Raw genomic sequence first — 60,948 nt, forward strand, 5'->3', positions numbered from 1 at the left:
GCTAGAAAAACATTACAAAACAAGTAGGATGATGCTAGTCAAGGGAAATGCAACAACACATCCAGGGCTCACTACATTTTGATGTTTGCTCATTGAACTCCATCTTAGTTTCCTTTGTCCTCTTCTCTCTATTCTTGCTTTAGAGGTCTGGAACACAGTTCAGTGTCCACCACCTTCCACCTCATCTCCATTACTCTTGCAAAGGTTCCTCTGAGGGTTAGACACCGGGGAGATGGAGCAGTTTGATTTGAGTGCCGGAAAAATCAAAACACCTCCTTATCCTCTGCATCTGTATCCTGCTAATTCCCACTGCATTGTTCAGGGGAACAAAGAGAACCATCTCTTTCTCTGATAGGAGCCAATGGTTGGTAAGAGGTTTGATTTGAGTGTTGAGGATGCTATTTGCCTAGAGAAAGCCTGAGGATGAGGGCCGCTAGTACTGGCAATGGAATCGGGCTGTCAGCTGGCATCTAGCGATAATTGCTTCCCATGGCAGGACCCCGCCGGCCGGCAGAAGAGGAGCGCTGTGTGGAGAGTCAACGCGGGAATCCATTTTCGCTGCAGCCCAGTCATAATTGTTTCGCGAGCACGAGGATACTTGTTGCCAATCTGCGTGAGGGCCATGCTCTGATTGACACCCATTGACCAGAGAGACCAGGGGATGACAGGAGAGAGGGAGAGGGGTTGGGAAGGCCTTGAGTATCACTATGATTGTCACTCAAAGATATGAAGTGGAGGAGAAAGGGGGTAATGGAAAAGGTGAGGGAAAAAGAAGAGTTCAACAGAGAAAGAGGGAACGATAACCATGATACTAATGATAATCATATAGTATGCTCGTTCAGTTTTTCTGAGCCTTTAATGATAGCTCCCTCTTTTATTATTTATCCTTTCAAAATCCTACTTTTTGCCTGGTAAATGATAATTTACACAAATCAATAAGGCAGTGAGCCTGAAAACAAGCAGCTCAGTCAAATGTAATGATCGTCTCGGCACTATATTCTACAGGGAGAAATTTATATTTCATTGACTTTAAGCTGCAGGAGAACTATTGATTAGTAATTGATAAGATCATGTCTTTAAATAAACACTGTTCCCTGTCTGCTTTATCAAAGAGATCCTCAACACTGATTGTGATTACCATATGCTCTATCGCTCAATTTGCTCCTGCGAGAACAACTTATTGTCTGAAGCCTGTGGCTCCATGATGACTTAGATCTATTTGGCGAAAGCATCCTGGGAACTTATCACTTATCACTCACCTGTCCAAAGCTAATTCTGTTCGGTGTCAAGCATGGAATTGGATTTAAGGACAGAGAGGATGCACAGGTCCGTCTGCTGTCAGCGGGTCCCACTGCCCCTCTCATGTGTCACTTTATCGCTGGGTGAACATGCTAAATTCCTAACAGGGTAAAGCACCATCACAGGTTATCTCAGGCACTGGGCAAATCTCTGATGACACTATCTATTCCCTATATACTTCGCCACTTTCGACAACGATCGACGAATATCTCCAGAGGCAGCACCTTGTAGAGAGAATAGAAATTTGGTGGAGATCCTGACCGTGTGACAGTGACGTCCTATTATCTGTCTATAAAGTGTATGAGAGAAGTGGACGGGGCGGGAGTGGTACATAAAAAAAAAAAAAAAGATTGTTTATATGTATCCTTTAATCAAGCAGGCCGTACTTTGAAACAGACAGCTTTCAGTTGTGTGTGTTCTGTCATTCAGAGAGTGGCACTTACATCCACACAATGACAGAGTAATTGCTCTGTTATCAGTGTTGTTTAGAGTCTGTTGAGGGTCAAGGGCGAGAGATTACCCTGAAATATTTTCCCTGAGAAGAAATGGCTGCCTTAGTCGTCAGCCGCAGCCTGCTCACTGCTTAGCCTTGAGGCATTCAAATTGACAGGTCTCATTATGTGTGAACTCCCAATATTCCCCTTCGGATTCCATGGCCTGTCAGTCTCCACCTGCCTGTCCATCTTGCTGCTGCAACATCACAACACCCGCTCACTGACAACCACCATCTCCTCGCCAGCTTTTAGGTTTAGAACAGGATGGAGAGAGAGAGTGTGAGTATGTGTGTGTGTGTGTGTACATGAAGAGTGAGCAGGTGAAGGCATTGGCAGGCTTCATGGAACGAGCCCATTCTTTCTGCTGACAATCTGACAGGGGTCTGCATGTAAACAAAAATGGAACAACCAGTGTGATCTAACCTATAGCATTGTACTGCAAATTAGACAGGTATTCATGCCTTGAGTGCATACACACATGCACCTTCATCTAAATATATGCAGGTGCCTACACACACAAGCACACAGGCGTGGTGGTACCTTAGCAGAATCTTAAGTACCTTATGCAAACTGTATGTTTGTTGGGGAGGTACAGGCAGAGCACTGATGAGTGGCTCATTATGGCAACACCAGCACTACACACTGGGTATCGCATAATCAAAGCCTGGGGGTACGTATTAATTATCCTTTTGAATAGTGATGAAATTTTAAAAAGCCTCTCCTTAAGGCTCACATCATGGATAGATGAAACAAAGCGCAGCACAGCTTGTGCGCCCAGGCTCACATGTGTTTTTACATCTGTTCAGGATATTTCAATTTGATGCTCAACAAGCTGAGACCGAGATTAAAGGATAATAATGTGTCATCCTCCACACAAGCATCTCTTCCAGAGCGAGTAATAGCACATCAGCAGGCAGGCAGGCAGGCAGCCTGGCTGCTGCGGGAAAGCTAGCTAACAGCCATCACAGGCGAAGTCGATCCAGTCACGCATGTGACTCCTGCTTGTCTCCAGTCAAGGTTGCTGAGACACTGTCTTCCCCTCACACATTCCAGTTGACTGGGAAGGAGAGGATACAGAAATGGGTGGAGATGAGTGGGGAGGGCTGTATTGCGATTCGCTTGAAAGAAATATTTATGAGCTGATTTTTTTTTTTAAAGAGAGCATTGTCTTTAATGAACATGTTTAAAGATTGTTTCGTCATCTATAATTCATGCAGTAGGGCTTAGTCGGGGAAACAGGGCTAGCTTCAGTTTGTATGTGAATCCCTGATCGTGACTTTAAAGAGCATCCTGAACATCTGCTTTTCCAGAGAGGTGTGAAAAGGTGTGACTGCTTGACACTGCTGTGGCACACAGAGAGACACACGGGATAGAGAGGCACGGTGAGCGTGAAGATATTTGTTGCCGAGCTGTATGAGGAATTGCTGACTGACACTCATTGACCACAGAAGCAGGAGGATGGAGGTTTGGAAAGGCCTCGAGGCCTTAGTTTAATATATTTCTGAAATGATCTGCTTTACGTTCTGACTATGTCCTCTTTACACAACTGATTCATTCAAAATTCCTTCTCATTCATTCCTGGGGGTATTATGGTATCCATCAATAAAACAGAGACCCTCACAACAGGCACCACAAGTAATTCTTCTTTTCACCAAATGTACACAACACACTTTATGCCACAATGATCTTTATTCAAACTAGATGTGATGAAAAATAAAAGTTTGCTCCGCTTAAGTGTTTTAAACTGCTTCTGCAGTAATTAAGTATAGTGCTGATTTGAATAAAACATTGAGATATCCTAAAGTCTGGACAAAAGGGCCAAGTTACCAAAACAATGGGTCAGGCAGTTTGGGTAAAATTGACATTTTATTTTAAGAAAAATAAAAGGTGCATGAGCACTTTATCACTTTCACCAAGCAAATTAACTGATCCATTTAATATGTGCTTTGCATCATCAGGGTTATTTCAAATACAAATGCAAAAATCCACATACCAACTAAGCTTTAACACCTGGACATCATGGTAAAATTAACATTAAAATCATGGATAGAAGTTGTGGGAAAAGATTGAATAAACAGCGGAAAACTGATATTTTAACAGTAATACCTCAAAGGTCAGGGCATCTGCCACTTTAAGTAAAAGCACTAGATTTATTAATATGGATTCATTCACATGGAACATGATATGAGGTGTTGATGAAGGGCTGAGTTTGTCTATAAAGGCTGGGTTATGTCCGACAAAAAGGTTATTCAGTATAAGAGACCTGAAATGACTCTGTGTATCTGTGTGATGCTTGATAGTGAGTCAAAGAGGCTACAAGCTCATTAGTAAAATCTGTGATTGTGCTGAACTGAATTACACTAAGAGCCCAACCCACCCATCCATCTTGCTGCTATACCACTGAACTTAGAGGAATCATATTGAACTTATATGTGTAATTTATCGTAATAAATGAATCTAAAACCTTAATGACTGCTTGTGATTGAACAGTAGACATTGCAAAGGGAGTACACACCTATACTGTATGTGTTAACAGGTTGCTTTGTAGATTTTTAGTGCCTGGATTTTTTTTTTTTTTCTCCTCCTTAAAAGTGAAACACATGAAACTGTTTTTGCAGGTAAAAGAATATCAAAAGTCAAGGAGCCATGACAACATGCATCAGACCTCCTTTGGTTCAGCAGAGCAAACGTGTGTCTGGATGTCTCCTCCTATGACCAGAGTGGATGATCTAATCGCCTGCTGCTGCTGCAGCAGATACACCCTCGGTGATGACAGCATGGGTGAGCAGGTGAGGTCACAGCCAATTGTCACTAATAAGAGCGAGATCAGCCGCGGCACGAGCAACTGTGTAGGAAACTCTAACCTTATTATTTACAAAGCTGCACCTCGAACCTTATCAGTCTCAAATGGAGGTTTGCCTTCAGCGTGCGCGGCTCTGCAGAGATTATACAGTCATAAAAAGAAGAGGGGAACAAGGTATACTGTAGCTGTCAAAATTTCATCCTGTCTGAATTTTCTCCTTCTCAAGTGTCTCGCTATATGTAAACACAAGCGCACACCCACGCAAAGACACACAAAAAAAAGTACACGCTTACATGTGCACACACACTGACATTTTTTGTAGTCAAGAATGTTGGAAAACCTGTCAGACTCTCACAAAGAAAACCAAACTTATTTATTTATTTGAGTACAGAGTAATTACAGGCATTACGAGGGTGCTTGGCTGTGACATCTCTTTATAAAGTCAAGTGTCAGAGTGTGCCACAAAGAGACGTGTCACGGAGGAAATGTGACTCTTTTCCCCTTATAATCTCTAATTAATTTAAATAGGTGGGCACCTTTTTCCTGCTCCGCCTCCTTCTCTCTCTCTCTTGCTTTCTCACACACACACACACACACACATCACATGAGACAGGAGCAGAGACGCTTTGTCTGAAACTGCAAAGTGTACATCTAGATACCATGAAGAATTCTGCTTGTCAGCACTTCTATAATATCTGGTCCTGAGGACGACTGCACGAGTTCACAAACAGTTGCTCAAGGAAAACACCAGAGTCAAGAATCCAATTGAAGGTATTTGTTCCCATTTCCGGCTATTTGGCAAAGATGAGACTAGATAAATATGTTATTCATTTCTGCCAAACACAGTGGCTTCTGAGGAAATGTGTTACTCTCGCCTCTTTTCTTTGACTCTAAATAATTGAACAGCGAGAGGAAGGCCTCTGCAGGGTTCATATTGAGTTTTTACACTGACTTTCCCCACATCTGTTCCTACTGGCTGCCTTCCTTCAAGCACACACACACACACACACACACACACACAGATCAGATGACAACACAGCTGTCTGAAATTCATGTAGTGTTTGAGACTTTGACAAAATAAGCAAAATGAAGACGAGCGCAGGTACAATATGGTCAGACTCCACTGGGTTTGCAGATGCTTACACTCCTTTCTTTAGCACGAGCACCACCAGGCGCCCCAGGGCCCTGACAGAAAAGATATGACATATTCAAAAAAAAAGAAAAAAAAAGAAGGGGGAAATGAAAACAACTTCCCCCATAAAGAAAAAAAAGAGCCTGTGTTTTACATCTCTTTCACGACGACAGCTTCGGGGACAGTTTATCTGCAAGAGACAAAGATACTTTGACAATGTCAGCTTCTGTCACTGACGCTGCCGATGGTAGCTGGCGAGGAGTCACTACAGCAAAGAGGCCTGTTCCTCATGTGTTGATCTGTGTGCGCGAGTGTGAGACTGTGAAATGGCTGGGTCTTTTGTGTGTGACTTGATGTCTAGAGGCCTTTATGATAATGAACGCTAGGTCTTCCCCCACTAAAACATATCAATAAATAAAACATTGGAGCCACTCCATTGTGGTTGATTCACACATGGAAGAGGCGCGGGCCTCGTTCAGCTCACTGCCACTTTAAGGGAGTGTAGCTTCGTTGTGAGACAAATACACCATCATAAACACTTAAGAGGAACAATCCACCTGAGACCGAGAAAGCAGCCCTTTTATCCACGGAGAAGGAGAACTATACATAATTAAGAGAGGAAAGTGTAAAGATGTAATTGGTATGTTGTTGATAATCTTGATTACCATTATTAAGTCATTTTTAAAGATACATGACTCTGAGCCATATTTAGAGGACTTAACTTATTAATCAGGCAGCTGTTTGCTGTAGCTCTTCAGAGGAATGCTGAGAGAAAAGGTGTGGTAATAAGAGTAGGAGTGTGCATTAAGAGTCAGTTATGGTTGAGTTTATTTCCACAAATAAAATAATAATAAAAAAAAACAAAACAAGATGTAATACTCAAGCTCTGAATCAAAATGATGGAGAATTGCCTAAAAACTCTCAAAGAGCTTGAGCAGAGATGGAAGATATACTGCAATTTAATGTGAAATGAATAAACAGATAAGAAAACTGAATCGAGAACTTTACACACTGGAAAAGTGATATGTGTGATGATTAAAAAATGCAGTTGAGAAGCACCACTACACTACACAAAACAACATTAGAACAAAATATAATCCACCACAATGGTAAAGGCAATATAACCAACCCCACCCCACTGTGTTTTAGTAATCTTGTTAAAAGTCTCTGTTTCTTTGTGTTTTTGCTCGGACTGCAAAGGTCACGTTGTGGGTCTTACCCCGAGGTTTGAGGTTCGCTCTCAGGTGCTGTCTGCCGTCCAGGCTCAGCTCACCCCCATCCATCCCCAGGCTCCACTGCTGCTCTTCAAAGACACATTAAAAGAAAATATGTCTGAATTTAAACGAGAGACAGAGAGTAAACATTGATTACCCAGAAAACAGTGGTAGATATTTCTGCAGGCGGAATAGTTGTACAAACTCAGCGAAGAAAAAAAAAAAATGGTGAAATTGTTTGAAATTAGACATGTTCAAGATTGTACAACCATACAAGATATCAACGAAAAAGCGACCACATCTCAATGTCTAAAAACAAAAATTCTTGAAAGTTATTCATCCATAGCCTTTGAAAGTAGAATGTTCTGTTGTATCGGTGAAAAATGGCGACTAGACGACAACTTTTGGCCCAGTGGCAGAGCTAAATACCAGCATGCTTTTAAGAGCAAACGTACAAGAAACTAAATTATTACCACAACATGTTGAACTAATAGATATATTACAATTTTGAAACTCTTCTCTCTTCATTCATTGGTTATAATCAAAGGGATGTGAACTTGTGTCATCTGAATGACAGAAGACGCACAATTCTCCATGTATTCTGTATAATGAACCATATATCCCCAAACACTTGAATGAATGTGGCTTATTTGAGCTGTGGTGATGCGTGTCATAATAGTCATACTGCCCTCCATTGGTTTAAACTCATATTACAACAACAGAGCTGAGGGTGAAGTAAGTGTGGATATTTCTGTTTGTCAAATAGCATTCAAGGTTGTTGGAATGAGGAGTTATTGTTATAATTAAAGCCTTGAAAGACACTTCATCATGATGTTGCTCCTCTGTGTCTCAAAAGCTGCAAATCATCACAAAAGTCAATGTTCAAAATAGTTATCAGAGTGGAGTAACATATATATATATAGTGTAGGTGTAATTTGATGTGATTGTTAATCCATTTTGGCTCCTGACGCTCTGACCTCATTTGTATTTAGTTTTTCTCTTCTTCATTTCCATCCAATCTAAATCACTGGCTACACTATATGTACCATGGGTCAAATAATAAGATATTTTACATGTCCAGTTCACAGTTTAAATGTAAATATCAATAATTCTATACCAGGAATATCGATACCCTGGCAAGGAGAGTACTGAATCTTCACTAGGTCCTAACTGATGAATCTAATCTGATTTATCAGGGGACAGAACTGAGAATACACGGATACTTGTTTGTTTTATTTACTGCACAGTACTTGCGTCTTGTTACAAATAGCTGCAATTAAAAAAAAAGCTAAGAAATCTATGTGCTGTATGCCGAAGCAGTAATCACGTCACACACGCGCCTTACACTTACAGTCTGTGTTAGTTGTGGTAGAGGAGCTTCTGATAGATGGACAGTCAAACAAAGATAAACTACAACAAGGCATGACCTGGATATACAGAATTGTCCATTGACGTTTTTAACTCCCTTTTTGCAGTTTAGCAATGAAGTTTGTGAAATGTGCTTCTGATTAAATAGTACATCTGGAAAGAGAAAATAAAAGCATGCAGTCATATGAGCATAATGTGGTTTCATTTCTTAATGGACTTTATGCCATACGTTGATGTTTAAATGCTCTATTTCCTTTAGGGAGAAGTGGCCACTGGAGGTTATGTCACATGTGTTTAATGCCTTTAACTGGCATCATTTTCTCCCCTCTGTCCACTGCTTGTCAGTATGAAGATTACATATGAACACATGCACAAGTGGACAAATCACATGGAAAATAAAATCATGATTCGTAATATACGCCTCACCATATATTATGATTTAACTTCAGGCAGATACTCTGCAGCAACTTTTTTCCCAGCTCTCTCCAGGCTTCCTGGTATGTTTTGCTCATGGAATAAAGTGTTTAATGCTTTTATAGTATCCTTGACCTTTGACTTCTAAGTTCTCCCTTTACTTTACAACTTAACATTTGTGCCAGATATAATGACATTCATGCATTCCCAAGACGCTGTGGTCAAAAAGTTAAGGTCACTGTGACCTTGACTTCCGACTTTTGACCACCAAAAACTCCTCAGTTCATCCTTGCATTACAGAGATATCACTGTGATGGAAGAAGGACGGATGGAAAGATGGACAACCTGGGTGGTGGTGCCTCAGTGGTAGAGTGAGTCATCTTTCAACTGGAAGGCTGTGGGTTTGATTCCCAGCTCTGCTAGTCTACATGCCGATGTATCCTTGGGCAAGACGCCACATTGCTCCTGACAGCAGGTTATGAAAGATGTGTGATAGACTAAACTAGAAAAGCACATTATAAAATACAGACCATTTACCATTTTACAACCTGAAAACACAAAACCTCCAGTAAAGACTGTCGCCAGTGAAAGCTCAAAGTTAACTTCTGTTTGGGCTTTAGTGAAAATGTTAAAGTTTGTGGAGCTGACTGAGAGGCCTGACTAGAATAATGAGTGCCTAACCTCTTGGAGGCAAGCGAAGGGTGGCTGATTTAAGAAACTGGTCATGTTTAGGATATTGCCATGATTGAAACCATATGGTAGTGAGAAAACATACACTTTTCATTTTTCATTACACTCTCATTTGGTGAAAGTCTTGTGGATAAAACATCCCACCCTTTTGGAGACACGTCTTAAAATGTCAAACTGCCGGCAAATTAACTTTTCAATGGGATCTATAAGAATACAGTTTGTGAGAAAGCTGGCAACTTTTCCACAGTTCTGACAACAAACTTTCAAGCCCTGATGAGAAACGCCCAATGACTCAGGCCAAGTTCATTCTCCTCATTCACTAAACCAAAGGCCTGGACATGCACAGGAACAACTTCAACTGGAAATGGTCTGAAATAAAAACTCTTACCACCTCTGAGCACCCATGTAATGTGTATGTCTATGCACACACAGGCACAGTCCCCGTGGGCCAGGAAGATGGTTTGGAAGGGGATCACAAGGAACAGGTCAACATGAAGAGCAGGGGAAGGCAAGGCAGACGGAAGAGTCAAAAGAAACCCAGAGAAGTCTTTGAATCCAGTGGAATTCCTCTCCTCCTCCGCGGTTCCTCTGGGAGGCGTCAGGAGCCTGTGGAGAGAGCGAGGTAAGACGGGGCCTGTCAGGAACAAAGCTCCGAATTCACATGATATGTTTAGCTAAAAGGGTGAAAGAGAAATGAATCAAAGCTTGGCTGGATCAAAGAAATGCAACAATAAAGTCAAGGCGGTTGCCATGGGACCAGCAGGAGATGCATATCATTTATAAGTTGTTCTTCGGCTCTCTCAGATGTGCAGGGAATTGATTGTTATTGTTTGGAGGATGAACTGCTGCTAGAGGGGGTTAAGAGCAAGGGTCATCATCGCACAGTGAGAGGAATATATCTTCTCACTTGTTTTAAACAGCAGCCGCCTGTGATCCGTGTCAGAGGCCACTGCACAACCACCTTCAACTTGTGATAACAGACAACAAGACAGACACAAAGACAACTTTGTCAACCCCATAAATATCTCATCGGCACAAACCAGTGATAGGCTAAACATTTGTTTTGCATCTTACATTGTCAGAGGTTCCGATCATTGTCACTGTTTGAATGTGAAATCAAATAGACTTAAGCTGTTCACTGGAGACCTTCATTTTCATTCATGCGGCGTAATTTTCACATGAAGAATGCTGAAGCAACACTGTGGCAAGACTTTGCTGTTTTATTTAAAGAGTCAGTTCACCTATAGTATAAAATACCTATATGGAATTTGCTGGTTATCCTGGTGGTATCTACCCATGCAGATAATTTGGGTAAAATTTAAATAATCCACCCACTAAAATTCTGCCAATACCCCTAATAAGAAAAAGAAGTGAATCAAATTGTGTTTGTTTTCATTGAAATATTAAAAACTACAAAAAAAAGACTATTTTCCTTTCCAGGAATCACAAAGTACAATGTATTAATACATGTAATTACGCAAAAGAATATACAAAGGTCTGTTAACAGAATATACAGTACATCTGTTGTGGTGGTTATCAACTGCAATATTTATCTAAATAGTCCTTCTTAAAGTAAAAGTAAATAAACATGTTTTTTTTTCAAAAGGTGTAGTAGTTATTCGGATGAACTGAACCTTTAAATGATGAGTCATGGACTGTGGGAATTTTTTTGCACATGATACAATGCCACATTAAAGCAACCTGAAATTACAGTATTAAAATAAACCATTATAAATTATAAAAACAATTATCACAATGCGCACACACAAATAATGCCTGTAGGAAAAAAATGTCTATGTTGATTAAGATAATAAAATGAATAAAACGTTTCTGTTTCGAAGCCAAAAATGCAAATTGTGTTAGCGCAAGTGGAACAAATCACTTTGAAAACATTTCATTTGTGTTTCAAAAAATGAATGGATTTCCCGTTTGCTTACGTGCCCCTCAGAAATCCAGCCAAAAATTGATTGGCATGGCAGTGATCGCGTCATTACAGTGTTTCACCTATGCAGGTGAATGTTAGTTTGAGCATGTGTGAGCTTGTGCAGTGATGAGACCCAGTCTGTCTGCTGCTCTCTCTGACTGCACCCATGAGAAATCCCAAAATAACAACAAAGGGTCCTCGGTGGGTAGGATGAAAGCTCTGTCACCAGCCATTTCAGCAGAGTCTCCTCCCCTACTGTATCTCTGAGTGACACCTCACACATCACATGGAGACAGGAAGGAGAGACAGACTCTCAGATTTGACCACAAACAATATTTTCAAACGTTAATAAGATTGTCGTCAGCTTTTAGCAGGTGGGTTCTCATTCTGGACTCAACCATGGTGGATTCCTACATATCCCTTTGTCTAAAGTAGAGGTCAAATGTGAGAATTTTGAGTGTTCTTAGCTCAAATATTTATTTCCATGTATTTTAAATACTTCCCTTGACAGGTTTGATGAACATGCTCAAGAACCTCCTTGGCATAAGTTAAATTAGAAGACAGTAAAGACTGTAATCAGATATTTAGTTTAAAGCTCAATTAAAGCTGCTCCCCTACATTTACTTGCAGAGCCACCGACCACTGACCAAACACTGACAGTATCTACAGATCACTAATATGCTAATTATTAGCACTAAGTTGTTATTTTTGACAATTTGGTTTCCATAAGAGTCAAAAATAATAATAATAATAATAACAACAATAATTATAACAATAACAGTAATAATAATAATAACAACAATAATAATAAATCAATATATAAAAAATAAATCAGCTTTTTTCCTTGCTACATCTCCATATTTGCACCAGCAAATGTGAGAAGGCCTCAAACACTCAGGAGGAAGGACATTAACTTTTCCAAAAATCCACAAATAAATAAATGTACAATATTAAAGTGCAATGTTATAAAGTACTAATATGTAAGCCAACTCAAAACCAAATCCCCGTTCTGGATTAAGTACAGTCAGAACCAGCAATCCACCATTTAAAAGAGGTACAGATATGCTGAATGTTCTACTACTGTTCTCCCTCTAAACAAGAAGGAGAAAGACACAAAAGCTACAAACAGCAGAGAAGGACTCCATTGTTATTTCTATCTGGTAGAAGCCCTGGGGTTATTTTTCCTCTGCCTTGAAACAAATCAATGAAGCACAACTCACTTTGAACAACTGCACATTTGCTGAAATCAGATGTGGGTTGAGGAGCCAACCATCTTTGCGCTTGTTCTGTTTGTTGACAGGAGAGGACTGTGATAAACAAGCTCGTTCTTTGAAAGAGGTGACCATGCATGAGTTCAGTTTTGAGAGGCAATTCAGAAAACTGACTGATTAGAGGGTGTTTGTTATTCTGCATGCAACTGTTTGGATTCTCGGTATCTTTCTCCACGCCAAAAAGAGACTTTCAGTGTAAACAGTCATATTATTATTATTTTTTTCCACTAAGATCATAGTTTGATATTTGGATATTTGCAAAATTTCAAACGACTCAGCGGTGAAATTGTGTGTCTTCTTCTGTCACTTTGATATAAAGTATCAACAGACAATCAAACTTTGGAGAAATCAGTAGAGATGATTTATTTAGACAACGTTGCCCCCAAGTGGCTATTGTGGAAGATGCATGGAATGTCACTGAAGTTCAAGTTTACATTGTAACACATTAAAATAACCTATGAAAATGTTTGCTCATTCTTATTCGTTCTTTTTGAAAAACGGAAGAAGCGACTAATCCCAGTTGTGTTCTGACTGACTGTTCCACAGCAGTAAACACAGCACACAGTTCACAAACTCAGCTTATCCTCCATATCAACATATGGAAGTGTTTTCAAATCGCTATCTACTTGCAGCAAATGGTCTTAAATCAGTCATTTTAATATCAAAGCACTTAACACTGGATGATGATTACTTGCAGGTGGATAACCATGCTGCTTGTCAAGACTGCATTTGAAGAAAATGACTGAGCTCTTATCCGACACGTACAGTACAGCCAGTGTTCAACAGGCAAGATCACATTACATGAGATTACTTTGGAGTTTCAGCAATTTTCCCAAATTACACTGGCCTTTGGTCTCTGCTAAACTTGATTGACTTGAACGGTTTTCATTAGAAAGGCTTGCAGAGCCTTTGCTGTTGATGCTCGTACACAAAAGTCAAGGCATTTTCAGGGTGAACGGGTGCAGCTGGGATACTGGAGCGCATGGATATGCAAATACTTTAGTGGAAATGCTTCATCAAGCCTGGAGGGAACATTTGATTTGTGACACTCATCTGTGTTTTACTGTTTCACAGGCCTGACAAAGCCATTTGGTGTCCCTTAGCAGTCTTGGAAAAAAGAACCGATCACTAATACAATGTGTGTGAAGTACTGAATCAATACAGGCTTTCATAAATGGTGTAGCGTGAAAGGATAGCAGTTTATGGTGTTTTGATGCATTCGGTGTGTGTTAACGATAACACAAACCGTATGTGATTTACACTCACTGTCATATTTGAACTTCAGTAGAACCTCCCCTCTGTCGCTCCTCATTGAAAGTAAAACCTGTGAGTAATGGAAATCAGTTAGATGTCACAAAGAGCCTGAGACCAGACTGACAAGAAAATAGCCATGAATAACTTGACCACCCTTATTACCCCTCTAGGAAAATACTTAGCGCAGGATCCAAAACGAAGAGAAATACGGATACACTTTCAGTGTCACAAATAATCAGACCTATTTATCCTGGCCACAGATATTCCCACATTCCCATGAAGTTGTTTGGCTGCTTAACCTGCTGCTTCCCCACCAGCATCCAAGATGGTCACAATATCTGTCAGGAATGAAAGTGTGGTGTGGTATCATATTTTTCTCTGCATTACCAGGCTAGATCACCAAACCAGACTTAAAAGCACAAATTAATTACAAAAGGTGGCAACATAAACCATTCATTGTTTGCCATCTGCCACTGTCCACGTGTAAGAATCTCTCGCAACCACATTGCTGCCATTGGGAAGAACTGACAGTGTAACACGAGAGAAAGGGACATTTTGTGGAGTGATCTGCAGGCTTGTGATGCCACCTTGAGGAGACTGAGTGACATAACAAGAAAAGCAGGCATTGTGCCCTTCTGTCCTTCAGTTGGGAAAAACAAAATCTGGGTTACATTGAGTGAGAATATCAAATATCAGTTGGGAGGTGAGCTGCATGTTCTGTCAGTGAATAAGTGACATGCAAAGTACTTTCTCTGCAGCTTTAATTGAGGATAGATTGATGTCAGTGGAGATGAAGTCAGACTTTGATCATTCTCGGGAGAGAAGAAAAGCAGCAGCCAATATGGAGCAATAACATATGCTGGTTAGTGTGACTTAACACACATACATACAGTACACATTTAGAGCATAAAGCATTAAGTTTAAGCTTTAAACTCCTCATGTGCTCTTACAATGTGCTGGTATGGTTATAAGGGTCAAATCAGATCATGATGGCTCAGCAGTGGAAAATGTGGAACACAACATGCAAACCATAATCAAGACTCCACCCATGCCTTGCAGTATGTTTGACACTGGCCTCCATTAAAAAAACATTTTTGTCTCCACAATCTCTGGCATTCATCCTCCAGCCATCAACAAAGTTGAAGTAAACATGAAGTCATGTCCGCCGGGGCAGAAAAGTGTACAAAAATGACATCCTATTTCGATGATAACACTACTTAGATGTCATTATTCTTTCTTTAATCATCTCAGCCCTATTGCATCCAGATTGCATCATCATAATCTGACAGCTCAGAGTGTTTAAAAAGCAGGACGCACACACTCTAACCACAGCTGTCAAGCAGCTGACCACAGAGCGAGGGTTTTCCGAATGAGCAATCTACACACCAGACAATCACAGACAGCTTGGTTTCTGAATTTACTCACCAGTATGTTATCTAGTGATAGTTGTAACAGTCAGTTAGTTTGATACTGATATTCAACGTACTATAATATGTGTTTCACTATACTTTGAATTGTATCCCTGGTGCAAAAGCTGGCCACTGTGCACATGGTGAATTCCCCACACAGAAACTAAGCAGATCTGGGTTTGTTACATCTGACTGAAACAATTGCTGCTCTGCCACAGTTAAAATGCAGTGGCTTCAAGAACAGGGATCTAGAGATGTGATTCCAGTAGAGGTCAAGTTACAAGAAAAGCAGCGCCTCAATAATGTGGGATAATTCAATCCCTCTAAAAGGATCTGTACTTTAAAAAAAAAAAAAGCAAAGCTGAACACTTAGGTGGGGAAGTATGTGGAGAAAACTGCCACTTCTTGACAGCATAAGCATGTGCTTGTACTGTTGGGCTGAACCATGTGTGCGGTGTTGGCGGACAGGCTGGAACTATTGGTGATTGAGTAAAAATGTAAAGGCAGGATTGTGTCTTTAATTGCACAAAAAGACGTTTTACACAACTAAAAACATTGTATTGCAACAAAATGAATAGAAACATGTTGATTTGTGTGCTTGATTAACTTGCTACATTTTAATGGCAATAAAAGCATCTAGGAAGTTCTTAGTGTGAACCACACGCGTGTTCCCAAATCCATGTTTGCTTAGCATGGCCACGTACTTGTCCTCCGTTCTCTCACTTCCCTCGGTCTGGACAAGCATGTTCAGAGACTGCAGAGCCGAGTAGGGCGTCAGGCCATCCAACATGGTCTCAGCTATGAGCACCGCACTTCCTAAGACCCAACACAAGAGATTGTTCAAGACCTCAGTGAGTGGGGAAAATAAATGTCTACATTTTAATATTGTGCAAAACCTCAAACATCATAGACATATTTTTTTTTGTTTTTTTTTTACAAAAGATAAGAGTACTTTTTTTTTTAAAACATCTTTTATTGGTTAACAATTCTCTCAGATTCTTCATAAAATCAGTGCTGACTTTCGACTGTCATTTCGACACACAAGATAAAGTCCATAACTAGACCTTGCATAAACCGCTGTGGAGAGTGATGACAGTCACACTTTTATGCAGAGCATGACATCCAGGAAGTTGTCTGTACGTCTGACATGTTCTGTGGTGAAACCGTGGCTCTTCAAAAGCAGACCGTATTCTGTGGCGCTCCTCTGTTTCCCCGTGCTCATGCTGAGAGCCTGCAGCAGGCCGCGACTCGGCCCCCTTCTGTCTTCATCCAGGAAGATCTCACTCAGCAGGAGTCCACAGCCTGACAGCATGGTGCAAGTGTGTGATACAGCATGTACACAATAGTACAACCTTAAATAACAATAGACCTAATTTTGTATTACCTCATCTTTTTACTTTTAATTTCTTGAGGCACATTAATCTCAGGAACAATGAGACAACATAGAATGTCCCTACAGCAGCGGCTCTCAATAAAGCCTGACGGAAAACAAATTAAAAACCAAACAACAGATGATTTTACTTATACTACTACATTACTACATTTAACAGAATGCAGTAACTAACTAACTAGTAAGAATCCTATTTAATTTTGCTGGCACTTGACTGACATCCTCATACTGTTGAAAGCATGAAAGCTGCAGTCATTTAAGCAGTTTAATACGAGCCACAGGTTTGTTTTTTTTATACCACAACATAGCTTTATATTGTGTGCCGCGATCACTGAAAAGTCATGTCACTAACCCCAACACAGCCTCGGGTGAAAGTTCTCAACACAACACTTCATCTAATCAGGAGCCAGAAATCCACAAAGAGTTGGTCCTCTCTGTTCTGAGCTCTTACAGTTCCCCCTAACTATACACGTTCATTAGGTGACAGAATCTTCTTCAGTAGTTAACTGTAGGCAACTGGACTTGCTTGGGTTAGATTGAAGAGGTTTCACCTCCCTTCTAATAGTGCTTTTCCACTACACAGTTCCTGCACAACTCGGCACGGCGCGGCTCGACTCTAGGGATAGTACCTTTTTTAGTACCTGCTCTAGGGAGGTTCCAAGCGAGTGGAGCTGATACTAAAATGTGACACTGACAGACTGCCGGCCACTGACTGGCAGAGTGTCGGCACTGGAAGAGCCATGAGTGCGATGTCCCACACAGGAATCACACCAAAACCGAACAATGCTGAACAGCAGATCAGTTAAAAAGACTTATAAATCCTGAAAACATGAGTTAATCGCCAACATTTAGCAAGGAAATTACTAAAATCTCAATATTTAAGAGGAGACAAGTGTACTTAGCCACCACACTGTAGAAAGCCGGCAATCGTGAGCCGCATCACAACCCGTTCTGCCGTATTTCAGTTCAGTGACTGTCAGACAGAGTCGGTACACAGAAAGAACTGCTTTACGAGTCACTAGTTTGTGTGTGTCGCATATAAAACAACGCCATGACAGTTTCATGCAGCCGTGCTGTGATGACTCCGCCCACGTTGAGGAGGTACTATAATAATGTACTAATAAGTACTAATAATTATAATAACCTAAAATAGAGTCACTTGTTAGTATTAGTTTCTTGCCAAGATTGCTGTCTTTAAAATACAAGAGGTTTCAACGAGACCTTCTGAGCAGTGTTATTTTTTTCATGCTAATGTAATCAATGAGGCAAAAACAACATTTACAAATAGCTTTATCAGGCTTTAAGAATTTTACCTGGTGTGCATGTGCTCGCGATTTTACTCAGCAGTAAATGCACCTTGTCATCAGGCCAGTCATGCAGAATCCTCGCCAGGATATACAAGTCTGCTTTGGGCAACTCGTCATTGAAAAAATCTCCTGTTTATAAAGCCAGGAGAAAGAGTGAGAGTGTCATTCCAGCAACTTCGAACAACATCTAAGACAAAAAACATACACAAAAACTGCACTGATAAACCATTAAACATTGTTGTAACTTAAGCAGAAAAACAAACTGACCTGCTACAAATGAAACTCTGCTGTCTTTGTGCGGTGGATGAAAATGTTCACTCATCTCAACAACAGCAGGTAAGTCGAACACTGTCACAGACAAACCAGGATGGGCTTTGGTGAACTCATAGGCCATTGCACCAGTGCATCCTTGATGGGAAAACATAGATGAGAAGCATTTGTTGACTGTTAAATCACACAATTTTAACCTTTTACATGTTCTCCTTACCTCCAAGGTCACAAGCTGTTTTGTAACTAGAGAGGTCAAAGGCTGTAGCCACATCTGTTCCAGTAACCCTTGCAATGCTGTGCATGGCATTCATAAATCTCAGCTTTCTTTCTCGACTGTTGTAGTAATTATCCTTTAAATAGAGAAAGATAAATGAGAAATAAAACTTTCATCTGTTAGAAAAAACTGAGGCAGAACGTCTGAAGAGAATCACCTGAAACACGTCCTTCGATTTCTTGCCAAAGGCCTTCTCATGCTGGTGAGTACCTTCCTGCACAGCACTCTCCAGGTGGGAGAAAAGAGGCCATATTGTGTTGTTACAATGCTGGATGTATCCATGCAGTGAGTATGGTGCATCAGACCGCAAGAAACGCACAGCTAAGCCTGTGTTCTCGTACACAGACTTGTGGCACTCTGGGAGAAAAAAAAAGTAGATTTTAAGTTGAGTTTTAAATGCTCCAATAATTTTTCAAAAGGAATAAGTACAAACATTTCATACATTTAGGGTGGAAGCTGACTAACCATTCTCTTTGCTCTTCAATAGCCCCAGAGACACACAAGCCTCCAACAGGCATTCAGTCCCTTTCACAGAAGCTTTGATCTCCTGAGCCACCGCTGCTGCATCCAGTCCTGGACTATTATGAAGTAGGTCAAACACACACAACTTGGAGGCAGTGAAGAGTGCCTGAAGCATTTTAAGAAAAGCAGAAAAAAATAAAGAAAAGCACATCTTTATTGGTGAAGATGTTATGTGTGATGTCATACAATTTAAAATGTGTGTGTCTGTTGTTAATCAAAACAAAATAAGAATAAGACCAGTCCAACATTTTAACAAATATGCTTTTACCTTTTTTTGCCTTGAGTTGGCTGAAAAGATCACTAAGAACGATTAGCCCTAAATAACACTTTTTTTAACCTGTATCCTGGCAACTTGTGGTAACCTTATGACTGACAGGCAACTGACAGAGAGAACAGGAAGTCGCTGCACCTGACGATGAAATAGTGCAACACCTTAATCTCCCGTGCAACCACATCTTTTCATGTGGAGCATTTTTCTTAAGAATAACACATTTGATGTTTTTACTAAGAGTTAGCAGTAGTCACATGTAAATTCGTTTGAACAGGATCAGACAACGCCTTTCTCCTTATTTTCAGTATTTATGTTAAGATTAACTAATAGTTTCCAGGCTGGAACTTCAATGATATGAGCATCACTGATTTTACTATTGACAAAAAGAGTACTCCTTCATTCTGACTTAACATGAAGAAAGGACAGTTAATATTTAATTATTACAACACTTGACTGTAAGTTAACACAGTTTATACCCAATTACCTTTGAGGCTTTAAATCCATCCATTAGATCAATTATTCTCTGCAAGTCCTCTCCTTTGGGCTCACTCTCCTCCTCAATTGTCTGCCCTCTGCTGGATGCCAGAGGTAATGTTTTCTCAACGTCTCGGACATCAGATTCCCCATTATCTGTATGTTTAGACAAGCTGTTCACCAACTTCGAAGAATGCTCACCCACTTCACTTTTACTGCCTTTCCTTTTCACCTATAAAATAGATTAGGTCTGGTCAAAACATTGGAAAACAACAGGAAATGGATTGTGTTTCTAGAGTGAGAAAGACTAACCTTATGAACAGGACTGAATGATGGTGTACTTTCCTGGCCTGCAGAGTTAGTATTGCAGTTGTAAATAAGGTCCAGCTGCTTGCAGAAGTGGTTGAGGGGGAAACCTACAACATTTAGGAAGTCTCCGTGGACGTATTCCACCAGCATGCCACCAAGAGCCTGGATACCGTATCCGCCAGCCTTGTCCCTAGCACACACGGACACACACACAGACTTTTCATTTAGCATTAATAGCAAGATATGGTACATGCACTGTCTTTTTCAAATGCAGAACAAGCGAAACATTACACTCTTGTTGTCATGAGTCAAAAATAGATTTTCTTGTCTAGCCCACAGAGCTTGAACAAAGCTCTGGCATCAAAGTCCAAAAAGCAACAGGTTCACGAAGCTCATATCCACTGAAATTACCTCAATTGACTGAGGTTTCTACACCAAGAGAAATCAATTGCTTTTATATATGTGAAAGTTCAAAAGTGAATACTCACATGGGTTCACCACTGTTGATGTACTCCCACAGCATATCTTCTGAGAGATCAGCAAACTTCACCTTTGTCTCTTCGTGGAAGTCAAACAGCTGGTAATCCACTTCTTCATCTGCAATCATGACATTGGCAGATAAGAACGAATGCTAGACATCCTCCACTTAACTTAAATAATAGAGTCGCTAATAAAAATAACAGTTACATTCAGTTGTGACTCACTTTCTTTCTCGTGACAGAGGACAACTGCTACACCTGTGAAGACACTGTGCTCTTTACCACTCAAGCTGGAAGAAGACAAACAGAAAGGGATACATGGTATTTTTGTTTCATGTTTGTAATGTTAATTTGGACAGAAACTGGTATAAAATACTAACCTTGACAACATCCTGTAGGCATCATCTTTGTCTACTGGCTTCTCTAAAATCATGCCATCCACAGCCTTTGGAAATAAAAAATAACAGCCAAAGTGAATTTTTACTATAACATACGACGTTAACTAGATTTTTGATACTGTCTACTATCTTACCACGATAGTGTCTGCTCCAATTACTATGTCTGGAGTTTTCAAGTGTTTCTAAAGCAGAACAGTCATACCAATATATAATTAATATACAGTTACAATAAAAATATACTGTAAGTTGTCATGCAGTATAGTTTTACTTACAAAAGGCATCCTCCTGGCCACCTCCAGGGCTTTCTGTTTTGCTGTCTCAACTGCATACTCATGAGGTGCTTTGAAAAGTCCCTTGTCAAGGGTTTCTTTAAACCAGGATGGCACTACCTCAAACCGTAAACCCTGACACACAGGAGAGCACAAATAAAGAATTAAAGCATTTAAAAAGATAATTTTCATCACTACTGGCATCACTATTGTCAGTTGCTCTTTTATAACAGACAGACTAGAACAATAGGTTTAAACATTCATTTCTGTGATAAAAACTTTTCATTGCACTTAAACAACTGGCACTTGTCATGTTAACCGCACTAGAACTATAACTGTATTCATCCTTTTCTTTGTTACCATTGTATGTTTTATGTGTTTTAATTATTTGCCTTTATCTACTGATGTCACTTATCTTGTTTTCATGTTGTTTACGTTTTCGATGTGTTCCTATGCTCAAAGGCAAATACCACATATAGGGCAAAACAAGCCTGAACTGAATTGAACTACTATGAGGTCAACTGACAAATGTATTAGGTCATGAAAGACACACTGTACTTTTGACATTTTAACAACCATGCAACAAATGCATAGCAGCTCAAATGTAGACAGTTCTGATGTGTTTAACCAGGGTGAAACATACCACATTACGCAGAATCTCTAGCCTCCTTGGCGAGCCACTTGCCAGCACGACCAGTTTGCCAGAGAGCTTGGAAATGACAGGGTTCAGCACCATGGTGGTCCTCTCGTCTGACTGCGCCTGAAGTGATAAACAAAGTTAACCAGTAAAGACATGGCCTATTTTAAGTCAGAGACTCAGCAAAAAGTAATCAGTAGACTCTGAGGACAGACAAAGTTCAAGATAAAGGACATCGATCAATTAAACGAGACGGTAAGAAATTGCACATTTAAGTCATTTATTAAAGGAAGAATGCTTAACATAACAATTTGTTGAAGCTTCTAGTATATCTCTTCTATCTCCTATCTTCAGCATCCTGACTTACAAGATACTTGTGTGGTACAGCAAACAACTCAGCAGAAGAAAACACAAACCACAAAGAAAATCTGTGCCAACCGAAATCTGCCTACTCTGAAAGACTCCTACACCTCCTGCAACCAGCATTTGTTTTTTGTTCAGCAACTACATGAGCTGTTTGAACTTCACATATGAGAGTGACATAGGTCGTTCAGAGCACAGGCCACATGACTTATGAACAGTTTTTACCCCAAAGTTATCACTACACTGAACTGTGCACTAAAATAACACACCTTATAGACACAAATCTGCAAAACCATAAAGAACGCAACACCACATTTAATAACTGATTATTACATTACATGTCATTTAGCGGACGCTTTTATCCAAATAGACTTACAATAAGTGCATTTAAACATTTGGGTACAAACAAGAGCTTCAAGTAAGCCAAACTATAAAGTGCTAGTCATAAGTGCGATGTGTAAGCAAGTTTGTTTTATTATTATTCTAATTGGTGCAATACACACTTTTGAAAAATCTACGTTGCTATGTTAGCGCAGCTGAAATTCATTGTATGTCTCATGCACTCACGATAAAGGAATCTTAACTTTTAAAGAATGAGGATTTCCACTTTCTCTTACAAACACAATAATGCAAGTTAAGAGAAAACTGGGCTGCACTCAGTTAGATAAATCTAAAGTAAATGATTAATGACAGCCTTGTTACACGTGACAAAGGTGAGTATTGCGCCTGCATTACTTTTAGGTGGCGTTATATAACAAATGATATAACAGTTGATCGTCCACAGATCACTTCTCTGCTGCTCTGCACATGCTAACTTGGTGTTAGCTGTATCAGTTCATATCAGCTAACAGGGGCTGCTGAGCAAACTAACTCCTGTTGGCGAGGCGTCTGTTTATTCTGAAAAGAACATGACAAAAAAAAAAGAAAAACCACAGTGACATAAAAATATGAGATATGACACTCACCAGCACAAGTTAGAGAATCTACACTGGCAGGAGTCAGGACGTACTTGCTCAGGTGCTCACAGTCAGGCGTAAACGTGATGACGTATGTAACGTGACGTGTCAGATCGACCAATCACACACTTGTTAGCGAAGAGTCACTTGCAACACAACAGTATTGGCTCCTCCTCCTACTACTACTTGAAGTAATAAACCCTTGTCTGTGTAAATAACTTTTATTATTTTTTTTTATTATATATAGAGCAGTATTTAAAGGAAAAAAAAAAAATTTATTCACAACATCACATTTGCCTCAAAGGGCTTTACAGTCTGTACAGAAAATGACACCCTGTCTCCAGAAAAACTTAACAAAAAAACACACACTTAGGCAACAAATACTGAATTCATATTGTATTTACATGTGTGCTACAGTATGTGGCTGGTAAAACTGATATGGTGTGTTTAAAATATATAGACTTATTCACAAACAAATGTTGCTTATTCTTACAAAACCATGGTAATAGAGGAAGGCAGATTAACATTGGGGGAAATGGACATAGCTGTGGTTCAAGACCATTTGTTTTGGTGCTTATAGGAAAAAAATGTAAAATGATTTGGGAAAAGGTAAGATGAATTAGTCATTTTACACAAGACATATGTGGTGAGAGTTCGACACTCAGAAGAACCATAAAATGCCTTGTTTTTCTCTCACTTCCTCTTTTACACCTCTCTTTCTCCTACTTTTACTGTTCCCTCTCACGGTGTGGCATTAAAACACTGCCCGCTGTGTTATCTCTCTCGGCCGTCAAAATTGGTATGTGTAGTGTGTAAAATCTCGCTTTGCTCCATCTTCATCGAGTCCATGCTACTTAGGCTATGCAGATTTATCATCTGTCTCAGCTTTTGTCTGAATTCTTTCGAAGCAAAGTAGTAAATGAAGGGATCGAGGCAGCTGTTCAGGCAGCTGAAACAAAGAGCCAGTTTGTAGGGCATGTACAGAGACTTGTTATAGAATAGTCTCAACACAGTGTGACTCAGCAAGAGGATGTTGTTGGGTGTAAAGCAAAGGGTGAAGACCAGGAGAACAATAAAGGCCAGACGTATCGCTCTCTTTTTCTGTGCCGTCTTGGAATCTCTTGCCAGTTTGCGTATGACACTGACGTAGCAGAATGTTGTGACAAAAAGGGGGAAGAGAAAGAGAATGAACTCCAAACTGAAGAGGAAGGCAGCCCAGGCCAACGTGGATGGGAGCATGTCTTTCTTCAGCATGTCAAAACATGTGGTAATCCCAAGTTCACTTATGAAAAAGGTTAAGTCTGTGGTCATGAGTGGGCTTAAAACGGCCAGCACCAAACCCCACATGAGGAGGCAACTGATGACAGCAATGGACCTCCGCTCTCTGGTCTCTCGGAACAGCATGGGCTTGACTATGCCCAGGTAGCGGTCGATACCTATGGCCATCATGGTCAGAATGGAACAGTACATGTTGGTGTAAAAGATGAGGGTCAGTGCACTGTAGGGGAATACAGAGAAAAAATGGGTTATTTGGAGAAAGAGTATTGGAAGTTCAGTGCTTTCTGCAATGCCGGGATTTGAAAGGACATTTTACAGTTTTATTTTTGAAGATATGCATTTTTTTGTTGTATGCTATTCTGAGGGGTTTTATTCATTTTGGCACATAAACGAAAACACTATTTGACTAGCTGTCCCATTCAATGTAAATAAATGTCAGACTGACTAATATGCAATGTGTATTGATCTCGGAAATATGACTCTCGTGGGTTATTGTCTCCAGAAATGCATTATTTAATTTTGGTCCAAGAAAAAATATAACAGCAATTATCAATATTATTAAATCCCAATACAAATCAAATCAGCAGCCAAGTATCATGATACTTGTTCCAGACTACCTGCACATATTAGGTCCCAGATTCCAGTTATAACCTTGGAGCTGGTAGGCTATCTGAAAGGGCAGGGCAGCTCCAAGGGCCAAGTCAGTGAGGGTCAGATTAATCATGAAGATGATGGAGGGGGTCTTGGGCGAGGTACGGAACAGGAGGAGCCACATGGAGAGACCATTTCCCACAAGGTTGATGGCAGTAACGAATATGTAGATGACAGAAATGAGGTTGCTGGTGTTTGTACTCTGAAACAGGTACAGGGTTGCATTGTCCAGCGTTGTCCCGCTCGAATTACCCACCATGACTGGATGGGCCGCCACTCACCTGTGTACAACACAGCAGAAAAAAAGTATGATCAAATATTTGATTTTTAACGCAAATGTGCTATGCCACAACAAGAACCATCTTATCTCAAGTGATGCATGCCTAGTGGAAACATCTGCAAGGGAGCATAAATGAGTGGTGTGAAGGTGTGGTGAAATCCTGTAACATTCACTTAATGACTCGTTCACTGAATGTTGTTGTTCGTATGAAAGTCACTCAAGTGTTGGGTGGAGTATTCACACAGGAAAAGGACATCCTTGATTAGTTGTGTTGTGCCAACTGTCGACCTGGGCAGGTTGTGCACAACTGACACACAAAAAATGTTCTTGTCTCACAACAGCCAATGGTTATATGGTTTTATAATTAAAGATTTTTTACCAAAAATCCTAACAGAATTCAAATATAGCACCATGAGATGGCTAACACTTTCTATCACACACAGTGAGGTGGGGGATTACCACAAACCACAGCTTAGTAATTTTTACAGCTACTTGTGCAAGGGGAAGTTCACAATTACAGAATCAGTCATCAGGACAGTGATTGTAACAATGATCAATCTTCTAGTGCCATATCAGAAAAAAAACACAACAATAGAATTATCTGTCTGTATGTATGAAAATAAGAAAAGAAGGTGAGTGCTACACTGGGTCACTACACATTAATAGAAATCGAGTGCTCGACAACAATAAAATTGATAGACTATTCAAAATTCACAAAATTCCTTCTCTTAATTTGGTCAATTTGTGACAGTCAAAAAGAATGGCATCGGAGGCAATCTGACAAAGACAAAGATATTCATGTAGTAATGAAGAAGTCTTACATTTTTCTACAATGAAACGCCATAGCTGCCGTTCCTATGGACTGCCACTAACACTGTATTATTCTCCTCGCCGTTTTATTGTGAGGATTTATGTAAATGTTCACCTCATTTCATTTACACTCTACTGATGTTAAGACTTGGGTCAGTTTTTTAGTCAACTTAGTTTTTCTGTAAATAGGCTAAACAAAGATGATGTCAACAAATAAACATTGTTTTCCTTATGAAATTGAGTCACTGCAGACATTTCAAAAAAATAACCCTGAGCAAGGTGTTACTAATAACATAAGAATTACACAATTATAAATGTACAAAAAAAGGATTAATTAGCTGACACGTGGCACAGTTTAGGCCCATTTCAAAATGAGATTAACATTACAAATGTAGACAAGGTTAGCAGCTCTCCAGGTAAACCACAGTAAAAGTCAGTTAGGAACTCACCTATATATTCAAGGCTCAAAAGATCGGAGCGGGGAGGCACAGTTGTGTCAGTTACAGATGGGGTACAGATAGTGTGACTGTTGGAAAAAAATCGCATTTGTACTTGTCAAGAGTACCACACACACATACACACACAGAGCGAGAGAGAGAGAGAGAGGAAATGAGCCATGTGACAGTCTTGTACCAACTGTAGTAACAGTTAGATTCAGACTTAGAATTACTCCTGACACATGTACCTGTCTCAGACTTTCCACTCCAATCCCAATAATTACCACAACCGTTGTATGATACTTGAACTAGTGGTCAATGACTTATCTGAAGCATCTCTCAGTGTTTACGATAAAGGGCATGTCTGTTTCCTATAAGTCTGTGTTACTTTTACTCATCAACACAGTTACTAACACAACAGATGTGTCGAGTCCTCCTCTGATTTGAGTTTTTAATTTCCGATTCACTGCGTCACATTTGTTTTAACTGTTCCCTTTTCAACTGATGATTTTCTGTTCTGTTTTAAATTATTTTTGCATATATTTTGTGACTGGTCTGTTTTCTTTGGCTAATATTGGGAAGTGAAAAGTGGTCTATAAATCAAGATTATTATGTTTCTATTCTTAATGTAAAAAAAAGGATTATTCACAAGTACAACCTGTGACAAGTACCTTATATAAGTGTGCAAACATCCACACAGTTACGTCAACAATCTCTTCATAACAATCAGAGATGTGCACTCACAGACTTCCTTTTGATTGGAACGGTTCTGCTTTTTCCTGTGACAGGCACCATCTATGTGATTACTGTGATTAAAAAAAAAAAAAGAAAATGAAAAGAAATAGCCTCCTCTGTGACCTCAAATGGCCAAAGATCTTTCTAGCCATGGATGCTTATCTACTAATTTATAAGGCAGGCAGTGCAGCAGACAGGTGCTTCCTCACCCAAACTGTCAAACTGCTACAATGACTGAAACACTGTTCAATCTCTCATAACATCAGAAGAGCTTTATTTCCTCACAGTTTAAGGAGAAAAAGGGATACAAGAGGTGTGATAGACAAATATTAGGGCATAAATCTTGTTAAACACACTCCATATTTACACCTTTTAGTAATTATTTTCATAATATCTAATACAAAACATGTACCATTAAAAATGTATTATATTCACTTTTCTTTCTCATACTGCCATTTCATTTACATTGAATGCTATATATAAATGTATTGAATGTGTTCTTCCTGGCTCACAGATGATCATGTACAAAGCTCATTAAACACACTCTGGTCTCTACTGTAAGAATCAAGAGAATAAAAAAAGAACCAAATGTAGCATGACTGACAGACATTAGGAAAGAGAGATAAAACTTGTTGACATGTTGTCCTCTTAATAAATAATAACTTTTCCCCTCAGTCACTCACCTGTACACAAACAAAAACACACACAGGATTCCCAGGGTTAGATTTTCTACATCTCTGCAAAAGTTCCTCATTCCTTACATTAAAATCCATTTTCATAAAAGGATTTATTCATTTTTTTTGAAAGAAACATCCCAGTTTAGCAGTGTCTCTGAAAAAGTTTGAGCAATTACTTCAGTTCCACCAAACTGTTGAGGGACGTCACACGAGAACTGTCTCTTACGGGGACACACTTCATAGACCGGATGACCGACTGGACACTGGACTGCCTCATGTGACAGAGCAAGCAAGAGGACTTCAATTAAAAATAAATAAATAAATCAAACATCAACGTATCAATTAGTGTGTGAAATATACTAATGTAACTGTTGTGCTGTTACTAATGTGACTGCTATTGTTGTATCAGTTCTCAGTATTCTACATAGACTTGTAAAATATAGGGTATAAGGGTCCAGTGGTGTGTAAGAATCACTGATATCTAATGTGAGGACAACTACAATGGCTTTCACATACCAGAAAGGATGTAAACACTCAACACTCACACTCTGCAGTTTCCTCCTTTTTTTTTTTGGTTTATACTTTAATTTGAGTGTCAAGCTTCTGCTTAAAAATGCAAATTGTGGCCACTGTAAAGCAAGGCCCCTCCTTGCCTCAAGTACATATAAAAGTCTTATTCTTAGGCTACGAAAACCAAATTAGTTTTATTTTAAAGCGATCAAACACATACTTATGTGTAGTATATTACATTTCTGCCAATAAACCCTCCTGAATGATACACACTGGACCTTTAACATGTGCTAAAAATGTACACGCTCCTTGAACAACATTCAGACCTCTTGCCTTTGAGGCGCTTTCTACCTCAGTGGGATTGATTAGTCTCATCATTACAGTCAAACCTGTCACCATCAACGTGGCCTGAAAAGCTGAATCATGTACTTTGATTTCCTGTAACTGCTCACAGCTCATCTTTGCTCTTGTCGAACATCTTCTCCAGCCCTGTTGCCATAGTAACAACCTCATAACAGTGATCTGCTCCGGATTCAGATGAGGGGCCCACAGGGATGCAGTCGTAGCCTTTGCCTGCTGAGTTCATGCGTTTGCGGTTGCGTGCGCCTGGTTGGTAGAGCTGCATGGCGGGACGGTCCTGGAGGAAGACAAGAGAGCAAGACATGGGAGAGACGAGCAGCACACTGTTTGAATTCACATCGATCCATATGTAGTCCTTTATTTATTTTCTTAATTCATAGTTTATGCCAGTGGTTCCCAAATGGTGTGCTGCAGCCAGACGGGTGTAAGGTTGTTTTTTACAACCTTACACTATAAGGCTGATTAAAGACAAGTGGGGAGAAAAAAGATTTGAATTGTGGTTAGGTTAAGGTTTGTGGTAGGCATTGGCTGGTAATGATTAAGGTTAGGGATAACGCTATGTTTCGGTTGCCCAAATGTCTGGAACTCAATGCAGTGTGCCGTGAAAGATGGCTGCGCAAACTGTGTGTGTCTGAGAGAGAGCGAGAGAGAGAGAGATCACCACAGTTGCAGGTGAAAGAAATGTATTTATTGTGTCATAGACATTAATCAGTTCTAAACAGTAGATTGTGTCATTTTTATTAAAAAGCTCTAGACCACATTTTTGAGAAGAATCAGGATCATCATTTTGCTACGACCATTTACTTACGACAGTGAAGTACAGATGTATGTATTTTATAAAAGGGTTTACAGCTTTTAAATAACTGTCCAATTCTCAAGTTTCACATTCCTTACTTCCTCATGTTAAATATGTCACTTTTCTCTTCAGGGTGAGAAGATTTGACTACAGACTTGCCTGGATGTTTTGGCTTGGCCTTTAATAAAAAAAAAGGTTTGAAAACCACTGGTGTATGCCATTTGGTATCCTGAAAGACACCGTGTCTGTCTGTGTCACAGCTTATCACAGTCTTCGCTAAACAATCACATATCAATGAACATCTGAGACATGGTTACAACGTTGCATCATGCTAAAACAAAGCATGGCTTCACCACCCAAACCCCCCATGCTCACCTTCTCGCTCACCTTGTTTCGGAGGCGTTCCTTCCTGTTACTCAGGTCCTCCCTGTCTTCCTTCCCTAGCTTGTCTCCACTGTCAGGACAGTAGGAGAAGCCATGGTGATGTCCCTCTTTCTTGGCTCGGTCTTGGCAGTAGCCCTTCCCCCACTTGGTCTCATCTTTACGCCGCATATATTTATCAAACTCGTAGTGGTGTCTCTGTCGTTTCCGCTCTTCATCTTTCCCTCTGTGATCTTTATCCCTCTGTCGCCGTCCGTGCTGTTCTCTTTGCTCCTTGTCACTCTCAGGCTGACCTCTAGTGGCAATAGGGGAAATTGCAGACACAGGTTACAACATTATGAGTTCTTTGTACTTTTTTGGAGTAAGATATTGACATTTAAAATTCAAAGTCATAACTTTTTCCCCCAGAAGATTTAATTTGAAAATAAACACTGACATATATATACAGAAGCTGCACACAGAAGCTGAGAATGACCATGGTCGCAACTATATTTTGTCAGTCTGTTATCTCAAGATCATGGGATAATAAATTCATTATCATAACGAGATAACACGTTATCACGAGATAACAATATCTTGTCATGATGAGAAAATTGTATTTGTTTTCTTGAGATAACATGGCTCGTTTTGGAGCAGCCATCGCCTGTAAAGCTTCAGTCACAATTGTCTTTTTCTTAAAGAGACACTGTGCAATTTCTGCCAGTGTGCAAGGTTATCATTTTAATAAATGACATGGTGCATTGTGTCATAGGTAAACATCATGTGAGATTGTGTGCTCTTGCCTCATTACCATCAAGTACAGGTGCTAGTTCTTATCTTCAAACCTGGCTTTTGCACTTTCTTTAGAGCTTCTAGAGTTTTTTTTTCACTGGTTTATTATTATTTTGATTACTATTCAGATTTGCTTTTGTTCTCCATCCTCTCCCCTGTTTTTCACTTGCATCTGCATGCCGAACCAGCAACTGGGAAGCAGATTCATTATCACGTTATCACAAGAAAGCAAGATTTGTCCTGAGATTACAACATTGGTTATTCCGTGATCTCAAGATAATGGAATGAACAAAATAGTCATGGCTGTTCTATGTGCAGTGAACTTACTTTTCCTTGGGGTCCTTTGACTTCATTTGTCCTCCTGCTTTTTCCCATTTCCCTCTGTCTGCCTCCCCAGTGTCACTTTTGTCCTTAATTCGGTCCGAATCCACATCGTCGTCTCTGTCGCTCTTCTTCAGGAGCTGAACAAGCACAAGGTCCCCATAACTATTTGTTATAAAGGGCCATCTAAAACATTTGTAAACTGTAAGCAACATAATTTGTTTTAGGTATGAGTTACTTTGATTTTGATGTCTTTATCGGACAGTTTCTTCTGCTTCTCAGCCTCTTTCCGTTTGCGCCTCTCCTCCTCTCGTCGCTTCCTCTTCTCCTCTTCTCTTTGCCGTTTCTTTTCCAGCTCTCTCCTCCTCCGCTCCTCTCTCTTCTCCTCTCTTATTCTCTTTAAGGACAGATGAAGCAATCAAACTATATTACATGTTTTTCAAAGCACACTGTGGGTAATTCCATTTGCCATTGCTTTTATTTTTTTACCTGTTTCTCTATTTTCTTATTTTTTATGTACTCCAACAGGGGTGTTGTTCGTTTGGCTGAAATAAAAAAAAGGGGAAACATCAAATAATGTCTATACTTATGCAAATGAGTACTTTTTTTTATCATGATTCACAGGAAAATAATCATCTTTGTTTGTATTTGCACCTATGAGCTCTCTGGTTTTGGCCTCTATCTCTCCCAGGAGAGTCTCAGGATTGGCCATAGACTTCTCGTCATCACAGGAGTAATTCTCCAAGAATCGCTTGTACTCTGGATCTGAGAGGGTTTCAGAGCAACATGCATACAAATGAGATCACACCAAATATGGACTTTGTTGGCTCAAGCTGTGCATTTCAATACCTTCTTCAATGCTCCCGGCTTTGGCATCTTTCTTTTTTAGCTTCTTCTTGGAAATTTTCTGGAAGGGGGCAAACTCTACTACTGCAGGATATTCCTGACCTGAGTACATATTGAAATAAAGGGCAGTTAATCATTCAACAGACCAGCCGGAGGATAATAACAGTGACAGTAAACAAGGCAAGGCAAGGCAAGGCAAGGCAAGGCAAGGCAAGGCAAGGCAAGGCAAGTTTATGTGTATAGCGCCATTACGCAAGGCCATTCATAGTACTTTAATACATTGGAAATTAAAACAAAATCAATTTTAGAAATAAAACCAATTTAAAACGTAAAAAAACTTTAAATCAAGCAAAGAATTTTTCATCTGTTCTGTGTTTGCCCTCCCTTTTATTTGTCATGCGCATAAAATTCATCCTACAGCTGCAAAACAAACATGATTTGTTTGCATTTAATACTGCAGACCATACGACTTTGTTTGTCCACCTTCATGGCAACAAAACACAGTTCAAACAAAGTTAAGAAACATACCTTTGTTGTCAATAAAGACATAGCCATCAAATCTGTCTCTAAACAGCAGGATATCTTCAGGGTTTTTAAAATTGATGTATGCTCTCGAGAAGAGGTGAGGATACAGACTGGGGAGGAGGAAACAATGAGAGGTCAAAAACATTTTCTTGAGAAGGAAAATGTTGTACTACAAGGACAGAAAGGTTATAATACCTTTGATCTGCTGGGAAGAACTCAAAATAGTCATAGGAGGGCAGAGGGCTGAGCTGTTCTTCTAGTTGGTCTTTTGACAGGTGAGGAGGAAGCCTTCGAATCACAACCTGCAATTACATAAGAAAACTGTGCTTTATGGTTTGAGTGTTTGGTTGCACTGATTTTATTGCCCTTTATTGGCAGCTCTTATAAACTAGAAATGTGTGCTGTGTGCGTCTATGTTGCCCCATGCCCTTATTTACTGCGTGTGTGTTTTTTAATTGTTGTTCTACTACAAATTGCAAAACAAATTTCCTTAATAAATAAACAGATTAAGCTCTACACAGAATTGACGGGAGATTGCATCCAAACATAGGCTCAGTTTTATGTGGTCTTGTGTTGCTCTCAGTGGAACAAGAACTGTCTTCTTATACATCATCAAAAACAAATCTATTTAACAAACACTATAAATTGGATCCTGAATATTTCTTTAGAACCCATTAATTCCCTTTAACTTAACTTTCCTGCTAGAAGTAAACTGACAGAATGGACGGAGACATGGGTTTGTTTGTTTGTTTTTCTCTCAGGCTAATGAAGGGTAAAACACACAGTATGTGGTTTTAATAAATGACAACATTACTCAGAGAAACATAAAAGCTGTCGAACATGTAAACAGTGGTGAGTCTGTGTGCTGAGAGAAGCCGTGTTTTTTAAACCCCACATGATGCGCACAGGACTAGACGCAGTGCTGCCATAATCTTTTACAGTCGATGCTGCATTTGTTAAAGCGCACTAGCTGTGAATTTGAACGTCCAATATAAAGACTTCGTGAGTAAAGTCGTTTAGAAATGTGGAAGTGAAGCTGATACAGGTCTATTGTCGCTGTCCGCGGTGCTGAAATGATCCCCGCTCCCTCCATTCCTCCTCCATGACTGTTCTCCACAGCAATAATGATGCGACACAGAGCGGGAAACACGCTCGGCTCCCCCACCTTGGTGAAAACCTCCTTCTTCTCCTCTTTCGGTTTGAGGTTACCGGGGATGTTGTCCTGCTCTCTCGGGATGTCCCTAAACTGTATCTCGACGACGCTTTTCTCCTTGGCCACGATCATTTGGTCCTTTTCAGACCGCATTTCTCCCCATCTCCTTCTCCAAGCCCGTGTTGTCACTGTGTTCTCGCGAGACTGTGATGTTATCGCGAGTGCAGGGAGAGCTGAAAAGACGGCAACATGCATGCATGCATGTATGTATGTGTGTGTGAAGAGTGTGGATACAGTTTTCAACAGGACCCGTCACTTTCACCCAAACTATCAAACACGGTTAATGATGCAGCTGAAAGACGGTGATTTCCTTTGTGGGAGCATTTTAGACAATATTATAGAATGTGCATATTTTAATTTCTTTTAGTGTATTAAATAAAAGTAATATTAACAACATGGATGAGAAAAAGGGTCTCTTTTTTCAAATATAAATGTTATAAAAAAAAGGTCTGTAGATCAGCTGACATGGAATGATTATAAAATGTAGGAAGCAGAAAACAACTATGAAAACAAGTGTTGCCCGTTTGTCTGAGCTAATGCTACAAAATTCGCATGCAAGCAATTAAAATGCTGTTTTTCCCTGAAAACAAAAATAATTATACAAATTTTAATTTTTAATTGAATTTGTTTGCTGTCCATAACATAACTGAATAATCACTTAGATCAAGCATTAAAAGCCAAGGCTGCTGTCTGTGCCCACTGGGTGGCGCTCTTTTGCAGTAACCGTTTCACAATTATTGACATTGATCAAAGGTGATGTCTCAGGTTGACTGGACACTTTTATACTTGAGGTCAACGGTGAAACATCAGAAATCGCCAAGTCGCCATGGCAACACCTATAGGCGAAAACTCACAATTATCACGATATAGCGTTATAATTGTCTCAAGCCAGTTCTCACCACATGGTAGGAGAAACACACCACGGCGATGCGTTCAGGAAACGCATTTATTCTGTTTAATTGTCATTCATAGACGGGATTCATGACGCGAGTATGGAGAGTGACTCGCAGTTGTTTTTGCGCATTTTACTGCACTGTATGTGTCCCAGTGTCCGTCAGTCTGTGCTGCTGCACGCCGTCACGCTGCGCTGATCCACAGAGGACGAACAGCGTGGATTAACGCTGCCCACAGAGCCCACAGATTCAGTACAGGAGGTCTGACTCACTGACCGTCCGTAGACATCCCGGTGAGGAACTGTGGAGCAGATGGAAACAAAGTCACTGAACAAGAAAAAGCACCAAGAGAGCGAAACGTACGCAGTGTCACCGCACTGAAACGCATCATTGACATCAGCTGGGCGATTTGACACAGTTTTCGGTTGAGTGACATTTTATGATAATTGCTCGCTACAAGCCAATGAAGTCACGGGTGTGTACACAAATGGGGAATGAATATGGAGGCTAATTTAATTTGTGTCATATTGGGAATAGGGAAACACATTCGAGTAAAATATGGATAATTCATGTATGAAATGACCAATATCATGCTTCAAATGACATCAGCATGAGTGCCATTACCTTACAGCAAGCTGTCTCTATATTTGCATTACCATCATTTAATTCTTCTCAGTCAAGATAATTTTTTCAGATATCCACAATGACAATATTCTACCCTTTTTAATTTTTTTTCATATGAAAACGTATTTCTAAAAGTGGCAAATTGCGTCACTTTTCCATTTGATTGTGTAAAAGGATTGTCTGGAGCTAAAGCATGACTATCCATAATTCCACTTGGAGATATCCTTAGTCCTCCTGGGATCACTACATTGGATTGAATTCAAGATAAAACAAAAGAAAATTGTCCTGTTTATTTTGACTATAGGACGAAAACTCAATAATAAAATAATAAAATGCATCCATCAAACTGAGGAGCAATTTTGGCAGAAGTTGAAACCAGTGATCATTTTTATACATGGGTAAGTATTTTCCATGCTTCAGATCCGGATCGTGATCCAGATTTTGACCAAAATACACAGCAACATAGACCTCTATGAGGTACTTTCTCAAGATATTTCTTTTTCAATGCAACACTGACATGATGTAACCATGTAACCATTTTATTAGGGACAGGACACCACATATTAGACTGACTCTGTCGCTGCTGCCGCAGCATGAACTCACCGCTGAGGAAAGTTTGCCTGCCGCTGCTGCTCTCCACACACAGCCGAGGTCTCTCTGGTGTGGACACGGAGCTTTTGAGACTGGGAACAAAGGTGGAGCAGGTGTCTAGGTCCCGACAAACCCTGTCCTGGGTGTAAATGACGCTCGACTTGGACGGAGTACAGCCCATCTGCACTGGGCCCAGATACACTGGAGATAAAAACAAACAAACAAACACAAAAACAATGTCCGTACGCAGGAGTATACCGTGACTGACATGTGAATCTGAGAGTAGTGATGGAGTGGAGGTGACTGATGTGAGGTCGGGAGATTTCACTCCTCCCCTGCACAGGATCATGACACTTGTCACTTGTACATTTCCCTGCTCATTAACTCTAAATGTACAATGATGTATGCTCTAAAAGGTACAATAACGTCGGGTTAACTGTCCTTCACCACGGATTTGGAGACACCACATATTTTGAAAAACTGCAATCTTTAAAAATAAACATGTTTACAGTGAAATATTATAATCCATAACTACAAATATAAAGTAGCAATCCTCAATCCACAAAATAGTGTTGATAATAAATACAAAAATTGCAGTAGCTTTTAAATACACACTTTAAGAGGAAGCTGTTATTGGGTCTAGTGTGCAACTTCAAGGGTTTTCTGAATATATCAGCCATGATAATGTTTTGTATAGGTATAAATGACCACATTAAAATGAAGATAGTTGGATTTTCATAGCCTTATAATAAGTCTTTTAGATGATCTCTTGGTAAGGGTGCCACCATGCTCTCACAGCAGCTCAAGACAAACCAGCATGTTTTAAAGTGAAAGCTCACTATGCAAACTAATAATAGCTCTACACACACACACACAGACCTGCTGCATTGGCCAATGAAGGAGTAATGTAAATGTTTACATAGTGTGTAAAGTCAACCATACTTTCCTGGTGTTTTGCAAAAGCCCTGGTGAGTGGGGGAGTCCATCAGCTGCAACCCATTTCTTCCACACTGGATGTTTAAACATTGCTCAGCAGTTTTTAAATCAACCAACCTGACACAAAACACACATGATTTTTTTTAAAGATAAATTCAAGATTTATTGTAAGAAGTACCAAGAATTTATTTAATCAAAATTGCTTGGCTCTCAATTCAAGGTGAAAATCCACAGGTTAAGTGATGTGGAGGGTCCTGCCATGGGCAGCAATAAGAGATTACAGTCTTTAAGTCATGATGTGAGAAGTGGAGGCTTTTCACTCTGTTCAGCCAAGTGTCAGAAGATCACATGTTCTCAATGTCTTTATGTCTAAGCCAAGGCCCAACTCTCAACAAAACACTCAACAGCCTTCACCAAAGCATTCATTTCCCTTTAAAAGTGCACTCCTACATGACATACAGCAGTTGCTGTATTGAAACTTTACCCTCATTCTTACTCATAACCATACTTCAGATGCAGTTTTCTGTTTTATCACCTACAGAAACAAACATATCGAATGCACAAAGAGAATGAATCCAAAAGTAAAACTTTGGCAAAGGACAGGTGCCAACATTTTGATTTGAATGTTGAATGTCCCTGGGCTTGGATATGTCTACCTATGACAATCTGCTGCTGTGACAGCTCCACACGCTGACAGGATGACATCACGTGCTGGTGTCCGATAAGGTATCCAACATGACGTCACTCTCGTACATGTCACACTCCAAGGTTAAAGAGAGTCGCAAAGGTGTCTCCAGCATCATCTTGTCCTGATTTGACAGTGGTGTTTCCAAAGACGTGATGCTGGTGTCTTCCACTCTTGGCGTGGCTAGGAGGTCACCGGGCTCCGATGTGTTCAGCATCTTAATCAGCGCTGGAGTGTTCAAGTTGCCTCGCACTTTGTCATTAATGTCGGTGCCTGAGTGCAAATAAATCACAACACATTATTGACACATTGCTGGTGTGAATATTTTACAAACCTCTAAAATTCAACGGTGATTCAATGCTTGCCGAAAAGAAAAGAAAATAACTCACACAATTTGCTTTTTTTGTTTTTCAATTAATAACACATTTCCCTAAAAACTTCATTTGTGATCAACGATGGACATACAAGAGAAAATAGTAGTATGAAGAGTCAGGGAAAATACATGTACAGCTACATTTCATCTTTAAATGTGTAAAACATATAACATGCTTTAGTGTTGAATAGTTATCTCATACCTATAAAGGCATCTGTATCACCAATGTACATCTCTATACAGTGACCAAGCATCGTTACAGAGAAGGTGTCATCCCTTTTCAGTCCAAGTGCCTGCCATAGAAAGAGAAAACCTCAAACTTCAAGTAAGACAGACATTTGTTCAGAGAAAATCAACCAATCAGTGAATTCTACCTTGCACATTGTTTTAACTTCTTTGAAAAATCATACTGTACTTAAATGTTATGAAATTCAATAGCATTAAATTCCCAATTTGTTATTGTACTGGATCCAAACTCATTGAAAAACAAATTAACCCTCGAGCGTACACCACCTTGCTCTCACTATAGAGCTCAGATTTCCATGGTTACGCCTTTTCTAGCTTGTACTGCCAGGAGGAGCTCCGACACACACAATATCAAACAGGAGACAGACACTCTAATCCTGTGAATAAAAGGGACTTTACCGTATGAAAGTAGTCAATAGCGCTCTCAAAGTCGCCCATGAGGCTGTGCACATATCCTATGGCAGCGTAGGTGGAGGCGTGCTGAGGGATTAACACCAGTGCTTGACGGTGGTACTCGAGAGCCTGATTGTACTTTCTACAAAAAACAAACACGTAATATGCAAAGTTGACATCAACAACATTTTAAATGTTTGCAAGTGACAACAACATTTTAAATGATTGCAGGTGACAAAAACAGCTTAGAGTGTATTAAAACAGAATACAACATTATAACCAACTCTCCAATGACTGTGATTGTTGGTAGAACAACAACACATTTGCTGTATCTTGATATGTCAGATCACCCATCTGCAGTGAGCAAATTCAGGCATGTAGCAACATCTATGCCATGAAAACAAAAATAATACACTGAAGCATATCCCACATATTCTGTGCTCAATTTCCATAATTTATTTAAACACTTGTACTCAGTGTGATGGATGACTGAAAGTAATCTGTCTAAATTCCATGCAACATCCGTCTCATCCTGCGTTAGCCGGTCTGTTAAATTCTTCTTTGTTTAGGGTTTATAAGTATGCATATGTATCCAGTCTAGTGTCAGAATCACCCAACTAACCAATCTTCCTCATTGACAGTGTATGCCACATTTGTGATTTTTATAACAGCAGAATAATAAATACGATACCTCACAACTCCAACATGGCAAATTGTCTTTAAATACACATTTATATTTGCAGATGATGGCTGTTGTGTGGCAAAAATTCATACATACAACTGTAACTAATGGTTTCCCAGGAGACACTCATTGTATGTGTACAATGGGTTTCAGTTGTCGTTTTGTAGAACAAATGAAAAACTGTTACAATCTGTTCTTTCAGCAATGAATCAATTATGCAAATACAAGTCTTAATTTTGTATAGATGAATCTGTCCTTTTCCATTTACCCAACCTTTCAACACTAACACATGCGTGGTACACTTTCTGCAAGTCCCTTATACCAATTCAGTGGTGATAATGAATTATTCATTCAAGTGGGTCATTGCATGAATTCTCAATAAGGTTCCTGCCTCTGCAGAATGACTGCTAACAAACACACAAGCACTTCTATGAAAACAGATGGAGACAAGAAAGGAAATAAAACAGATAAATAGGAGAGAACGCATCTTTAATTATTCACGCAGGAAACATTTTGTGTTTAGTTTCTGTTTTACAGGTATCACATGTGCTCACCCCGACATAGACCAAGATGATGTATTGGGGGGGTATAAAAACTCAATCTTCTACACAAGACTATTCAACATCATTAGCTCAAACTGCACTATCAAAGTGGATAAATACTTACTTCAGTTTCCGACACACATGACCCAAGTTGTTTAGCAATGGCTCCCATTTGTCCACAGTTACCTTAAATTAAAAATAAAGAAAAAGAAAATTAAAAAAGAAAGAAAATAAAATCATACTGTAACAATTCTTGCAGAGACATGGTCATATCTACCAGCTATGACAGTTCTGTTCATGTCAACTGGTGTGAGAGAGAGAGTGAAGAGAAAACTAGGTGGTTTTCAGTACAGGCAGGTTTTATGTCTGTAGATACATTTAGTCACCACAGTGGGATCACAATGGTGGAGCCACAAAATGTTTGTTGTTTGCAGTTTAGATCAGGTCTGACCCATGAGTATTCATGTAATGATTGAGTAATAACTACTGGGTACTTTTGCAATTAAATAAGTAGTTACCTCATTCCCTATGGCTTTAATCTTCTCCATTGCATCCAAAAAGAGCCGCTCTGCAGTCTTCCAGCTGAAAAAGACATAGAAAAAAATGTGTGTAAAAACATATTTTCATGACAGGCACGTTCTACTGTTTGACATTGAGTAAATTAAGCTTGTTTTCGGATTCATGAAAAGAACAAATTGAACATCAGACACCAAGCTGCCAACGGTATTAAGGGAGATGCTATAATTGGCACAGTGCAGATAAAATAAATATCAATTTTGAATTGCACTGCAAAACGCATTGAGGTTATATGATTTTCTTTGTGTAAACAAATAATTAGTAAACATCTATATACATCTTGGGATTGTTCATACTTGTCTCATAAGATAAACAAGTAAATCTGGTCAGCATCACCTACATCTCTGACACAGATTTACTTGTTTATCTTATGAGACAAGTATGAACAATCCCAAGATGTATATAGATGTTTAGACAAATATACTGTAAACTGAAATCATTAAATGCAATGCCAGCTGTTGTATCGATAGTAAAAAAAAGGTACAGCAGCAGGAAGGGCTGCACTTATACAAACACTTTAATTTAACACTGAATCACTGAATGACCAATACATTCTTAAACATCAATGATAAATGCAGGTCTTATTTCAAAATAGACGTCTTTGCCTGTTAAACCACTTTTTTTTTTCTTTTTCCACAAATATCACTGCTATTCCAACATCAGATTGTGCTGCCAATAACGCTTATTGTAAAGTGTTACTGTGTGTTTATGGCTGCATGACTCACTCTCCATTTTGAAATGCAACCACTGCCACCTCGTGTATGACAAATGGGTCCTCTGGAGCAATACTAAGGGCCTGACTGAAGAAACGTTCAGCCAGCTTGGAGTTGTTGGTCAGACCATACTCCAGGCCAATGTAAAGCATGGGTAAGTGACACCTGAATGAGAAAATAAAGATACCACACCCCAAGTTAGCATTATCTTATTATTTAACAACACTTAAAAGACTCCCCAGTCTCTAAAAGATGTGAAGTAAAAAAAAAAAAAAAAATTAAATAAAATAACAAAACCAAAAAGGTACACTAAATGGCTGGGAGAACATTTTTGGCTGACTACCCCTTTCAATCAAAAACAAAAAGCCTTCAAAATCCTGCTCTCCATTTGTGTCACACATTAAACTAAAGAAATGTCAACCCACACTGCCTGTGCAATTAGTTGGTATTGTGCACTTTTTTCAACAGACAGCCAGAGCCTCCAAAATCTACATCTCAGTATATATAAGATAGTGCTTAGCTGTAGTGCTAACTAGTCATGGGGAAATTTTCTAAAACCCCTAGAAATTAAAACGAGATCTTCCCAGTTTGTATCCTGTGCCCAGGATCATTAATCTTTTATTATGCTTCAAACTCTATCCACATGTCTATAAATTCTGCCAATTACAGAACAAGTGAGACGCCCCTGACAACAGAGAGCATGATGGTAAGCTGTTATTTACTGTCAATTCTGCCACAGGGATGAACATTCAGCACCACTGGCTGTTGTAAACATGAATCAATATCTGCAACAATTCCCTCCACAGCTTCTTCACACATGTATACATGCAGGCACAATGGGTTTTGTTTTACACTGTATTTTAAAGAAATTAGATGACCTGTGCTACATTCTATTATTTACTCTCATACAATACGAGACAAAAACATATTTCATATAAATCCTTGTCTAGAGCAGCTCTACAAAGACTTATCTATAAAAGCATATAATGGACATGTGAAACATTTATCTACCCTTTCATCAGCTGGGCAGCAGTAAAGTAGGCAGCCATGGCTTGGTCGTGCTCACTCTCCACTGCAAATGAATGACCATAGGCAATCCATGCAGGGCCATAAGTCCTCTCCAATGTGGTGGCTTTGCTTCAGGAGATAATTCAAATTGCGTCAGGAAACCTAAATATATGCCCACAATCTGGCTGCAAACACACACTTCCCTTAAGAGTGTAGCAATACACACCTAAGGTATCGACGAGCATGCTCGTTTTTATGGCCAACCATGAGATAGTAGCAGCCAACAGCAAACCAGGATACCTGATAAAATGTTTAATTTTGGTTATCAAATGCTGAAAAATAATAAAACAGAATCAAGTGATATAACTGCAGCACTTACTGGGTTGTTGGGATACAAGTCTACAAGTTTGTGTGAGAGGTAAAACAACTCTGTCGGGAGAAAACAACAAAAGCTTTAACAAAACTAACCACAACTACTGTATGGTTATGAAGGGTACCAAGCAATTTAAACATTTCTATATGTGGTAGAAAATGGTTTTACCATTTGCTTTTCCAAGCTCCACCAGAGTTCCTATATGGACTGGTAAACAGTTGGCATGGAAGGGGTCTTTAACTATCACCCTGAAATAAAAACAAGAAAAGCTGCATTCAAAAGTTAACAAACACCATATATTTATATTTAGATTAATCATTTAATTGTGTTCCCCATCTGGTACAACCAGTTTAATTCACATCATATCCAGGGTTAATAAATCAAATTTCAAACTAAACTAGTACCGCAAGCGGTAATGAACGGGTTCGAGCTCAAGGGCTCGAGTCCTCTAGCTCATTAGATCAGACCTGGATTGGCAAAGTTGTAACTGTTTGTTTTTTTTAGTATTTTCTACCACCACCAGGAGGCGCTGTTTTCAAATTGTATTGTTTTCAGCAACATAGTCGTCTTCAGCAACTACCCATCATCAATCAATGGAAGTTTGGTTGGGATGGGACCTTCTATGGCAAAGTTATAGGAGTTTTGTTGGCTTTGGCGAAACATTTAAATTTTCACCAACTTTGCCGCCCCCTTTCTTGTACGCCATGATACTTATTGAAAAGTTTTTTATACCTTTGGATCCTCAACTTGTCCACAGTGACCACACCAAGTTTGAAGGTGATCCCATGAAAGCTCTATGACGAGTTTGTTCATATATCATTGGTGCGAAATGGCCAAAATCTGCAAAAAATGTTACTTTCAATGCAAGATGGCGGCTTTCCTGTTCGTTTTAGAGCATAGGCTGCGCTGACTTTTTCGATTGTCCCGACCTAAGGAATGCGTGTACCAAGTTTCGTGCATGTACATTAAACGTGCTCCTCAGGAGGGCAAGTTTTAGGGGTTATAAGAGTTTCGCCTTTTGTTGTGAAAAATATGAATGAACGCCAACTTTGGCGCCCCCTATCTCGAAAACCATGCAACATTTTGAAAAACTTTTAATAACTTTAGATCCTCAACTTGTCCACAGTTACGCTGGTGCTGGTGATTTGGAATTTGGTGTTACAGTGGTATAAACCACTTGAATGGTTTCAAGTTACGCCGCATTTTCCAAAATATTTAGACATTCTGGTAAAAGTGGCTAGTGTTAACAACATTGAAATGTCTGCTGTTTAAAGTTAGTAGTAACTGTATTAAGCTTTTTGTGTGTGACTGTCACAAATCTCTTGTTGCAGTAAGAACAACATTAATCAGCTGAAATTACACCTTATTGTATAGCACATCAATTCAGGATGTGAGCAGAGATGTGTTAATTATTTTAAGAACGTTGAACAATTCAATATACAAAAAAAAAAAAGGACACCTACATTGATGTTAGTTTGTAGCACATCTTGAAATCACAGTTATAATAATGTCTCTCAGCAAGTGACACCACTACATCCAAATTGTCCTGTAGACCATTGACCATCTCCGGCACCACCAAATCACTGGGTTTGTTATACTGTAGAATGAAGGGGAAAGAGGGACGTGTGAATTATTATTATTAACTGTAAACAAATAATCAACAAAAATAAAAAAAATAAAACTTTATCTTTTAACTTAGCTTCATAGTATTTCAGTGATGAGCAATTGGAAAAAATATTTTAAAACCATGGAGATCTCTGTACCTTCTTTAACTTATTCTCATAAAGGAAGTGTAACAGCTCCTCCTCTTCCTCAGTGCACTGTTGACTCAGAGGCAGAGAGTCAAGGAAGTCTTTTTCTGTTGAAGAATGACAAACTTGTATCACAAAGGCTGCTGCTATGAAACCTATTGAAATGATAAACGAAATAAAAGAGTGCATATCTGTAGGAAACTAAAAGATCAGTGCACATCAATGACCCAGATCAGTCTCACCTTCCTGTGCAGTCAACATGTGGTGGGATGTTAAAAGGTCAAAAGCTTCAAAGCAGTATACATCCAGTTTTAAGGCCTCTTTGTAGCTGGAGGTGGCCAATGGTCTGTTGTCCATGGCATCATAGATCTTACCCCGCAGGAGGCAGATGGAGCTGCTGATCTGAAATAGTTTAGAGGACAAACAGGAAGAAGTCATGACATGACACGTAAAAGTCTTTCGTAAATTATATTACGAATAATTTCATCCACCCACAACATAAACAAAGATTTAAAATAAAATAAAATACAAAAATAAAGTAAAAAGTAGCACATAACATTAAAACATTTGGGCAACTCTGGTCAAATAATTCATAGTAAATTTAAAAAAAAAAATGCAGTATATCCCAAACAATATAATGCAAAATACAGGTCAAGAATTAAATTGTGAACATAGTGTGTAGAGTTTCTGGTCATATAGCAATAGAAATTGTGCTCAGCTACACGTTTGCAGTAACAGTATTCAACAAGGCTGTGACTGTGAGAGTGGCAGAGAGAAACCTGCTGTAAACACCTGAATATCATTTTGGCCTATGAGATTCTGTGCAACAGAGGACAACATGCACCCTTGTTGTCTGATATGTTCGATGAGATGTTCCTTTTTCATAGATTCTTAATTAATTTATTCTTTGAAGCATGAATATTAATCTATATATATATCTTTGGTGAATCGGCCAAGCATTTCCTGTTTTTCAGTTTCAGTCAACAATTTCCATTTCGGTGCATCCCTAATTTATTTGATGTCAGTCAGTCAGTCATCATCTACCGCGGGGGACGCTGTGCCAATCTCAGCTACATCGGGCAATCCATCGCATTGGTCTTGAATCCATAAAAATATGGTAGAATGGTATTCAAATTCTGTGGTGGCATACAGGTTTCATGAATCACACATGAGACTTGGCATCGGGTAATATGTACCCCTGAATCTGCACCATTTTCAAGGCAACTTTGATAAATGAGGGCCACTGTGAGCAGGCACAGAGGCATTTATGTGTGCTAGAGCTGAAACAATTAATCGATTAATCGATTACTAAATTAATCGACAACTATTTGGATAATCGATTAATCGGTTCAAAGCTTTTTCCATGATTAAAACAAGATTTCCGATTGTTTAAGCTTCTTAAATGTGAGTATTTTCTTCATTTCTTTGCCCTGGAGAACAAAGAAATCATTCAAAGTTAATTATTTTGGTTTGTGGACAAAACAAGACATTTGAGAACATCATCATTTCCAGGTTTGACGAAGACCGATCAACATTTTTAAAGGTTTTCTGATATTTTATGGAGCAAACGATTCATCAATTAATCGAGAAAATAATCGACAGATGAATCGATTATGAAAATAATCATTAGTTGCAGATCTAATGTGTGCCTTCTGCACTATGTGACAATATTATCTGAACCACAAGGTAGCGAACAATGACATGATTTTAGATAAACAGGAAGTCCATGAGATGTCTGCTGACGCATGTAGTGTTTACAATAAAATAGATAGAAGCCTGTAATCCATTTTCTACTGTTTAGTACTATGATGGTATGCAGTACCATCTCATAGATTTGGGAAGTAACTCTGTGTCTCAAACAGTGTATGATGTGTTACATATGACCTCTTCCCAGTGTAATTTTAATTTGACAGGACTGTAAAAACTAAAAAACAAAACTGCTTCAATCAATTGTTTGATTGAAGCAGATTTCAGTGGCAGGCCAGACTTACAGAGGCAGGAGACATGTCCCAGTCCTTGGCCGATTCTCTTGTTCCACTGTCCTCCTTTACACTCCTGTCCAACAGCTTCTTACTAGCAGGTTCCTCCATGTCCAGAATATCCAAGGCCTGTTGGAACTCTTTGGCAGCATACTTGAAACAGAAACAGATTTGTGTCTGATACAACTATCTAAATAATACACTGCAATATGTTCAAAAAGCTAGAATGTTAAGTAATACAATATTTGCATTTTTCATCTACTCACATGGCACCTAGCAGCAAGGTACTGACAAGCTCCATAAAGCTGTGTGAAAGAAGAAAGGCATCATACTGGGCTCACATAGTTTTTTTTATTGTAATTCTCTACAAATATCCTTAAGAGTGCACCACATAGTACATACTTTTGCACGTACGGATGTCTCTCACTTAATATGCGATTACCTTGTCAAGTTTTCGTGATCGGAGAGCATGCGAGGCTCTGTGGTACTGTGAGGTCAGGTAAAGGCACTGAGCTAGCCAGTAGATATCCTGGGGATCCTCTGTATGTCACACAAAATGACCAGCAATTTATGACATTGGAGAGCCATAATAGACAGGTCAGTAAAGGTTCTCAGTCATCCAGGTCAAAGTCATATTCAGTAATTGTAGGCAACTGGACTTGCTTGAGTTGAAACTTAACTCAAGCAAGTCTAGTTTCCCACAGCTAACTTCGGAACCTACACAACAAACAACCTACACAAACAACACTGCAGCTGTCACGATTGTATATAATCCGACATCATATCACTAAAATAATTAATTCACCGTTGCTATTGTATTTTTAAAAAGCTCCTAAAAAAGAGCAGTTATGCTAAACTTAGCTTTACATTTATATGTAGCATTAGCGTTATACCTTTGTAACAGATTAACAAGTAGGTACGACAATAAAATTATATACAACATTAAAGTCACTCACCATGGGAAAGGGATGCTATCTTATCGGCCCAAAAAAGAGCACTTTGATACTGTTGCTGTAAAAATTCAAACAAAAAGAACAAAAGGCAAAGTCATTGACGAACAGTTCTATTTGACAGTAGCTGACTGAGGTTTTGCTTTATAGTAAGGCAAGAACAGTGTATAGGATTGTTACTACTAACGCCCGGTCTGCTAGAAAACTAGCATTAGCTATTAATACATTAACTCATGAAGAAATCATAATTCTTACCTGGTCGATATACTGTCGTACTCGCTTTCGAAGTCTGTCGAGATTCATTTTGTTTTTAAAAAGTCTGACACAATGACTAGCAGAATCGTGTCATTCTCGGAGAAAACGATGTATTAAACGGTCCACTCAAACAGTAGTACGTGCTAGCTCGCTAGCTGCGTAAAATCAAATCCGCGGCTTCTTTCTGCACTGAGTGTTCTGTTCAAATGCACCGGAAGAAAACTAATCGTGGATGAAAGGTTCCACACTAAATCAAACCGTTTTAACCGTTGTCGCATCAGGTAGGACATGCCGTAAAATAAGTTTAAAGATGTAACATATTTAGTCACATTGTGTACTATTTAATGTGTAGTTGAAGAAATGAACGGTGTATTTTGACTTTTTATTCATCCACATTATGTTTAAAAACAGCATATACAAAGTACTACAGTCAATTTTAGACTAGAATAGTACAAAACATTCAGACTGCCATACTATACTGTGATCTGTTTCTGGCGTCAATGTCTACAATTTTTTATGGTCTACTGTGCAGAAAACTGTAACTGATCAACATCGCGTTTCGAGCTTCTTACATGCATGTCGCTCCTTGTTTTTGTTGTTTTACGGAAGTTGGCACCCGTAACTGACGTTTTTCTTCTCTTTCCTTTGACTGTTTCCTACTCTTGTTTGGGTGCGTGCGTGTGTGTGAGTGTTTCAGAAGAAGAAATGTCACATGAATTTGTGTGGTGGATGTCTATATCAGGCTCAGGGGTGTGTATCTATGGCCTGATGCATCAATTCTCAGTAGCTTGTGTCCTGCTGGTTTCTTTGTTTGTGTAATTTCCTTCAGAATCTGCCTTGTCAGTGTTGTTGCTTGCAGGGCTCCACGTGGTTGCATCTGTGTTTTCTTCTTTATCAAAACCACTGCTCTGCTTCCCAGGTTTCTGTTGCCCCTGTTGCTGACACATTAAATGAAATCTTTATTATTCAATCTCTATTGTTTTGTAAAATACAAATAACAATACAGCTGAGGAAGAGTGGCGTTTACAATGACTGAAAATAACCTTTTGTGCTGTTGCGCTGGGGGCAATGTTGTCCATCAACTCTTGAGTTTTGAGCCAGTCATCATGCCAGCTCTTCATATTATAGTGATACCTGCACAGCATATAGTCATCATTCCAGCAGTCAACTCCTCCATTTGTGTTCATGATGTTTGATATTTTGTCCAAAAGAATAGCATTATCCCTCTGAATCACCAGTGCCCTCTCCTCCTCGAGCTAAACAAGACAAAATGCAATTAGTCACTGCAGATATGTTACATTCACTGCAATATCCATAATAATCATTTATTAATAATTCTAAAGATTTTTTTTAAATAAATATTTAAATGAATGGTTTTACCACTGAAAGGTGAATTGGAAAAAAAGGTAATAATGAATAACCTGTTGTTTCTTTGCCTTCTGAATCAGATGACCGTGGGTTTTTGGTGCAGTATTATTTATTGTTGGATTAGCAGACTTAACCTTGGGGGGAAAAAAAAAAACATTCAGCCTTTACACGAAATGGGGGAAATAAATGGTTCCATGGTCAAGACATTATGAATCTGGAATAGCATGTTGCTGACCTTTCTCCTGTGTAAATCATATGTAGAATTGTCCCATTTCTGCTGAAGATATCTGCTTTTCGTGGGAAACAATGACCGGTATGACTGATACTCCTTGGTTGGCCTGGAAAATAAAGAACAGGCATTTGATTCTGCTCATGAGCAGTCACATCTCCTTGCCTAGATTTCAGTAAAAACATATTTTCAGGCTATAGATGGAGCCTCTCCTATTTGATGGCAATACAACTTGTTTCCAAAATGTAATTTGTGTTTTTCAACGCCATTTATAATTTTTCAATTAATATAAAGCACAGACCTTGACTCACCTTTTCTTTTCAGCGTCATTCCAACAGTCAACGCCTCCTTTTGTCCTTATGATGTTTGATATTTTTTCCAATAGATGAAAATTTTCTCTCTGAATCTCCATTGCCCTCTCCTCCTCAAGCTAAATGAAACAAAACTTTAATTCTTATTTTTTTTGTTGATATGTGCGACAGGAATGACCTGACACTGTAAATAGAAACCTGGAAAATGTATTGCATTATTCATAATAATTACTTATCATTAATAATGACTAATGTCTTTTATAGAGACCTATTGAAGAGTTCTATCATTGACAGTTCTGCTGCCAAATTATGGACATTAAGTGATTCTCAGTTCATTTCATGTTCATGAGTGGGGGAAAAGGCAATAAAGAAAAACCTGTTGTTTCTTTAACTTCTGAACCAGATGACCATGGGTTTTTGGTGGAGTAGCGTTTATTGCTGGACTAGCAGAATTAACCTTTGGGGAAAAAACAAATGGCATGAAAGCAATAATACAATTTTCACTATAAACACCACTGCGATTATGAATTCATGGTCAAGACATTTTGAATCTGGGGTAGCATGCTGTTGCTGACCTTTCTCCGGTGTAAATCGTATGTAGCATTGTCCCATTTCTGCTGAAGATATTTGTTTTTTGTGGGAAACAATGACTGATATGTCTGATACTCCTTTGTTGGCCTGCAAAAGAAAAGTAGACATTTGATTCTGCGTAGGACCAACTTTAGCAGTCACATCTCTTTGCCAAGATTTCAGTGAAGAGTATATTCAGGCTGTAGATAGCAAGTCTCCTATTTTGTGGAAATTCAACTTCAAAGTCAAAATTAATGTTTTTCACAACACTGGTAATTTAACTCACCTTTTCTTTTCTGCGTCATTCCAACAGTCAGTTTCTCCACTTGCTTTCTTAATGTTCAATATTTTTTCCATGAGAATATCATTTTCCCTCTGAATCTCCACTGCCCTCTCCCCCTCGAGCTAAAAAAAGATGAAAAAAGAATTGAAACAAACAATCAATACAAACAATAGATTTGCAAGAGGAATGGCCTGGTAGTCTTAATATATACCTATAAAAAAGGTCAACATGTTTGTAATTGCATTTTGCCACTGCAGATATATTCTATATTTATTTTATTATGACTAAAAAAAGAAAGACAAACCTGTTGTTTCTTTAACTTCTGAACCAGATGACCATGGGTTTTTGGTGCAGTAGCATCTAGTGCTGGATTAGCACACTCAACCTTGGGGGGGAAAAAACAAACAATGAAAGGGTTGTTTCTCACAACAGTGATAATTAATGTCATCATAAACACTATGAAGATGGGGCAAAAGATTGGATATAGATATTTTGAATCTAGGGTAGCATGCTGTTGCTGACCTTTCTCCGGTGTAAATCATACGTAGCCTTGTCCCATTTCTGCTGAAGATATTTGTTTTTTGTGGGAAACAATGATTGATATGTCTGATACTCCTTTGTTGACCTGCAAAAGAAAAAAAAACAGACATTTGATTTGGCGGAACAACTGTAGCGGTCACTTCTTCTTGCCAAAATGTCAGTAAAGAGTATATTGAGGCTGAAGATGAAGACTTTCCTATTTCATGGCGATACAACCTCTAAAGTCACATTTGTCACAGTGACCATTTTTCAATTAATACAAAGCACAAACCTTAACTTACCTTTTCTTTTCAGCGTCATTCCAACAGTCAACGCCTCCTTTTGTCCTTATGATGTGTGATATTTTGTCCATGAGATGAGCATTTTCCCTCTGAATCTCCAGTGACCTCTCTTCCTCAAGCTGAAGGAGATAAAATTCTGTTAACATTGAAAAATGACGGAGATTTGCGAGAGGAATGATTTAGCAGTTTTAATAGATGACTGGGGAAGAATGGTCATGTAATTGCCTTTTTTTACTGCACATATGTTACAGCAAATCTTTTTTTTTTTAGAGAGAGAATTGACTACATCTTTTTTCACAGTTTGTTTATGGCTGGAAAAAGCAATAAAGAAAAACCTGTCGTTTCTTCAACTTCTGAATCAGATGGCCATGAGTTTTGGGTGGTGCAGCGTTTATTGCAGGACTAGCAGACTGAACCTTTGGTGTAGAAAAATATAAAAAACAAAAGGGTTATGCAGATATATATATATATGTATATGTATATATATATATATACACACATATATGTATATATATGTGTGTGTATAAACAAATATGGCAGAAGGAGTGCCATTGTGTCCATCAAACCACTGGTGCTCATGGAAGGGAAAACATGTAAAAAGGGGGAGGGAGAATTATAATCAAAATGGTATGAATATTAAAACAAACATTAAAAACACAGATGCAAGCAGATGTGTTTGTAGCATTGTAAACTAAGGGTCTTTTTCCCCAAATCATCTTGAGTGCCTGCATTATTTCTGTAATTTTTGGTTATAAGTCTTCTTCCCCCCTTTTTTAACAAAAGGGTTATGTCTCAGACAACAATGATTAAATAATTCCTGCATTCACACTTTCAAGATGGAGAAAAGATTGGATGAAGCTGTTGTCGAGACATTTTGAATCTGGGATAACATGCTGTTACTGACCTTTCTCCGGTGTAAATCATATGTAGCATTGTCCCATTTCTGTTGAAGATATTTGTTTTTTGTGGGAAACAATGACTGATATGTTTGATACTCCTTTGTTGGCCTGCAAAAAAAGAAAAAGAAAAACAAATATAATGGCAACTCCAGTTTCATGGTGATACAACCTTCCAAAGTACAAATTAATGTTTTTCAAAACAATGATCATTTACAACTAATACAAAACCCAATTCTTAACCCACCTTTTCTTTTCAGAGTGATTCCAACAGTCTGTTTCTCCATTTGTCCTCACGATGTTTGATATTTTTTCCAAGAGAATATTATTGTCCCTCTGAATCTCCATTGCCCTCTCCTCCTCAAGCTGAAAGAGTTAAAATAATAAATAAAAAAAAGTGCATTTTATGCAAGATGAATGACCTGGTTGTCTTAATGGATAGAAATAGAAAGTTAAAAATGTTTGTAATTGCATTTTGTCACTGCAGATATGTTATATACATATATGTATATATATATATATATATATATATATATATATATATGTGTATATATATATATATATATATATATATATATGTGTATATATATATATATATATATATATATATTCACATTTATTTATTATTATCACAATTCTCTTTTTATTGGGACTTAGCTGAATAGTATTGTCACTCAAAGGTCTACTGCCACAATTAAGTGACTGAGTTGGGAAACTGTAAAAAAGAATAACCTGTTGTTTCTTCAACTTCTGAACCAGATGACCATGGGTTTTTGGTGAAGTAGTGTTAACTGTTGGATTAGCACACTTAACCTTGAGGGAAAAAAAACACAAATAACAAAATGGTTTTGTTAAAAACAATTGTCATCATACAATTTCAGCATAAACACTTCCGTGTTGGGGCAAACCATTTGATGAATTTGTGGTGAAGACATGTAGAATCTGAAATAACAGGTGTTGTTGCTGACCTTTCTCCTGTGTAAGTCATATTTCGCATTGTCCCATTTCTGCTGAAGATATCTGCTTTTTGTTGGAAACAAAGAGCGATATGTCTGATACTCCTTTGTTGGTCTGAAAAAGAAAAAAAAACATACATTTGATTCTGCTTAGGAGCAACTTTAGCGGTCGCTTCTCCTTGCCAAAGCTACAATGAAGAGAAGTCTCAGGCTGTAGATGAGACTCCAATTACATGACAATACAACGTGTTTCCAAAGTCAAAACGTGTATTTTTCCCAACATCAATTTTTCATTGAATATGCAACTCAAACCTTAACTCACCTTTTCTTTTCAGAGTCATTCCAACAGTCAGTTTCTCCATTTGTCCTTATGATGTTTGCTATTTTTTCTAAGAGCATAAAATTTTCCCTCTGAATCTCAAGTGCCCTCTCCTCCTCGAGCTAAAGGAGACAACATTTTATTAAAGAAGCAGAAGGGGAAGAAAAAACTGTGTATTTTTGCAAGAGGAAAGACCTGGTTATTTTAATAGATACATAGAAAAAATGCAGATATGTTGCATTTATTGCATTTTCATAATATAATTTATGTATAAGAATAATTCATATAACCTGTCGTTTCTTCAACTTCTGAACCAGATGACCATGGGTTTTTGGTGGAGCAGTGTTTACTGATGGATTAGCACCCTTAACCTTGGGAAAAACAAAACAAAAGGGTTGGTGGAAGAAATAAACTGACAAGTTTGTGGTCAAGACATTTTGAAACTGGGATTATTTCTGACCTTTTGCCTGTGTAAATCATATGAAGCATTGTCCCACTTCTGTTGAAGATATTTGCTTGTTGTTGGAAACAAGGACTGATATTTCTGATACTGCTTTGTCGGATTGCAAAGCAAAAGACATTTGACACAGAAGACCTCCTCATGCAGGCTTCGAGTACTTGTGACTCTTTTTCTTCTTTGGTATTTCATGGCACTTGGCATCTGTAACACCGCTTCCTTCTTCTCTTCCCTTTGCGTAGTATTTTCCTTTTCTTAGTAGAATCCGTAAACCCTATACCTCAGCTTTGATCAAAAATAAGTAGCCTATTACTGTTAGTAGTCAACAAATCCATTATAGTCACTTCCTCTACTTCTTCAGTTGGATTACTGCCTTTGATCTGTTGGAGTAAAACAGATCATCATCTTATTCATCAGCATCATCATCAATGTCATCATCATCATCTTCTACTGCTTCTACCAGCTAGGGTGGAAGGTGATGTACCGTGGATAGGCTGTCGGTCCATTTCAGTTACAAACGATCATTCACATGCTCATTAACATCTACGGCTAAGTCTCCAATCAACCCATCTATAATCTGCATATTTTCGGACTGTATAGGAGGAAGCTGAAGCACCAGGAGAAAATCCATGTGCACAAAAGAAAGTGCAATTTCCACACAGGACTGCAATGGATTGGTCAGTTGGTAGTGGTGTTTGTTATCCGTAATGCTGCATTATTGTCCTCATGGCCCCAGGATTTAATCATCCACTATTTCATCCTTTTCCTTCTTTAAATATAGATCAGTGTGAAGATAGAAGAAAGAGGCCAAGGAAAGAGAAGTAGGTACTAATGCAACATAACAGGTGCCAACTGCCATTCAAAAATACACCAAATAAAAAAATCCAGACGGAGGCAGTAATAGAACATTATGGATGCCAGCTACCCTAAAACACAGAAGAAGAAGATTCACCTTGTAGTATGTGGCTGCCTTGATGTCGCAAATGTCACGACTCCTCTTCTGCCCAAGTGTGTGTTCATGTTCTCAATCTCCCAGGTTGACTAAGCTGAGGGAGAGCAGTCTGTTTTCTGCCAGTCATACATGGTTGCCATGACAGCAGCTGGAGAGAGTGGAGATGAATGAATAAATAAATGAATGGATGGATTCAAATGATGTGCTTGTTTGGTAAGTATCACACAGTAAAACACATACAGGCATAGAGGAAGGCTAATTTATGAGGAGCGAGTGAAAATGTAAAATGAGCATTTCTGTGAAGACACAATTACTCACAGTTAAAGCTGAAAATAACCTGCAATGCAAATGTAACTAAAATGTGTACTGTTATAGACCATTATTGTAAAAGAAATAGAGTAAAACATGTAGAATCATTACAATATTCTCACTGAATTAAATCCACAAGGTCAAGAGGAAGTAGGTGACTTTGTTCTGACTTGTTGCATACAGACAGTCACAGCCTTGGTAACTGTTACTTGGAAACTAACATCAGAGGAACTTCAGCAGTCACACTTGTTCTAAACAGATTGTACACAAAAAGAAAAATCAGCTGCCATACACCACAGTGTAAGCTGATGGCCAACTCAAAAGTAGAAAGCTTCATTGATCTTATGTTTTTTTAATTTCTGATTAAATAAAATGCACAAAAACACAGTATTGAATTCAATTATGTGGTGTCATGATGTAACTTAAAGTACCCCTTATCTTCTGAAATATACAACTCATAAGAGTGTTATCCAATGATTTTTTTTGAATGAGTCCCATTTAGGTGACTTCATGAATGAACAACTACATTACAGCACTACCCCCTACTGACCAGACCAGGGTATGATGATTTTTTTTTTCTATTTTATGAAACAACTGTCAACGATGAATCAAAACATATGAATTAAAAATAAAATTATTCATTAAAATGTTTAATATAATTCTATTTAGATTATTATATTATCCTTCTTCATTCACAAAATAAACTTAACATAATGAAACACTTGGGTGGAAGAAGTCATTGTGTTTCTTGACATGGCAAATAATTGTCCCTGCAGTCATGTCTCAGTGAGTGTTGGGCCAATAAGAGGAGGTGTGTCAAAGGAACAAGGGCAATCAGAAATATGATCAAATAAAATTTAGAAGTTAGTTTTCTAACCAAGGTTTAATGCTTTTATATCAAATCGTAAAACTGTTCAGTAAACTCTTGTCTAATCCCTATAAATGACTTGCCATCTGAGTCTTTATGTTTAATTCCTCCCCAGTGAATAACAAAAAGTGTGCTTTAAATTGGAAGAAAAGGGTACATTTTAAAGCTGTAGTTTGTAAAACATGTCACCATCCAAATAAAATTATTAGTAATGACTAAAAACACTGCTGGGGCCTCTACATGATGTTTACCACGGTGTTCTCACACCACCCCCACCTCTTCACTATCCACTTGCTCCAACTATCCCGTTTATCCCGTCAAATGAAGTGCAAAGATGTAAAAAACACAAGGTTACAACACCTTGCAACTGTTCGCTGTGTCAGCCACAGGAATCTAAACAAAACTGCTTTCAAGCTTCGAGATTTGCCATTTGGCTGGCGCCAGTGTTGAAGATTTGCAACCACAAGTTCATAGTCTTTACCAGCAGCCAGGGTCCAAGACTAGCTGTTTATCACACTGGTGCCCAAATGCTGTGCTTTACTGTCTGTATCCTCTACATATAAGGATCATTTTAAAAAACTGCCATTGTGCTAATGAAGAAGACCTGAAACTACTGACTACCATTAACTCTTCAGGAAAATGTTTACTGATATAATTATTAGGAAATACGCTCATTTCATCATAAACTTTCAAACTTCCAACCTGAATACTACATGCATTTTTATAAACAGTCTGTGGTAACACTAGCTCCAAAGGCAGTAAGCTGATTATATTTGTGGGCGTCTTCAGTCCCATTTCAATTCTTTGAACGCTCACTTCTCAGTGAAAAGCTAAACCAATGGTTATCTACATATGTCTCCACCGTCAGTGTCTAGGTATTGTTAGCAGTATAATCCACTTTTGAATTAATGAATGAGTTTTGCGTCTCAAGTTACCAATAATGACATCCGTCATTAGAGCAAAAATGACTGTTAAAACAAACAAACAAACAAACAAACAAACTGTAAGATAATGAAGCTTATGCTCTGTTCTGAATGGCAGGGGGATGCTACTAGTTCCTGGTAAGTCTCACTGGTGATATTCATTAAACTTGTGGGAATAACAAATGTGGTTTCTTTGGGACAGGGAAAGTACAGTAAGAACTCATACACATATTATGTTGATTATATGTGTGTTTATTTGAGAGTGTTCATGGATGTGATGCTTTTCAGATGAAGCTAGTTTTAATTGTATAGCCAAGATGTGTATGTATATGAAAATGACAACGTATTGTTTTGTATAACAATAACATAAGTAAGATAGCCATACTCATGATTAATAATCCTGATATTTTTTAATTTTTTTTAAATACATTTTTACCTAATTTTATTGCTTGTCCACTGAACAGAAACACTGGCATTTCTCAATTCATATACTTCCAAGTGCATTTTAAATATACACATAATGGTGAACGTTGACTATGATTTTCTCTCCTAGAGAGAGGTGTGGGACCATCAACATATTTTCAAACAGAATGGTGGAAGGAAACATGTTATTGGAACAGATGGTGACATAATTATTTCCACAAAATATAAAAACACAAGAAACGTCCAAGTGAGCAAAGCAGCTGGTAGAAATTCTGGTGGTTAAATGTTGTGATCATAAATTCTGAGGACTGTTTGTTTGATATGGGGCAACACTACTGAGTCAGAATGCATGCAATTTGCCAGCGAGCGTAAACAGTGTACTTTGCACGCAAATGTACAAATGGAAATATCTGATCCGGGACCTTGGAGTAAAGACGTTTCTTGTCTATGCCTGTGGACAAAAACACAGTGTGATCAGTGGGAGGAGTATGAGCGTTTCCCTAAGGTCAGGATCAGGATCAAGTTTTTTTTTTTTCTCTGTGTGATGGAAAGGGACTATGGTAACAAGTCCCATAAGAACATCCTGTTTAGATCATGGCTCCCAGTCTGCTTGTTAGTATTAAAGATAAATAATATTTGATAATGTGTGCACGCTTTGGAACAATTAATGCTTCATGTTATTACTTCATATGTGTATGCAGGTAGTTTGCTCAAATGCATCAAATGAATCTTGCCTTCAAAAGTCATACGTTTTCAGTGGACCAGGAAGCTTTTGCCAATAGAAAATCTGTTCTCTTCTCTCATTGATCATATATCACGTGATAGATGAGGAATTATAAATGTTGATTTCATCTTTTTTTTAAATAGAAACATACATTGGAGACATCTTAGGCATCACGTCTGGCTTCTTCTGGTTATATACAATGTGCTTACCCCAACAATTGTACCTTTCCCATGTACAGAATTCCATCCAACTTATAACCCTGGTTAAGTGTCAAACCATGAACCCTAACAAATGCGGAAAACCCTTCTGACTTCAAATATACACAAGTTATGAAGCCAACTCAATTTTCAGCCAATGGATGGTGGAATAGGTAACGACTCTAAGGCCTTACTGCCGTTTTAATACTGTTGAGCTACAGAGGAATTGATGCTTTGTCTAGGAAATAAGCTTTATCCCAACTGAAAGTGGCTCTCTTGATGACAGTTTGGTGCATACATGCTGCACTGTACTGAAAGCCATACAGGCCTATATCCCAGATAGATATGTGCTATGAAAGGGTATAAATAATGAACGATGCAGTCTTTAGAAGTTAAAAAGGAACCACAGTGCTGTTATATAACAGTGGAATGAGTTATGAGGATAACAAATTGACTGTAGAGAGGACCTGTAGTAACATGCTGAACTAACTGACTGCAGTTTAGACAAATGCAGATATATGCTGAGATTTATCCTTGTGAATTTTACTACATTGCAACTATAAATGATCTGTTTCCCTTGGCAACTTCGCCCTTTCTGAACATCTTGGCTTCTGGGTTTCTGGCAAGGTCCCTCTTCCTTGGGTATAAAAACTGCAAAATGTAAACAATTACTCAGTTACGTTGCATCTTACAGGTTCTTCTGTATTTATTATTGTGTGTGTGTGTCTATAGCACTAGGTTTAAATCACAAAATGCAATTCTAAAATGTCCCCATACTATGGTCATGGATACTGTATATATTTTTGTCCATAGTTGAATGAAGCTATAGGCATGATAGGGCTGTGTTTGTATATACTTTAAACTGCAACATTTTGTGTGTGAGTGTTTGTTCTTCTCAGTGATTGGTCCTCATTTGTCAGAATAGTAAGTGACATTTCTTTAAATTAGAGGTAATGACATTCAAGTAAAAAAGCCAATTCAGGTCAATGTTCAACTTCAAGCTGAATATGTTAACAGTCTAAATATGAAGAGACTAAACTGACTTGTTGTGCAAGGCTTCTTTCTTCAGACAGTTAAACAACATTTTTAAAGCCCACCATTATCTTTATTTTCTGACCACCCAAAATAAACACCATCTGTGATATAAACTGTCAAACTGAAAATTATTCAATTATCTTCATAGTCACTAGTCAAATATTCCACAATCCAGAATCAGTGTGGAGAGAAGTAGTTCAAGAGGAAACATGGCACGCTTTGACTCTCACTCAAAATAACCCAGTGGTGTCACATCATTTATCCTCCACCTGGCTGCATTTTCTCATGTACGAGCAGTGGTCATGAGATCATGTGTTATCCTTGCTGTTACAGTCAGTAAAGAAGGAGCAGGATAAAGACAGAGTATGGAGCAGAACTGACCGTCTAACTACATGACAGGTCAGTGGTTAAAGAGAGGGCGAAATCACTGAAATATTGATTATCTTGTTTGCACTGCAGGAACTAATCAATCGCATGACCGCACATGGCTGTATGTCCGGGTAGACCCTGGCTTCACGAGCATGAAACTGCATTGTTACAACCATATAGAGTAGAACAATGCATCTCATTAAAATAAACATATTAAACAGAAGACGAAGACAATAATGACTAAAGTCCACCAGTTTAAATCCACTGTAAAGCAGTGAAGACCTCAGAAAGGCTGAATGTGAAAATTGACACTGTTTGATGGGAAGCGCCATGAGAGATGATGATAAAATCATGTGAATTGAGAGTGGGCTTTATTTTAGGCCTTTAAGATGTGAGTGTGTGTGTGTACATTGCTTCTGTGTAAAGCTGAGATGAGGCTGTGTGGAGAAGGAGCATTGCCAACACTGAATGATGCTCGGCATGATGACAACGACCACCATAGCATTCATTTCTAACATCATCTCACTTACACCTCCATTTGGCTGTGGGCTCATCCTCATTCTTGTGGGTGAGGGCAATCAGTGGTTGCTTTGCCCCCAAAGCAACCACTGAGAGCATCCATCTTCATCTATATTTCAAGCACATGCCTCTGTGACAGATATCTCCAAATATAGACAATACTGTAAGACTGAAATGAAACCATGGCCGGACTTCTTTATGGAGAAAAAAAAAGTTCATTGCCTTTCCTGCATTATATATATTGGTTGAATATTGCTTTTGTACGCGTTTCCCCACACCTCTACGTAGTAACTCAAATATGGTAGTAATGAACAATATAATGTATACAGTTCTTTCTGATTGAGAATATGCCTTGTTTTCCCCAGGATGGCAATGCTCCAGGCCAACTTCCCTCGAACATATTTAATGTGTGGTTTCAAGCTGATTTTGTGGTCTACTACCACTCCATACTGAATGTGGGCTGTTTGCTTATACAGTGGAGAGTGTCTAAATCTACATTGAGCCAGTGTCACTGACCTTCTCTCTCTCTCTCTGCAATTATGAATATTGTTGTCACAGTGGATTTCAAGGGAGTTGGTTATTATATGAGTGGGATTCCTCAATTTTCTCTATTGGTCTTTGCCCTATTAGTCACAATGTGGGAACACTGGAGAGGTTTCCGAGTGGCTAAATATCACATATTGAGAAGCATTTTAGTAACAGTAAATTCAATCTGGGTATTTATGTGTGCTTTATGCTTTTCATCTCATATTTATGCACAGAAAACTTGACTGTGTTTTGAACAACATTCAGGAGGGCATCCACAAGGCAAATAATTGGACTGGAGAGTGGAAAGTTAGTTGCAGGCTATTAACATAATGACAGGGGTGTGTGTGTTTGCATGGGTTTGTGTTTTTGGTCAGGAAATGGTCTACAGCAGCTGTTCATTTTTCTGGTTGACACTTGCTTTAAGCAGTGCCAATCACAGCTCCCTCTCTGTCACTGATTGGTAGACGTCTTGGCTGTGGGCATGCAGGCTGTGGGAGGAGTGGATAGTTTAATACCAATACTGATCATGATGGACATAA

The 60,948-nt window shown here is 38.8% G+C and overlaps 5 protein-coding genes across 10 annotated transcripts; all 5 read right to left on the reverse strand.

The window, feature by feature from the left end:
- Nucleotides 1–15,770: 15,770 nt before the first annotated feature.
- Nucleotides 15,771–23,402, reverse strand: asmtl (acetylserotonin O-methyltransferase-like). Of its 2 annotated transcripts, none has more exons than XM_044019339.1 (15): nucleotides 23,201–23,402; nucleotides 21,879–21,995; nucleotides 21,239–21,370; nucleotides 21,101–21,148; nucleotides 20,949–21,013; nucleotides 20,794–20,858; nucleotides 20,578–20,686; nucleotides 20,093–20,279; nucleotides 19,791–20,012; nucleotides 18,979–19,141; nucleotides 18,671–18,870; nucleotides 18,457–18,589; nucleotides 18,237–18,377; nucleotides 17,976–18,098; nucleotides 15,771–16,088 (listed from the first exon to the last, which is right to left on the reverse strand). In XM_044019339.1, exons 2-15 carry the CDS (start codon nucleotides 21,969–21,971, stop codon nucleotides 15,883–15,885), a joined length of 1,887 nt encoding a protein of 628 aa, XP_043875274.1. In that variant the 5' UTR covers nucleotides 21,972–21,995; nucleotides 23,201–23,402; the 3' UTR covers nucleotides 15,771–15,882. The 2 variants fall into 2 exon arrangements, with proteins under 2 accessions (XP_043875274.1, XP_043875273.1); XM_044019338.1 differs by having other exon boundaries at nucleotides 16,020–16,574; nucleotides 23,201–23,401.
- Nucleotides 23,403–23,470: 68 nt separating this feature from the next.
- p2ry8 (P2Y receptor family member 8) lies at nucleotides 23,471–27,336 on the reverse strand. Its single transcript, XM_044019384.1, has 3 exons — nucleotides 26,660–27,336; nucleotides 25,087–25,401; nucleotides 23,471–24,689 (listed from the first exon to the last, which is right to left on the reverse strand). The coding sequence occupies exons 2-3, from the start codon at nucleotides 25,377–25,379 to the stop codon at nucleotides 23,966–23,968; spliced, it is 1,017 nt and encodes a 338-aa protein (XP_043875319.1). The 5' UTR covers nucleotides 25,380–25,401; nucleotides 26,660–27,336; the 3' UTR covers nucleotides 23,471–23,965.
- A 303-nt stretch (nucleotides 27,337–27,639) lies between these two features.
- upf3a (UPF3A regulator of nonsense mediated mRNA decay) lies at nucleotides 27,640–33,938 on the reverse strand. Of its 2 annotated transcripts, none has more exons than XM_044019383.1 (10): nucleotides 33,735–33,938; nucleotides 32,765–32,871; nucleotides 32,573–32,679; nucleotides 32,048–32,146; nucleotides 31,853–31,963; nucleotides 31,688–31,743; nucleotides 31,437–31,595; nucleotides 31,205–31,338; nucleotides 30,113–30,401; nucleotides 27,640–29,206 (listed from the first exon to the last, which is right to left on the reverse strand). In XM_044019383.1, exons 1-10 carry the CDS (start codon nucleotides 33,873–33,875, stop codon nucleotides 29,018–29,020), a joined length of 1,392 nt encoding a protein of 463 aa, XP_043875318.1. In that variant the 5' UTR covers nucleotides 33,876–33,938; the 3' UTR covers nucleotides 27,640–29,017. The 2 variants fall into 2 exon arrangements, with proteins under 2 accessions (XP_043875318.1, XP_043875317.1); XM_044019382.1 differs by having other exon boundaries at nucleotides 30,101–30,401; nucleotides 33,735–33,937.
- Nucleotides 33,939–36,960: 3,022 nt separating this feature from the next.
- On the reverse strand, nucleotides 36,961–47,518 carry cdc16 (cell division cycle 16 homolog (S. cerevisiae)). The gene is made up of 18 exons (XM_044019363.1): nucleotides 47,353–47,518; nucleotides 47,104–47,158; nucleotides 46,590–46,687; nucleotides 46,414–46,452; nucleotides 46,160–46,300; nucleotides 44,411–44,570; nucleotides 44,181–44,275; nucleotides 43,881–44,014; nucleotides 42,586–42,665; nucleotides 42,424–42,473; nucleotides 42,271–42,344; nucleotides 42,048–42,173; nucleotides 41,049–41,201; nucleotides 40,266–40,329; nucleotides 39,872–39,933; nucleotides 38,530–38,665; nucleotides 38,087–38,177; nucleotides 36,961–37,784 (listed from the first exon to the last, which is right to left on the reverse strand). The coding sequence occupies exons 1-18, from the start codon at nucleotides 47,398–47,400 to the stop codon at nucleotides 37,531–37,533; spliced, it is 1,860 nt and encodes a 619-aa protein (XP_043875298.1). The 5' UTR covers nucleotides 47,401–47,518; the 3' UTR covers nucleotides 36,961–37,530.
- A 116-nt stretch (nucleotides 47,519–47,634) lies between these two features.
- Nucleotides 47,635–55,360, reverse strand: cfap97d2 (CFAP97 domain containing 2). Of its 4 annotated transcripts, none has more exons than XM_044019360.1 (20): nucleotides 54,515–55,360; nucleotides 53,566–53,942; nucleotides 53,396–53,476; nucleotides 53,109–53,227; nucleotides 52,799–52,901; nucleotides 52,563–52,643; nucleotides 52,078–52,196; nucleotides 51,839–51,941; nucleotides 51,270–51,350; nucleotides 50,935–51,053; nucleotides 50,636–50,738; nucleotides 50,418–50,498; nucleotides 50,117–50,235; nucleotides 49,836–49,938; nucleotides 49,637–49,717; nucleotides 49,261–49,379; nucleotides 48,956–49,058; nucleotides 48,774–48,854; nucleotides 48,396–48,608; nucleotides 47,635–48,284 (listed from the first exon to the last, which is right to left on the reverse strand). In XM_044019360.1, exons 2-20 carry the CDS (start codon nucleotides 53,764–53,766, stop codon nucleotides 48,126–48,128), a joined length of 2,169 nt encoding a protein of 722 aa, XP_043875295.1. In that variant the 5' UTR covers nucleotides 53,767–53,942; nucleotides 54,515–55,360; the 3' UTR covers nucleotides 47,635–48,125. The 4 variants fall into 4 exon arrangements, with proteins under 4 accessions (XP_043875295.1, XP_043875294.1, XP_043875297.1 ...); XM_044019359.1 differs by having other exon boundaries at nucleotides 47,635–48,290; XM_044019362.1 differs by lacking the exon at nucleotides 53,566–53,942 and having other exon boundaries at nucleotides 47,635–48,290.
- Between the last annotated feature and the right edge of the window lie 5,588 nt (nucleotides 55,361–60,948).

Source organism: Solea senegalensis, linkage group LG2 (genome assembly GCF_019176455.1).
Source record: "Solea senegalensis isolate Sse05_10M linkage group LG2, IFAPA_SoseM_1, whole genome shotgun sequence".
Taxonomy (NCBI): Eukaryota; Metazoa; Chordata; class Actinopteri; order Pleuronectiformes; family Soleidae; genus Solea; species Solea senegalensis.

Excerpts from the sequence above, each read along its gene's own strand:
- asmtl (XM_044019339.1), bottom strand. The coding sequence starts at position 21,971 with ATGGTGCTGAACCCTGTCATTTCCAAGCTCTCTGGCAAACTGGTCGTG. Across the intron at positions 21,149-21,238 it reads TGGCCAGGAGGATGCCTTTT|AAACACTTGAAAACTCCAGA; the intron begins GTAAGTAAAACT and ends GTTCTGCTTTAG. Across the intron at positions 20,280-20,577 it reads ATCAACAGTGGTGAACCCAT|GGACAAGGCTGGCGGATACG; the intron begins GTGAGTATTCAC and ends CGTGTGTGCTAG.
- p2ry8 (XM_044019384.1), bottom strand. The coding sequence starts at position 25,379 with ATGGTGGGTAATTCGAGCGGGACAACGCTGGACAATGCAACCCTGTAC. Across the intron at positions 24,690-25,086 it reads CTGGGACCTAATATGTGCAG|TGCACTGACCCTCATCTTTT; the intron begins GTAGTCTGGAAC and ends ATTCCCCTACAG.
- upf3a (XM_044019382.1), bottom strand. The coding sequence starts at position 33,875 with ATGCGGTCTGAAAAGGACCAAATGATCGTGGCCAAGGAGAAAAGCGTC. Across the intron at positions 32,872-33,734 it reads AGAAGGAGGTTTTCACCAAG|GTTGTGATTCGAAGGCTTCC; the intron begins GTGGGGGAGCCG and ends ATGTAATTGCAG. Across the intron at positions 31,339-31,436 it reads ATAAAGACATCAAAATCAAA|CTCCTGAAGAAGAGCGACAG; the intron begins GTAACTCATACC and ends GTGCTTGTTCAG.
- cdc16 (XM_044019363.1), bottom strand. The coding sequence starts at position 47,400 with ATGAATCTCGACAGACTTCGAAAGCGAGTACGACAGTATATCGACCAG. Across the intron at positions 46,301-46,413 it reads ACCTTGCTGCTAGGTGCCAT|TATGCTGCCAAAGAGTTCCA; the intron begins GTGAGTAGATGA and ends TTCTGTTTCAAG. Across the intron at positions 44,276-44,410 it reads CATGTTGACTGCACAGGAAG|AAAAAGACTTCCTTGACTCT; the intron begins GTGAGACTGATC and ends ATTCTTCAACAG.
- cfap97d2 (XM_044019359.1), bottom strand. The coding sequence starts at position 53,766 with ATGCCAAGTGCCATGAAATACCAAAGAAGAAAAAGAGTCACAAGTACT. Across the intron at positions 52,644-52,798 it reads ATGACTTACACAGGAGAAAG|GTTAAGTGTGCTAATCCAAC; the intron begins GTCAGCAACAAC and ends TTTTCCCTCAAG. Across the intron at positions 49,380-49,636 it reads AGAAGTTAAAGAAACAACAG|CTTGAGGAGGAGAGGGCAAT; the intron begins GTTTTTCTTTAT and ends TGTTTCATTTAG.